We start from the raw sequence: 72089 nt of genomic DNA, 5'->3' as shown, positions 1-72089 counted from the left end.
CCCTAGTTGCCCTTGAGAAGCTGGTGGTGAGCTGCCTTCTTGAACCGCTGCAGTCCACGTGGTGTAGGTACACCCACAGTGCTGTTGGGAATGGGGTTCCAGGATGTTGACCCAGCGACAGTGAAGGAACAACAATATATTTCCAAGTCGGGATGGCTGACAAAGGCTGACCTTGCCAGCAATGCCAACATCCTATCAAAGAATAAAAATAAGTCAAAATTTGTGATGGCACAAATATCGGAAGTATTGTAAATTGTGAGAATTGTGAGGAGGATAGTGATAGACTTCAAGAGGATACAAACAGGCTGGGCAGAATTTGGCAATTAAATTTAACCTAGAGAAGGTACATTTTGGTAGGAACAACAAGGAAAGGTAATATGAAATAACGGGTGCAATTCCAAAGGTGGTGCAGGAACAGTGAGGTATATGTGCACAAATTGTTGAAAGTAGCAGCGCAGGTTGCAAAAGCGGTTAAAAAAGCACAGGGAAACCTAGGCTTTATAAATAGAGGCAGAGTGTACAAAAGCAAGAAAGTTATGATAAATAAAAGCAAAACACTGCGGATGCTGGAAATCTGAAATGAAAACAGAAAATGCTGGAAAAACTCAGCAGATCTGGCAGCATCTGTGGAGAGAGAAACAGAGTTAACACTTTGGCTCCGTATGACTCTTCTTCAAACCTGACAAAGTTATGATAAACTTTTGTAAAACAGGGTTGCAGCGTCAACTAGAGTACTGTATTCAATTCTGGGCACTGCATATTTGGTTGGAAATGTCTACACAAAGTAGAGAGAGGAAATGTTGCCGTTGGCAGAAGGGTCGAGAACCACAGGACACTGATATATGGTGAATAGCAAAAGAGCCAAACGCCCCATGAGGAGAAACCTTTTATGCAGCAAAAGTTTACAATGTGGAACGCATTGCCTAAAAATGTGATGGAAGCAAATTTAATTGTGGCTTGCAAAAGCGAATTGGATGTGAATCTGTAGAGTGAAAAGGAAAGCTAAATTGTTCTTGCAGGGAGCTGGCAAAATTTGACAGGCCAAACAGCCTCCTGAGCTGTAGCCATTTTATGATTGTAGAGTCAAGTGCCATGAAAACAGAAACAGGCCTGCATGGTGGTGCTGTTGATGACTATATATCAATTGTGCATTAAACATACAAACTAGAAGCAGTAGTAGGCTATTCAGCCCTTCACACCTGCTTTGCCTTTCAATAAGATCATTGCTGATCTACCTCAGCTACACTATCCTCATAATCTTTTAATTCACTTTGTTACAGACAAGAGGGGGTTTAATTTAAAACTACCCTGATTTCTCCTCTCTCCATTCATCTGTATACAGGTGCTTTTGATTTTTGATTTTCCCCCTTTACAAGTAGTGGCGTATTTTCCCCCAGCCCTTCAGTTTTTGGAGTGATCCAATCCTCTATTAATAACCCCACAGCAAATTCGAGATAGGGTAAAATCAGAGGGTTAGTTTATTTTGCACACACTCAAAACACAGGGAGCAGGTGTCGCTATGTAACCCCAGTATATTCACACAATAAAAGAGGGATAAGGGAAAGAAAGAGGTACAGGGCAAAAAACCAGAGACAAAATAAGAATTATTGTTTCACTTAAGTCCAGAGTCCAGAACCAAAAGTCCAATGGTGTATTCCTTCAGAGAGGTTAGCCGGCTGAAACTGATGTGGGGTGATTCCATGATGGACGAAGCACGTGGAGATGAAGAAGTCTTGCAGCAGGCACTGGTGCAGAAGTTCAGATGTTCCAGTAGAACACAGTGTAGATGAGGGCCAGGCAATTTAAACCTGGACAGAGCTCTGTTTCTGCTGCTGCTTTGTTGATGGAAGATGGCTGACTGCCTGGATTCAGCTCCACAAGGCAATATTACAGACTCTAGCAGCTTGGGGGTGGGGAGGGGCATGTGACATAACTCCGCCCCCCCCCAACCCCGGTTTGGACAAAGGATGTATATTTCTGGCCTGGATCCTTGAAATGGATAATGCTGCATCCCCACTCATAAGTTTCAGCGGTTTCAGGGCCCCTTTGATATCGCAGATATACCACCTCTGTTGGCCAGAGACCTGCCTTAGTGATGTCAAGGGTCTTTATGCATTTCCTTGGAATTTGATTTCTGCAGTCACAAAGGGCATTGGCACCTCTTTAGAGATAATGAGATCCTTGCTGTTTTCTGAAGGCTAGAAATTCCTTCCGTGAGGGCGGTAGCTAGTCAGACTTTAGTCAGTGTAAAGTCTTTGTCCACTTAAAAAAATTTATAAAGTAGCCAGGGTGATATAGACATATATATATATTCCTTCATGTCTTCTAGGCATGACACCTCAGTGTCTAAAAGTCAATTAAACTCTGTCTTGAATATACTCGATGACTATGCAGCCCCCCAAGCTACTGAATTCCTAAGGTTCACACAATTGAGTGAAGAAATTGCTGAATCCTAATGGCTGACCCCTTAACCTGAGACCATGCCCCTAGTTCGAGACTCCCCAGCCAAGCACAGCATCCTCACAGAAACTATCTTGTCAAGCCCCTGAAGAACAGGCCAATCACCCTAAATCAGTGGCCTCTAGTTCTCAACCCTTCTGCCAATGGGAACACTTTCTCTCTGTCTACACTGTCCAGGCCCCTCACGATTTTAAATATCTCTATCAAATCCCCTTCTCTTCTCCAAACATCGGCCCCAGCTTCTCCAATCTATCCATTTAAAAGTCCCTCATCCCTTGAACAATTTTTGTAAATATTTTCTGCAGCCCCTCTAAAGTCTTCACATCCTTCCTGAAGTATGGTGCCTATAGTTGGACCCTTCACTTCAGCTGAGGCTGAACCAGTGTTTTATATAGGTTCATTATAGAACCATAGAAAAGTTACAGCACAGAAGGAGGCCATTTGGACCATCTTGTCCATGCCAGCCCGAGGACACACAGGTGCCCTTTCTAATCCCACCTTCCTGCACCCGGCCCATAGCCCTGCAGCTTATAGCACTTTAGGTGCAGATCCAGGTACTTTTTAAAAGAGTTTAAAGTTTTTGTACTCTATACCATTATTTATAAAGCCCAGAACCCCATATGTCTTTTCAACCTGCCCTGCTACTTTCCATAATTTGTGCACATACACTCTCTGCTCCTGCTTCCCCTTGAAAATGGAACTCTTTATTTCAAGTTGCCTCTCCTTGTTCTTCTACCCAAGATATATTACTTCACACTTCTCTGCATTAAGTTTCTGCCATGGGTCTGCCCTTTCCACCAGTCAGTATGGATCAGCTACACACTGGACCACTGGGGATATGGAACCAATTTTACATCATTCTGACAAAGGATCTTTCACACAAATTGTCAGAACAGGCACAGAGAATGGTGTTGCCTCCCATATTCTCATGCTTCATCAAACTAAACAAGTGAGTCAAAAGTGAAATACTGCAGATGCTGGAAATCTGAAATAAAATCAGAAAATGCTGGAAACACTCAACAGGTCGGCAGCGTCTGTGGATTAAGAAACAGACGTAATATTCCCAATATTTATTGGGGTGGGATTTCCAACCTTGAAAGGAAAAGTTTTGGTTGGATCAAAAAGGCAGTTGATTGACAGGCTTGGCTCCCTGTTGGACGAGGAACATTCAAGGAGGGGCCCCAGCCCAGGAGCAGGGAGGTTTCCTGTTCCTTGGTAGAAATCACGAGGAGTGGGTGGGTGCAGCATAGCTTGGAGGGATAGGGATGGTCACAGGGGGGAGTTGGTGAATGTGGGGCCAGGGTTTGATCGTGGAGAGAGGGCCTGCGATCACAGAGGTGATAGTCCAATTATGAAGGAAGGGGTCCAATGGCATGAGCGCAAGCAGGTTATGTTCAGAAGCCAGAGGGAAGCAGTCCTGCTCTTACTGGCCCACAAGCAGTGCTGGAAAGGTACTTATCTTTTCCAAAACAATAATAAAAATACCTGGAAAAACTCAGCAGGTCTGGCAGCATCTGCGGAGAGGAACACAGTTAACGTTTCGAGTCCGTTTGACTCTTCAACAGAACCAGTTTCCAGGTATTTTTATTTTTGTTTTGGATTTCCAGCATCTGCAGTTTTTTGCTTTTAACTAATTTTTTTCCATCTAGTCCTCACTTCCCATTAGCTGCCGCTTTTCCAGAGGCCCGGGAATCCCAAGCACAGCAGTAAAGCTGAATGAGATAAAATCGGTGGCGTGTACCACCTCCTGAGAGCATGTTGGGTGACACCCCCCCCGCCCCCCACCCCCCCCCCCCCCCCCCCCCCCAATCTACCTTTCCTTCCTCTTTTTAAAATCAGAAGTTGGCCAATTTGAGGTGGGTTGGTTTCAGATTAGGATTAAAACCCATCCATTTTGGGTTTTAAAATTAACCCAAAAGTTTCAGGTGGATAGAATTTCAGCAGACCTATTGTTTCCTCTAATTCTGCAAGGCTGATGACTCCAGCACTAACATTTTTTTCAGTTCCTCTGTTCTCTTTATCTCTCTCCCTCTCTCTCTCTCTCCTCTCTTCTCTCTCGTGTCTACCTCTGCCAATTTGATTTTCCCAATCTACATGAAGGTTAATGTCACCCATGATTAATGTACTGCCTTTTTTTACATGCCCTCATTATCTCCTGATTTATTCTCTGTCCTACAGTATAGCTGTTGTCAGGGGGCCTATAGACTACTCCCACCAGTGCCTTCTTCCCTTTGTTATTTTTTACCTCCACCCATATGGATTCTACATCTTCCAATCCAAGATCCTTTCGTGCTATCGTACTTATTCCATTCTGTACTAACAAAGTTACCCCACCACCCTTTCCTTCCTGCCTGTCCTCCTGAAAATTCACACACCCCTGAATATTTAGTTCCCAGCTTTGATCTCCTTATAACTACATCTCCATAATGGCTATACAATCATACCCATTAACCTCTATTTGTGCTATTAATTCATTTATTTTGTTCCAAATACTATGTGCATTTAGGTAAAAGGCCATTAATTTTGCCTTTTGACCATTTTTTCCCCCTTGACCTTATTTGCTGCTTTTTTTTTATGTTTATACACTGTCCCTTCCTGTCACACTCTGGGTATCATTACCTAAGTAGCTGGCCTGCAATGCTGCCATATCCTTTTGCTTTATAAGCCTGTGTACCCCCTTTCCAGAAACCCTCCACCCCCCTCTATTTAGTTTAAAACCCTCTCTACAGCCCTAGTTATTCGATTCGCCAGGACACTGGTCTCGGTTCAAGTGAAGCCCGTCCCACCGGAACTGCTCCCTTCTACCCCAGTACTGGTGCCAGTGCCCCATGAACTGAAACCCATTCCTCCCACACCAATCTCAGAGCCACGCATTTAACTCCTTGACTTTATCTACCCTGTGCCAGTTTGCCCGTGGCTCAGGTAGTAATCCCGAGATTATTACCTTGGAGGTTCTGCTTTTTAATTTAGCTTCTAACTGTCCAAATTCTTTCAGCAGAACCTCCTTTCCAGTCCTACCAATGTTGTTGGTACCAACGTAGATGATGACAACTGGATCCCTCCCCTCCCACTCCAAGTTCCTCTCTAGCCCTGAGGAGATGCCCCTAACCCTGGTACCGGGCAGGCAACACAGCCTTCAGGACTCACGCTCACGGCTGCAGAGAACAGTATCTATCCCCCTATTAAACTGTTCCCTATCACTATTACATTCTCATTTTCTCCCCCCACTTGAGTGGCTCCCTGTACCACGGTGCCATGGTCAGTTCGTTCGTCCTCCCTGCAGTCCCCGCTCTTGTCTACACAGCTTGCAAGAACCTTGTAACTGTTGGACAATTGCAGGGGCCAAGGCTCCTCGAACGCTACCCCCTGGGTCCCCAAACCTGTTTCACCTGCAGTCACACCCTCCTGTCCCTGATCCCAGACCAAATTTGAGTTGCCTAATCTGAGGGGTGTGACCGCCTCCTGGAGCAAAGTGTTCCAGGTAACTTTCCCCCTCCCTGATGTGGCGCAATGTCTGCAGCTCAGACTCCAGCTCCTTAACTCAGATCCAAAATACCTCGAGCTGCAAACACTTGGAACAGATGTGTTTGCTCTGGATCATCTTGGTGTCCAGCAGCTCCCACATGCTGCAGCAGCAACGCATCACCTATCCTGCCATCGCTATCACATTTTATTCAATTTATTAATTAATTCCCCTAGTATCCACACTCTTAACACTTTATTATATATTTTTTAAAAACACACCCATATTGATCTTATACTTAACAAGCTATCTTTAAGAAAAAGAGAACAAAAGACTAGAGATCTAAACACAAATTAAAGACCTTACTTTTACTTTAAAGACTAGAAATACTCACCAGTCCTACTCACCAATCAGCTGCTCTCCGTGCTCTTTTCCCTCTCATGCTCTTTAACGGCCTCACAGTCTTCTCTCACTGTCTCACTGTTAAAGGCCCCGCTTCTCTCGCACTCACTGCCTGTAAATGACCATGCTGTTTCTCTTGCACTCACTCCCTGTAAATGACCACGCTGTTTCTCTCACATTCTCTCGCTGTAAATGACCACGCTGTTTCTCTCGCACTCACTCCCTGTAAATGACCAGGCTGTTTCTCACACACCCTCTCACTGTAAATGACCCCACTGTCTCTTGCACTCTCTTGCTGTAAAACCTGCTGATTCCCACTAACATGGATGTTCACAAAAGAAACAGTGCAGGATCTCACCACAGGGCAGTTTTGAACCTGTCAACTTTCTGTGCAAGCCTGCCCCTTTAAGCCAAAGCTTTGCTGCCACTTCTTGCTCTCGACCAGCAGAGGGCATTCACTAGCTGTGTTTCTGAAGTTGATCATTTATTGTGGTGACCTCCAGATTTCAGCCAGTGGAGGGCACTACTTTGTCATATTTGGTTAGTCTTTAGGCAGGCATTCAAACCAACCTTTTTGCGTCCAATTAATCCTGGGTCATCAATCTTCCCTCAGTTGAAATGTGAGTGCAATTGACCTGGAGAGTCACTCTACCCACGATGACTCATGGTAAGCCATTAATGGGTAACCTAACTTGTAAGATAATTAAGGGGCCCCATTATCAGGCTGTCCCCTGATTCAAGGATGATGTCGACTCAGGGTCACGAGCTTCGGACATGGGTCTTCATGTGACTGAACAGCCGATTTTTGCCCCACAGATCTTTGAGCAAGTGAAGTAGCGGGGTCTGGAGTGTGGCGTTTGCTTACTTTCCTTTCCTTTCCTTCCCTGCTGCTGCTCTGCCTCATCACTAAGACGCTGTGATTCGAAGCGTGATGCAGTTTGATGGACAAGTTGTCGCCATTTTGAAGGGCTGATAGCACGCTCCTCCCAGTCATTAATGTCAACGCTGCCGTGCTTCATGGGGAGCTTCAGAGTGTCTTTGAAGCATTTTCTTTGTCCTCGCCTGGAACGTTGGCCATTTGAGAGATGAGAAAACAGGACTTTGTGGGGAGGACGCCTTTTGGGCATCTGGACAGTGTCCAGTCCATCAAAATTGACTTTGCAGGAGTTTTGCCTGAATACTTGTTAAATTGTATTATGGCCAAATGGACAAAATCCCCTTGCCCATAGGATGGTGTTTCTCTTCTTAAGGCTGACAATGCCACCTGCCAAGGCTGGAAAGAACATTTTCAACAACTCCTCAACCGTGAATTCACAGTGGCAGCTGATACTCTCCAGGCTATCCCCCAGTACCCTGAGGTAGAATCCATGGGTAAACCACCATCGATGGAAGAGCTGCAACAAGCAGTCAAATGGATGAAAAACAACAAAGCCTGAGGCCCCAAAGACATTCCAGTTGAGGCCTGCAAAGCTGATGGGCTTATGCTCACATCATGACTCCATGCACTCATCGTACAGATTTTGGAGGCTAAAGAACTCCCCCCTCCACCACAATTCACCCCCTCCACCCCCAACCCCCAGCCCTACCCCACCCCCTGACTTCAGGAATGTGCCTTTTGTAACTACCTTGAAGAAGGAAGATAAGGCGTGCTGTGGAAACTATCGAGGTATTTCCCTATTGTCCACAGCAGGAAAATTCCTGACACGCACTTTGGTGAATTGCCTACTTCAGAAGAAATCCTCCTAGATAAGGTGCTGCATAATAGACTAATGAATAAGGTCAGAGATTGTGGAGTCAGAGCACAAGAGGCGGAAGGGATTGCTAGCTGGCTTCAACATAAAGTAGAGAGTGGGAGCAGAGGTGAAGTTGTATTCCACAAGGATCTGTCCTGGGACAACCTTAGTTTACAATTTACATTAACGGTTTGGAATTTGGAAACACAAGCACAATTTCTAAATTTGCAGGTGACACCAAACTAAGCAGATTGTCAATGCTGAGGAAGACTACAATAAATTACAGGAGGACATTAATATACATAGACAAGTGGGCAAATAATTGGCAAGTGAAGCTCAACACAGATAAATATGAGGTGGTACGTTTTGATAGGAAGAATAGGTGGTCACTTTTTCCTTGGAAGTTGCAAGCCTCAGTGGGGAAGAGGATCAAAAGGATCTTGGAGCACAAATACACCAATCACTAAAGTTGTACCATGGATTAGCAAGTCCATAAAAAAACAAACCAAGCACTAGGCTTTATTTCTAGAGAGACAGAATTGAGAAATAAGGAAGGGAAGTTACGGTAAACCTACATTGAACCTTGGTTCAACCACAGAATGCTGCATTTCTGGTCACCATATTATATAAAGGATATAGAGGCACTGGAGAGGGTGCAGAGAAGATTTACAAAGATGGTACCAGAACTATGTGGATGTCTGTATCAGGAAAGGATTGACAGACTGGATCTCTTTGCTTTCAAAAAAAGAAGGCTGAGAGGGTGGAAAGTTTTTGATAGAGTGGATACAGAAAAAATATTTCTTCTTATGCGGAGGAGCATAACTAGAGGCTATCAATATAAAATAGTCACCAAGAAATCCAATAGGGAAATCATAAAAAAATCTTTATCCATAGAGTGTAAGAATGTGGAATTCATCACCACAGGGAGTGGTTAAAGCGAATAGTATAGATGTATTTAAGGGGAATCTAGACAAGTATTTGAGGGAGAAGGGAATAAGTGGCTACAATGGTAAATTTAGATGAGGAAAGATGGGAGGAGGTGCAAGTGGAGCATAAATACTGGCATGGACTGGTTGGGCCAAATGACCTGTTTCTATGCGTATATCCTATGTAATCAATCTGGACCTTAAGTGGGTCTTGCTATCTGCAGACCCCGACCCCCATCCCCCACCTCCCCCCACCATACCACCCCCCCCAACAACCACCACCCACCACCCCCACCACTCCATCTTCTCAATGAATACAGCATTCGAATTATCAGTTCTATGTGGCAATGTGGAGGCTGAAATTCCTCCCCTCAGTTTTGCTGCTGTCATGAATGGTGATCCATTCCTGAATTGATCTCCATGGTCTTCAAATAAGGCATTAAACCTGATGCCCAACCCATCTTTTGGATGAATATTAAAGGCTCCCATGCTGAAAGAGGAGAAGGGAGCTCTTCCCGTGTCCTGAACACTGTTCTGCCCTTGACCAACAGTGCCACAATTTGGTTAACTGGTTATTTGACCCAATTGCTGTTTTTGGGATCTTCCTGCGTGCAAAATAGGTTCACTGCCCGCCAGAGTAATTCATTGTCCGCTGAAGTAATTTACTTTTGCAAAAGTAATATATTGTTTGGGTCTTATGGTGCAGTGGGTAGTCTCTCTGCCTCTGAGCCAGAAACTCTGGGTTCAAGTCCCATTCCTGGACTTGATGGTCACAGAAGATGCAGTCATAACGTGGCCAAAGCGGGTTGATTATCAACTTGTAAATCCTTCCAATACAGTTATTGCAGGCAGTAAAAGTGGGAGCGTCTGCTAGTCAGGCATACTTGATACAGAGTTGTGCTCCTCAAGCTATAGCCTCTGGTGACAGGCTAGCAACCCATTCCAGGAAAAATTAGCCATGGAAACAAGCACAAGAATGTCCTTTGTCTGCCTCCTGTGTCACTAGACACGGGAAAGCCTCTGAGTCTGACATATTGTTTGTGAAGTGTTCTGTGTTATTTCTGAGAGACGTGCTATACGAATGGAAGGTTTCTTCTCTTCCCCAGATATGAAAAGAACCCTTGGCATTTTTTCAGGATTATACTATTGCAAATGGGGGTCAAGGGCCAGCATGGGTGTTCACATGAAGTAGGACTAGAGGACAGGTGATAACTGAATCAAAGTATGCTGACAACATCCATTTTCATTTTAAAGTCAGCCATTATTTTCTTACTTGTATATGATATTTTGATTTTTACAGCAAAAGCAAGTTTTGGAAAGAATGAAGTAGAAAGTTGGCTGGAACATGGTAATTTTGCTGAGAAGCCAGGAGCTAGAAAATTGAGGCTCTATCACACCACCACTGGCAGGAGGGTGTCATTACATAAGAAATAGGAGCAGGAGTCAGCCACTCGGCCCCTCAAGCCTGCCCCACCATTCAATAAGATCATGGCTCATCTGCCCCAGGCCTCAACTCCTCTTTCGTGCCAGCTCCTCACAACCCTCAACTCTCCGATATTTCAAAAATGTATCTACCTCTTCTTTAAATACTTTCAGTGATCTAACCTCCACAACTCTCTGGGGTCAAGAATTCCAGACATTCCTCTGAGAGAAGAAATTCCTTCGCATCTCAGTTTTAAATGAGTGTCCCCTTATTCTGTAACTATGTCTCCTAGTTCGAGATTCCCCCACGAGTTGAAACATCTTCTCAACATTTACCCTGCCAAGCCCCCTCAGAATCTTGTAGGTTTCAATAAGATCACCCCTCATTCTTCTAAACTCGAATGAAGAAAGGCCTAACCTGTTTAGCCATTCTTGTTAAGTTAACCCCTTCATCCCAGGAATCAGCCTAATGAATCTCTTTTGAACTGCCTCCGTTGCCAGTATATCCTTTCTTAAATACAGGGACCAAGACTGTACACATTACTCCAGGTGCGGCCTCACCAACACCCTGTACAGTTGTAGCAAGACTTCCCTATTTTTAAACTCCAACCCCCTCGCAATAAGGGCCAAAATACCATTTGCTTTCTTAGTTACTTGCTGCACCTGCATGCTAACATTTTGTGTTTCATACACAAGAACACCCAAATCCCTCTGTGCTGCACTTTTTTTGGAGTCTCTCCCATTTAAATAATAGTCTGCTCTTGATTCTTCCTACCAAAGTGCATGACCTGACACTTTAAGAGCATAAGAACATAAGAAATAGGAACAGGGGTACACCATTCGGCCCCTTGAGCCTGCTCCGCAATTCAATAAGATCATGGCTGATCTTCTTGTGTTTCGATTTCCATGTTCCCATCTAACCCCGATATCCTTTGATTCCCTTGCCTAACAAGAATCTATCTACCTCTGCCTTAAAAAATATTCAATGGCCCTGCCTCCACCACCTTCCTACATTAAACTCCACCTGTCAAGTTTTTTGCCCTCTCACTCAGCCTGTCTATATCCCCTTGCAGATTCCTTTTACCCTCATCACAACATGCCTTCCCACCTATTTTTGTATCATCAGCAAATTTGGATACATTACACTCTGTCTCCTCCTCCAAGTCATTAACATATATAGTAAATAATTGAGGCCCTAGGACTGATCCTTGTGACACTCCACTAATTGTGTCATTCCAACGTGAAAAAGGCCCAGTAATCCCGACTCTCTGTCTTCTGTGTGTTAACCAATTCTCAATCCATGCTAATACATTACCCCCCGAGTGCCATGAGCTTCTATCTTGTGCAATGACCTTTTATGTGGTAGCTTATTGAATGCCTTTTGGAAATCCAAATACATGACATCTACCAGTTCCCCTTTATCAACTCTGCTTGTTATATCCTCAAAGAACTCTAGAAAATTTGTCAAACGTGATTTCCCTTTCACAAAACCATGTTGACTCTGTTTGATTGCGTTAAGCTTTTCTAAATGTCCTGCTATTTCTTCCTTAATAATGGACTCTAGCATTTTCCCAACTACAGATGTTAGGCTGACTCATCTATAGCTTCCAGCTTTTTGTCTCCCTCCCTTCTTGAACAGAGGGGTCACATTAGCAGTTTTCCAATCAGCTGGGGGCCCTCCCAGAATCCAGTGAGTTCTGGAATATTTCGACCAATGCCTCCACTATCTCTGCAGCAATTTCCTTTAAAACCCTTAGATGCAGGCCATCAGGTCCTGGTGACTTGTCTGCCTTTAGTCCCATTAGTTTCTCAAATACTTTGTCTCTCATGATAGAAACTGTTACAAAATCTTTCCTCCCATTAGCTCCTTGCTTATCTGATATTTCTGGGATGTTTATAATGTCCTCCACCATGAAGACCGATACAAAATATTGGCTTAAGTTATCTGCCACTTCCCTATTATCAATTCTCCAGGCACATCTTCCAAGGGTCCCACGCTCACTTTAGCCACTCTCTTTCTTTTTATATACACATAAAAGCTCTTGCTGTCAGTTTTTATATTTCTTGCCAATTTACTTTCATAATCAATTTTCTCCCTTTTTATTAGCTTTATCGTCATCTGCTGCTGGTTCCTAAAAACATCCCAATCCTCTGGCCTATCACTATTATTTGTTGCTTTGTATGGCTTAGTTTTTTATTGGACACTCTCCTTGACCACCTTTGTTAACCACGGGTGGTTCATCCTTCTCATCAAGTCCTTCTTTTTGACCAGGATAAGTTTTTGCTGAGCGTTGTGAAATATCTGCTTAAATGTCTGCCACTGTTCGTCTACTGACCTTCCCCTTAGTCTATTTTCCCAGCCCACTTTAGACAACTCTTTCTTAATACCTCTGTAATTGCCCTTATTTAAGTTGAGGACACTGGTTTGAGACCAGAGTTGCTCACCCTCAATCTGAATTTGAAGTTCTACCATGTTGTGATCACTACTCCCTAGAGGATCCTTAACTGCAAGATCTCTTATTAATCCTATTTCATTACACATTACTAGATCCAAAATAGCCTGTTTCCGGGTACGTTCTGCAACATATTGCTCTAAGAAACAATCCCTGATGTACTCCACAAATTCGTCTTCCATGTTACCCCTGCCAATCCGATTTACTGCACATGTTTACATGTTCAATTGTGGGCATAGGAATTATAATTAGAAAAAGTTGATGTACCATGAAACTATGGCAAAAAATGTCACAATAGGAAGTAGGGTTTCTCAATCAGAAATAGCAGCCAATTTTAAGCTTTTTAATGTATAGTATTGATGGATGTTAGTTCAAGTACACATTCCTGGAAAATGAAAATATCACCCATATTGCATGGATTAAAGTAGGAATGTTAAGTAAGTCTAAAAGCTTTGTATTGTGAGTATCTGCTCTCTATATTCAGCAAGAGAAACCTTTCTGGACTGTTTGATATAAAATTAATTCACCAGGAGAGGAATGCAGTTGCTGTTTATTTTTTAATAGTGTGAGGGATAATTGAGCCATAGATCTTTTACAATGTTGATTCGGGCATCCTGGTAGAGTTGTTTGAGGTGATTTAAAGGGGGAATATGATTTAATTGTGTCTCCAAATGCCCAGCAGAATCATAAGAACATAACAGCAGCATAAGAATTAGGAGAAGGAGGAGGTCATTTGACCACTCGAGTCTGTTCTGCCAGTCCATAAGATCATGGCTGGTCTGATTGTGGCCTTAACTCTACTTTCCTGCCTGTTACCCATCACTCTTGACTCCCTTTAAGTTCAAACATATGCCTAACTCAGCCTTGAATATATATTCAATGACCCAGCCGTGATTGCTCTCTGGGGTAGAAAAATTACAAAGACTAATGAGCCCCATAGAAGAAATTCCTCCTCATCTCTGTCTTAAATGGGAGATCTCTTATTTTGAGCTGTGTCCTCTAGATTTACATCAATGACTTAGATGAGGGGAATGAAGACACGGTAGCTAAATTTGCAGATGACACAAAGATAGGTATGAAAGTATGAAGTAAAGAGGACATGAAGAGGTTGCAGATGGATATAGATAGGTTGAGTGAGTGGGCAAAGATCTGGCAAATGGAGCTTAATGTGGGAAAATGTGAAGTTGTTCACTTTGGCAGGCAGAACAAAAAAGCAGTGTGCTACTTAAATGGAGAATGGCTGCATAATTCTGAGATGCAGGGGGATCTAGGTGTTCTAGTACATGAGTCACAAAAGGTTAATATGCAGGTACAGCAAGTAATTAAGAAGGCTAATGGAATGCTATCCTTTATTACGAGAGGGATTGAACATAAAAATAAGGATGTTATGCTTCAGCTATACAGGGCATTGTTGAGACCGCATCTTGAATACAGTGTGCAGGTTTGGTCTCCATATTTAAGGAAGGATGAAAATGCATTGGGGGCGGTTCAAAGGAGGTTTACTAGATTGATACCTGGAATGAGTGGACTGTCTTAAGAGGAAAGGTTGGACAGACTGGGCTTGTTTCCACTGGAGTTTTGAAGAGTGAGGGGTGATTTGATTGAAGTATACAAGATCCTGAACAGCCTTGTCAAGATGGACATCGAAAAGATGTTACCTCTTGTGGGTAAGTCCAGAACTAGGGGGCACTGTTTTAAAATTAGGTGTCGCTCTTTTAGGACACAGTTGAGAAATTTTTTCTCTCCGAGGGCAGTGCAACTTTGGAATTCTCTGCCTCAGGAAGTGGTGGAGGTGGGGTCATTGAATATTTTTAGGCAGAGATAAATAGATTCTTGTTAGGCAAGCGAATCAAAGGTTATCGGGGTTAGGTAGGAATGTAGAACTCAAAACACAAGAAGATCAGCCATGATCTCATTGACTGGCGGAGCAGGCTCAAGGGGCCGAATGGTCTACTCCTGTTCCTGTTTCTTATGTTCTTATGTTCTAGATTCACCTACGAGGGGAAACATCCTCTTAGCATCCACCCTGTCAAACCGCCTCAGAATATTATATGTTTCAGTAAGATTACCTCCCATTCTTCTAAATTCCAATGTTCAACTTTTCTCATAAGACAATCCCTTCACCCAGTGAATCTTCTCTGAATTGCCTCCAATGCAAGTATATACCTCCTTAAATAAGGAGATCAAAACACAGTGTTCTAGGTGCAATTTTACAAATGCCCTGTACAGTTGTAGCAAGATTTCCCTACTTTTATACTCCAACCCGCTTTCAACAAAGGCCAACATTCCATTTGCCTTCCTCATTACTTGCTGTACCTACATGTTGACTTTTTGTGATTCATGCAGGACACCAGATCCCTCTGTACTTCAGCATTCTGCAGTCTCCCTCTATTTAAATAATATTTTCAGTCTTGAGTCATTCTGGCCCATTTTGTCCATGCCGGCTCTTTGTCAAGCACTCCAGTAAGTACTTAAAAACAGACACTACTTTTCAGACTTCGTAAAAGGACCATAGTCGGAAACAGGCTAAACTATCCCACCTCCCCTGACCCCAAGTTGAAAAGGGTCAGTCATGTCCTAACTTCTCCCCTCGACCAAAAATTAGCACCAAAAAAATAACAGCTTTAAAGGTTAATTCCATCTCATTGGCTGATTGTGGAACCTTGTTGTATATTGCACATGAGGAGTGTTCCATTGTTCATTAAATGCTTTGCATGTGCTGTCTTAGTTCTATCTATTTTGCCAGATTATTATTTCTCATAATTACATATTAATTTGAACTAAAAGATAATGAGGGCGAAGTTTGCAATTTGATAAGTTTCACATCCAAATTTTAAAAATATTTTTCTCATCTCCGTTGACGCTAGAAAGATACCCTATCACTCACCGTTTTGATAATATTTTTAAAGCACGAAAGCAAATTATGTGACTTTTATTTTTGACATTCTCAGTATGTGGGGTTCAATTCAGAAACCTGAGAGCATCGCACATACCTTTTGCACCAATTTGGTCCGTTGTACAAATCCAGAGCATCACAATACCCTGTAATCGTATTTACATGTACTTGTGCAGTATATGTATATGAAAGCTACGTGTAAATCAGTCCTTATTTGACAATTACTTTTGTGTGTGCGCTAAAATGTAACCCTTGTCAATACTGTCTGCAATCAAAGGATGTAACTTTTGAACCGTGATTTGCTGTCTTAATAATATTGAAGCAATCTTGTTTTTGTCTCAATTCCACCAGTTCCCCATCTCCTGAAAGGGGCGGGACAATATCATCCCGACAGGAACCTGAGACCACAGCAGATCCCTTCACCCTGATCACACAGTCCGGGAGAGATCACCCCCAACCCCCCCACCCCCCACGTCCCTCAGCAAGAAAACAAACCTGAGTTTGTGGGGATTCGGTCGAGTCTGGAAAACGAACGCGATTTAAACCCTGCCGGATTCCCACCCGGTGTAAGGAGTGAAACCGGTTGAAGTCAATGACCTCGATGTGAATGCACCTGCCAGTACAAGCCAGGGGTTTTCCTGGTGTGTGCGGTGGGAGGAAAAATACCCCACACGCATATACTGATCCTGAAGGAATTCCCCCACGAGTCAAGGAGCAAGAGGCGATATGGTTCCTGGGATTCAGCACAGCCTTTTTCTGTACCTGATACTCTCCTGCTTTCACCCATCACAGGCTGCGCAGGCAAGTTGTAACTTCAGTCTTAACTCGTGTGCAAGGAATTGATGAGGGACAAGAGGGGGGAAATGTTTTGTCTGTTTTTTTTTAAAAATGCGAGTCAATTGTAAAGTAAATAACTTGCAGGGGGCAGGGATGAAGGATGTTCCGAAGCTCCAGAGTTTGCCGCAAGTTTGTTCAAGGAAAAAAAAAGTGACATGTACGTTCAGATGCGTTGGAACAAATCTAAACAATTACACCTCATGGAGAATGCACTGCGGGCATGAGCCACTGTTCGGTTAATGTGTGACTACTGATTTTAAAGAACATACAGGTATTCAGTGTTTCTTCCAGCTGTTAATATATGGTGGCCAGTGAGGAACTGTTCAAAGATAGCGAATTTAAACACTGCTGGTATTGATAGCTGAGCAATAATCAAGTTTACAGAGATGCTGGTGACCTTCAGAAACCAGTTCGCTGATGTAATTAAAATGCAAAAAGGGAAGAGGCAAGTGTGTGTGTCTGAGTATAAACAAAAGCGACAGAAAAGTAAAAAGCTATAATACAGCACACAGCTATGTTACAGTACACAGCTATAGAACAGCACACAGCTATACTATAGCACACAGCTATATTACAGTACACAGCTATAGAACAGCACACAGCTATACTATAGCACACAGCTATAGAACAGCACACAGCTATACTATAGCACACAGCTATATTACAGTACACAGCTATAGAACAGCACACAGCTATACTATAGCACACAGCTATAGAACAGCACACAGCTATACTATAGCACACAGCTATATTACAGCACACAGCTATAGAACAGCACACAGCTATATTACAGCACACAGCTATAATACAGCATACAGCTATAATACAGCACACAGCAATAGTACAGTGCGCAGCTATAATACAACACAGAGCTATAATAGAGCACACAGCGATAATACAGCACACAGCTATATTACAGCACACAGCTATAGTCCAGTGCACAGCTATAGTATAGCACACAGCTGTAATGCAGCACACAGCTATATTACAGCACACACCTATAATATAGCGCACGACTATTATACAGCACATGACTATTATACAGCACACAGCTATAATACAGCACAGAGCGATAATACAGTACACAGCTATAGTACAGCACACAGCTATGGAACAGTACACAGGAAGAGTACACAACTTTGGTACAGTAGATTGGTACAGTACACAGCTATAATACATTACAGAGCTATAGCACAGCACACAGCTGTAATACAGCACACAGCTTTAATACAGTACACAGGTATAGCACAGCATATACCTAGAACATAGCACACAAATATAATACAGCACACAGCTGTAATATAGTACACAGCTATAGCACAGCACACAGCTATAATACAGCACACAGCTATAACATTGGACATACTACTGCATGTAGCTATAAAATTGCATATAGCTATAGCACTGCATACAGCTATACTATAGCACACAGCTATAATACAGCACACAGGTATATATGGCACACATGTATAGTATAATATACAGCTATAGAACAGCACACAGCTATTGTACAGCACACACCTATAGCACAGCACACAGCTATAATTCAGTACACAGCTATAATACAGCACACAGCTATAGTATAGCACACAGCTTTGGTACAGGACACAGCTATAGTACAGCACACAGCTATAATAAAGTACACACCTATAATACAGCATACAGGTAAAATTGGACAAAGTTATAGTACTACACACAGCTATAAAATTGCAAACGGCTACAGCATTGCACACAGCTATAATACAGCACACAGGTTTAATACAGCACACAGTTATATACAGTACACATATATAGTATAATATACAGCTTTAGAACAGCACACAGCTACCATACAGCATACAGCCATAATACAGCACACAGCCATAGCACAGCACAGAGCTATCGCACAGTGCACAGCTATAATACAGCACACAGGTATAATATAGCACATAGCTATAAAATTGCTTACTGCTATAGTACTGCACACAGCTTTACTATAGCACACGGCTATAATACAGCACACAGTTATACACAGTACACATAAATTGTGCGATATACAGCTATAGAACAGCACACAGGTATAATACAGCACACAGCTATAATACAGCACACAGCCACAGTACAGCACGCAGCTATAGTATAGCACACAGCTATAGCATAGCACACAGCTATAATATAGTACCAAGCTATAAAATTGCACATAGCTATAATACAGCACACAGCTGTAATATGGTACACAGCTATAATACAGTACACAGTTATATTTCAGTACACAGCTATAGAAGAGCACACAACAATAATAAAGTACACAGCTATAAAATTGCTCACAGCTATATTACAGCAAACAGCTATAATACAGTTCACAGCTATAACATTGCACACAGCTATAGTACAGCACACAGCTATACTATAGCACACAGCTATAATACAGCACACAGCTATATACAGTACACATGTATAGAACAAAATACAGCTGTAGAACAGCACACAGCTATAGAACAGCACAAAGCTGTAATTCAGTACACAGCTATAAAACTAAACACAGCTATAGTACAGCTATAGAACAGCACACAGCTATCAAACGACACAGCTATAATACGGTACACAGCTATAAAATTGCACACAGCTATAATACAGTATACAGCCACAATAATGCACACAGTTATAATACAGCACACAGTTATGGTACAGTACACAGCTATGGAACAGAACACAGCTATAATATAGCACCCAGCTATAGAACAACACACAGTTATAATACAGTACACAGCTATAAAATTTCATGCAGTTATAATACAGTATACAGCCACAATACAGCACACAGCTATAATACAGCACACAGTCATAGTACAATACACAGCTATAGAACAGCACACAGCTATAATACAGTACACAGCCATAATACAGTATACAGCTATAGCATAGCACACAGCTAAAATACAGTACACAGCTCTAATACAGCACACAGCTATTGTACAGAACACAGCTATTATGTGGGACACTGCTACAATACAGTACATAACTCCAATACAGCACACAGTTATAAAATTGGACACAGCTATTGTACTGCCCACAGCTATAAAATTGCATACAGCTATAGCACTGCACACAGCTATACTATAGCACACAGCTATAAAACAGAACACAGCCATATACAGTACACAAATATAGTATAATATACAGCTATAGAACAGCTCACAGCTATAGTACAGCACACAGCTGTAAAACAGCACACAGCCACAATACAGCACTGTTATGACCAAGCAGTTGGTAAAGCTGAGTTATTTAAGAATCCCAGAGGAAAACTTTAAACCTCTGTCATAACCTATAGTTTTAATTGTTATATTTGAGATGTGACTCTAAATTCAGGAATCAGACCAGCAGTTCTCGAGGTTTAACATTAAACTAAATGAAACATTTTATTAATTCACACAGATTAAAAAAATATATATATATATACACATGGCTACAAATTACTACTATCATAACTTTTAATAAGTTCCCAAACTAATCTCCATTAAGGCAACAGCAACCCATGGACTTAACCACACACTGAGACTCTGTGATTCTGTGACACCAGGCAAAGCATTTTCACCTTACCAATTCAAAATGAGGTTATTTTCACTTTGGTTCCTGTGGAGAAATTTGGAGGCTTTCAGCTGCTTTTTATCTCACATGGCCTCTGCCTGCATACACAAAACTGCTGAAGTTATACCTAGCACTGCTCATTGAATGTAAATTCTCATTGTACAACCAGCCTCTTTGAACTCCAGCTTTTAACAATAAAACTTTTTTTTGCAAAAATATACCTTATTCATAAAATATCTTCAACCACATTCCAAACCATTTCAAAATCACCATTACAAAAGTACAATCAGGTTCAACTTTTACAACATGTATCACGAGGTGCATCAGTACAAACAATGAATATTACAATCATTTGCAGAAATTCATTTTGAATTGTACGGCCCGAGGGGCTCTACACAGTTCCCAGTCCCTCGGTGCACTGTGGCAGCACACAGCAATAATACAGCACACAGATATAATACACTACACAACAATTGTATTGCAAACAGCTATAATACAGTACACAGCTATAGTACTGCACACAGCAATAGTACTGCACGCAGCAATAGTACTGCACGCAACTACAGTAATGCACACAGCTATAGAACAGCATACAGCTTTGCTAAGGCACACAACTATGGAACAGTACACAGGTAGTGTACACATTTTTAGCACAGTAGACAACTTTGGTACAGTACTCGGCTATAATACAGTATCTGCAACAGTACTGTGCACGAGTACAGTAGATCAGACACCTATAGTACAGTACACTGGTACAGTAGAGCACACAACTGCAGTATAGCACATAGCTGTAATATAGTACACAGCTATAATACAGCACACATCTGTAGTACGGTACATGGGTACTGTAAAGCCTAGAGCTATATTACAGTGTACAGGTGCAATACAGTACAAGGGTACAGCACACAGCTATAATAAAGTGCACAGCTACAGCACAATATACAGTTATAATACAGCAAACAGGTAGAGTGCAGCACACAGCTATAGTATAGCACACAGGTACATTACAGCAAACAGCTATAATAGAGTACACAGCTATTGCACAGCACACAGTTATAATGCAGCACAGAGCCATATTACAGCAGACAGCTATGGTACAGCACATAGCTATAATACTATGCACAGCATGGAACTGTGCATAGTACACAGTTTTGGTACAGCACACAGCTATGGAATAGTACACAGGTAGAGCACACAACTTTGGTACAGTATACAGCTATAACACAGTGTCCAGCTATAATACCGTACACATGTGCAGTACAGCAAACAGCTACAATACAGCACACAGCTATAGTACAGCACACAGCTATATACAGCACACAGCTAGAGTACAGAGCACCGCTCTAGTGCAGTACACAGCTTTCACACAGTACACAGCTATAGTACAATGCACAGCTACAATACAGCACACAGCTATAATACAGCACACAGCTATAATACAGTATCCCGCTTTAGTACAGCACACTGCTCTAGTGCAGTACACAGCTATAGTACAACACACAGCTATAATACAGCACACAGCTATAATACTGCTCACAGCTATAGTACTGCACACAGCTATAATACTCCAAATAGATATAATGCAGCACACAGCTATAACACTATGCATAGCTATAGAACTGTGCATAGTACACAGCTTTGGTACAGGACACAGCTATGGAACAGTGCACAAGGTAGAGTACACAACTTTGGTACAGTAGACAACTTTGGTACTGTACACAGCTACAATACAGTACACAGCTATAGTACAACACACAGCTACAATACAGCACATAGCTATAATACAGCACACAAATATAGCACAGCACACAGCTATAATACAGAACACAGCTATAGTACAGCACATAGCTATAGGACAGCACACAGCTATAGGGCAACACACAGTTATAGTACAGCACACAGCTATAATACAGCACACAGCTATAGGACTGCACACAGCTGTAATACAGCATACAGCTATAGGGCAACATACAACTATAATACAGCATACAGTTATAGGACAGCACACAGCTATAATACAGCACACAGCTATAGGACAGCACACAGCTATAATACAGCACACAGCTATAGGACAGCACACAGCTACAGGGCAACACACAGCTATAGTACAGCACACAGCTATAGTACAGCACACAGCTATAGTACAGCACACAGTATAATGCAGTACACAGCTATAATACAGTATACAATTATAGTACACCATGCAGCTATAATGCAGCACACAGCTATAGTACAGCACACCAGCCTAATGCAGTACACAGCTGTAGTACAGCACACAGGTATAAATACAACACACAGTTTTAGTACAGCACACAGTTATAGTACAGAAACTCTGTTCATGTTGCCCATATAAGTTTGGTTTCTTTGCTTGGGTATCAGCCCAAACATTGCACTACCTGGACTAAATTTGTACCAAGCTATATTTATTTGAGCATGTTTAGTTAAAAAACAATTCCTGGCTTTCAGCATCGTCCCTCTTGATAATAGTTCTGATGAATTTGGCCACACACCTGAACAGTTACGATCAGAACTAACACCCAATTTACTCCTATTTTCATTGTGTAGGGTTGCCTGAACAGACAGAAAGTTCTAACTGCCATCCGACAAATGCAACAGTTTCTAAAAGGACAAGAAAACCGTTTTACTGATGGAATTCGACACATGAAAGCCAAGCTCTCAGCCTTACAGACGTCTGTGACCAAACTGACAGCAGACCAACCCTCAGGTACATTACTATCAGACTCAGGTGTCAGCAGAGATCCGTTTCTCCAAACTCTTGACTGTAAAGTTGTACAGTGCCATCTACCTGCCGATAAAGTCTATTAGTGAATGGAACCCAGTGCAAATCTAGGCAGATATCCTTGGGAGCTGCCCAAAGGAAGGAGAGCAAAAACAAGCCTTATTGACTCTGACTGCACCCCACCCCACCAATTCCCTTTCAAAGTTGTGGTTGACTGTGGCTGAGCGCAAGCCTGCCACTCTATAAGGCAATTTATACATTCAAATTACTGGAACCACTGCCACTCTGGACCTGACTCTTTTGACTTCACTTGGTACAAAATTTCTTAACCCCTAACAGCCTTTTATTTTTTATTTGTTCTCTCATGGGATGTGGGCATCACTGGCAAGGCCAGCATTTATTGCCCTTGAGCTGAGTGGCTTGCTTGGTCATTTGAGAGAGCAATTAAAAGTCAACCACATTGCTGTGGGTCTGGAGCTACATGTGGGCCAGACCAGGTAAGGATGGCAGATTTCCTTCCCAAAAGGGGCATTAGTGAACCAGACGGGTTTTTACAACAACCGATGATAGTTTCATGGTCACTGTTAATGAGTCTAGCTTTTAATTAAATTTAAATTCCACCAGCTGCCATGGCGAGATTTGAACCCATGCCCCCACAACATTAACCTGGACCTCTGGCTTACAAGCCCAGTGACATTCCCACTATGCCACCAACCTTGAAAGGTTAAAGGGCAAAGACCAGGCAAAGGGCGCCTCAATAAAAGCAAAATACTGCAGATGCAGAAGATCTGAAATGGGAGGGGGGGGGGTTGCTGGTTGGTCTTGGTGGGTCTGGCAGCATCATTCTTTGGTGAGTTCCAATGAAGAGTCATGTTAGCCTCAAAATGTTAACTCTGTTTCTCTCTCCATAGATGCTGCCAGACCTGCTGAGTTTTTTCAGCACTTTCTGTTTTTATTTCAAAAGGCTCTCAGTTCATTGTCCTAAAGTGCTAGACAAGGTACCATGAGTTTTTGCGATGGGTAGGGTGTGGCCTCGGGTCTGCCTTGGCGGGAGTGGGGTTTGGGCCCCACGCTGTTGGCATTTGTCTGATCTGCATGCTAGCCACCTAAGCAACCGAGTAAACCAGCCCTCCACACCCTCAATACTGCGCTAAAATATCAACATAAGCTACATGCTCAAGTTCTAGAGTGGTGCTGAGCCATAACTTTCTGACTCAGAAATGGACCTTTGTTCCCTTCAATCCAAATTCTATACTCGAGTCTTGCAAAATGTGTGAGGGCTAATAATTACTTCACTTACAATAACCCTACTTACTAGTTTTTACTAGTCTCTCATTCAGCACCCAATTCTCTTCAAAATAGCAGATAATACAAAATCAAAGCCAAGGTCACACACCAAAGCAACTAATAACAGAATTACCTGGAAAAACTCAGCAGGTCTGGCAGCATTGGCGGAGAAGAAAAGAGTTGACGTTTCGAGTCCTCATGACCCTTCAACAGAGGACTCGAAACGTCAACTCTTTTCTTCTCCGCCGATGCTGCCAGACCTGCTGAGTTTTTCCAGGTAATTCTGTTTTTGTTTTGGATTTCCAGCATCCGCAGTTTTTTTGTTTTTATTTACAAATAGCAACCTAAAACAAGGAGGAGCTTGCCCTTATGCTATCTTTCAGAGCTGCAGAGCAAACTACTTCACAATCAATTCTTTATTCTTTGGAGTGTAGTTACTGTTGTATTGTAAGCAAACACAGATCCAATATACTCACAGCAAGGTTCCACAATGAAATGAATAACCAGTTAATTTCAGATTTGGTGCCATTGAATGAAAGTTGGATATTGGCCAGGATAATAGGAGAGTTCCCTGCTTTGGAAAGGTAGCATGAGTTATTTTATATCACTTGAAGAGTGATAGGATGGTTACTGGCAGGATGTTTCCTTTAGTTGGGGAGACTAGAATGAGGGGACACAGTTTAAGAATAAGAGGTCTCCCTTTTAAGACGGAGGTGAGAAGAAATTTTATATCTTAGAGGGTCATTAGTCATGGAATTCTCTTCCCCAGAAAGCAGCGGAGACTGGGTCATTGAATTTATTCAAGGCTGAGCTAGACAGATTTTTAATAGACAAGGAAATCAAGGGTTTATGGCGGGAAATCAAGAAGGTGGAATTGAGACCACAACCAGATCAGCCAAGATCTTATCGAATGGCCGAGCAGGCTTGAAGGGCCAAATGGCCTACTCCTGCTCCTAAGTCCTATGTTCCTAAGGACAAAGGAATTTGCAGTGGAGAAGAGGTAGTGGCAAAGATATGCAGTTCCAGCTGCCCCTCAGCCAGTGTCATTCTTCATTCGGCAGATTCATGTGTGTAGCATTCTGAGCTCCTGCAGGGAGGTTCTCCTAAGCAAATAGTTGAGGGTCCTAAATTTTTGTGTCACCTCTGGTTCATTTCTGCAGTAAAACTAAACCAAGTTTCATGATATCAGACTGTTGTGTCTGCATCAATCCTTCTCAGGATTTGAGAACATCCCAATTGCAGAACAATAACTAGATTTTTAAAATTACTGTTCAAAAGCATCAATAAGCGGAGGGATTTTTGGAAAAACATGCTTGAAAGCAAGTTGCTGTGTTTCGTCTTTGTGTCAAATGTACTGCTCAGGTGCTTGCAGTTATAGCTGTGGTTTAACACGTGCGTTAACACAATCTTTCATTGATTTATAGTTCATTAGTTCACATTCATTTTACATCTTGTTTATTAGCTTGCTAAATTGATTAAGGGCCTGCCAATAGTGCTGTTAGAGTCACTGTGCATTTCACATTCCAATAGTATACAGCTAGTAGCACATGAATGGTCATTGACAATATGGATATAATGGGATTGAAGGTTGAGGTTGGAGTTTCCTCCTCGCTAATGTGCCAAGACAGCAGCATCCAAGTGGCAAAATCAGTGGCAAAGTCATAGTGCTGTGGTACCGCTCGGAGGCAAATTTTTTGACTCCTTTCCTCCGGTACTACCCTTACAAGTTGAATTCCCCACCCACTACTGCAGGTAAATGAGAGCCTGGGTCCTGGGCCATGAGTTCCCACTTTCCTGCTGTCATCCCAATTACTGACACTTCTGGGACTGCATGGTGACAAGTGTTAGTAGGCTTGGTGTAGCTGTGAAAAAGGTCAGTGGTGCATGGTGCAAATTCAGTGCATCTATGAATGTCTTAGTCAAAAGACAACATTTCCATCAATACAAACTTGCTTGATATTACACTGAAGTATCGGCCTAGATGATTGGGTTTCGCCTGAAATCAGTCAGATCTGAACAAAGATTGAGCGATTTTGAGCACAAGTAACGTTTAGTACAAATGGAGCTCTGCAATCTTTCGCACTGGCTTGTGTTCACAAAACTGGACAGACCCCCATCCCCCTCCCCAAGCCCCAGATCAAGTAAATGAACATGACAATTTCTGCCAATTGTCCTTGTTTTCAGGCCTGTGAGGTCACTTTTAAAATTAAGCCATTTTTCAGGTGCAGAGACACTAATAGAGAACTTCTTAAAAAATTATTCATTCACGCAGGATGCAGGCTTCGCTGGCTAGGCCAGCATTTATTGCCCATCCCTAGTTGCCCTTGAGAAGATGGTGGTGAGCTTTCTTCTTGAACCGCTGCAGCCCATGTGGTGTAGGTACACCCACAGTGCTGTTAGGGAGGGAGCTCCAGGATTTTGACCCATCGACAGTGAAAGAATGGTTATATATTTCCAAGTCAGGATGGTGAGTGACTTGGAGGGTAACTTCTAAATGCTTTTAAACTAGCTTTTCAGAGGGGCGGAAGGAAGTAAAGCTGGTAACAGGAAATAGAAAAGTAGCAAGCGAAATTAGAAGACAGGTGAAACAAAGATATGCATCAGCTAGGCTTAGGATGTGAAATAATGTTAAAAAGACAAAGTTAAGGGCACTCAACCTGAATCCACACAGCATTTGCAAGAAGGTAGATGATTTAAAGACACAAACAGAAGTGAATGGGTGTGATCTAATTGCCTTTATGGAAATATGGCTACTGGGTGACCAAGACTGGGAACTGAATATCCAAGAATATTCGACATTTAGGAAGGACAGGCAAAAAAGAAAAGGAGGTTGTGTTGCATTGATAATAAGGTATGGGTTTAGTACATTAGTAAGGCAGGATCTCAGATCGGAAGAACAAAATGTGGAATCTGGGTGGAACTAAGAAACAGCAATGGGCAGCAGACATTGGTAGGAGCTGTTAGAGGCCACCAAACAGTAGTGGTAATGTGGGGCATAGTATTAATCAGGAGAGAAGCCTGTAGCATGGGTAATACAGTCATCATGGGTGACTTCAATCTGCAGTGAGCACTAATGCTGTGGAAGTTGAGTTTCTGGACCATGTTAGGAATGGTTTTCTAGAGCAGTATGTTGAGAAACTGACTAGAGGGCAGGCTATTTTTAGATCTAGTATTATGTAATGAGAAAGGGTTAATAATCTTTTGTAAAAGAACCTTTAGATATGAGTCCCCATCATATGATAGAATTTTACATTATGTTTGAAAGTGAGCTGGTTCAATCTGAAGTCAGGGTGTTACATTTGAACAAAGGAAATTATGAAGGTATGAGGGGCAAATTGACTGAAGTGGATTGGGAAAATACATTAAAAGGTATGACAGTACACAGGCAATGGATGGGAATTATTACATAATTTACAGCAACTATACATCCCTTCAAGACACAAAAATCCAAAAGAAAAGTCAGTCAACCGTGGCTAACAAAGGAAATTAAGGACTGCACAAGATTAAAAGAAAAGGCCTGTAAAGTTGCCGGAAATAGTAGTAATGCTGAGGATTGGGAGGATTTTAGAATACAGCAAAGGAGGACCAAGAAGCTGAAAATGGGAATAGAATATGAATGTAAACTGGCAAAAAATATAAAAACAGACTGTAAAAGTTCCTGTAGATCTGTAAAAAGGAAATGTTTGGCTAAGATAAATGTGGGTCCATTACAGGCAGAGAGAGGAGAATTTATGATGGGGAGTAGAGAAATGGCAGAGAAACTAAATGATTACTTTGTGTCTGTCTTCACTGAGGAAGGTACAAGAAATCTCCCAGATTTAGAGATCTAAGGGACTAAGGAGAATGAGGAATTGAAGGAAATTAGGATTAGTTAAAAAGGTTGCATTGGAGAAATTAATGGGACTGAAGGTTGATGAGTCTCTGGGACCTGATATCCTACATCCCAGAGTGTTGAAAGAGTGTTGCTATGGAGAAAGTGGATGCATTGGTGATCATTTTCCAAAGTTCTATAGACTTCGGAAAGGTTCCTGCAGATTGGAAGGTAGCAAATGTTGCCCCACTATTTAAGAAGGGAGGAACAGAGAAAACAGGGAACTATAGACCTGTTAGCCTTACATCAGTAGTAGGGAAAATCCTCGAATCTGTTATAAAGAATGTGATAAATGGACACTTAGATGATAATGATCTGATTGGGCATAGTCAACATAGATTTATCAGTGGGAAACCATTTTGACAAATCTGTTGGAGTTTTTTGAGGATGTTACTAACAGAATCGATAAAGGGGAGTTGGTGGATGTAGTGTACTCGGATTTTCAGAAGGCTTTTGAGAAAGTCCCCCATAGGAGGTTGGTTAGCAAATTTAAAGCACATGGGATATGAGGTAATATATTGGCATGGATTAAGGATTGGCTAACAGGCAGAAAACAGAGTAGGAATAAACAGGTCATTCTCACATTGGCAGACTGTGACTAGTGGGGTACCACAAAGATCCGTACTTGGGCCCCAGAGGTTCACAATATATATCAATAATTTGGAAGTGAGGGCCAAATGTAAAATTTCCAAGTTCGCAGAATGTGTGTTGTAAGGAAGATGGGCAGACTTAGTGAGTGGGCAAGAAAATGGCAGTTGGGTTATAATGAGGAAAAATGTGAAGTTATCCACTTTAGTAGAAGGAACGTATGTGCAGAATATTTCTTAAATGGTGAGGAATTAGGAAGTGTAAATGTAAGGTGTTTCCCCTGCTCGGGGAATCTAGAACCAAGGACAAAATTTCAAAATATTGGGGAAACCACTTAGGACTGAGATGAGGAGAATTTTTTTTTCTCAGAGGGCTGTGAATCTTTGGAATTCTCTATCCCAGAGGGCTGCGGAAGCTCAGTCATTGAGTATGTTTAAAGCAGAGATTGACAGATTTCTAAATACCAATGATGTAAAGGGATATGGGGATTGTGTGGTAAAATGGCACTGTAGTGGATGATTAGCCACGATCATATTGAATGGTGGAGCAGGCTCGATGGGCTGAATGGCCTACTCCTGCTCCGATGTTCCTATTAATGATGCTATATAATTGCAAGTTGTTGCTGTTTTTGTTAAATAGCCTTCCTGAATTCACGCTTTAGGTTCATCTGTGTATCATGACTTGGAGAGATATCTGGTCCCAATGAAATCACATACCAACTGTGCATGAATGCCTTCAGGAGAGGAAGTAGGAATGGGTAAAGGGGTGTAGGGGACTACAAGGATATAGAAATAAATAGTCACAAGTTCTTCACATATTTGCACACTTACTATATTGTTTATGATTCTGGATCATGACACCTACTAAACTCTCCCTTACTTTGAATGCTTAAAACATTGTGAATCAAACCAAGCCTTAATTTAAGTAGTTATTCCTGATGTGACATACACAGGCTCAGTTGAGAAATTCTTCTCTCTCTCTCTGCTTCATTTTAGTAACATTGTGCCCTTCGCTGGAGGCTCCCAATCATGGCAAGAAATTTGGTTCCAGATACAGGATGGATCATGAAGTGCACTTCGTCTGTCAGCCAGGCTACCAGCTCATTGGCTCCAGCACCAGAGTATGTCAGCCCGATGGGAGCTGGACTGGGGAGAATGCTAATTGTACAGGTACTCCTGTTTAAAGTTTCACTTAGCAGGTATGGGAGATGGTGGTATAGTGGTAATATCACTGGACTAGTAATCCAGAGACCCGGCCTAATATCCTGGGGACACAGGTTCAAATATCACCAGGGCAGTAAGTGGAATTTATACTCCATTAATAAATCTGGAATTATAAACTTACCCCAGTGATGATGACCATGACAGCTATCATTGATAGTTGCAAAAGCCCATTTCATTCACTAATATCCATTAGGAAAGGAAATCTGCCATTCTTACCTAGGCTGGCTTACATGTGACTCCAGACCCACAGCAATTTGGTTGACAATCAGTTCAAGAGCAATCAGGGATGGGCAACAAGTGTGAGTCCTTGCCAGCAATAGCCACACTGCATGAAAACAAAAAGTTGACATCATTCAGGCCAAAGACCCCTAATCATTAAACTTTACTCGGCAACATAGCATATGGAGGAGTCTAGGTTTTCTGAGTAAGACACTATCACCAGATATTGGTTGGAACCAAACCACAACTGTAACTAGTTCCATTAGTATTTTACACTTTTTAAAAAACGTTAGGAGCAAAGGTGATAACACCTGTTTCTCAAGAATATTGAGACATGCTTTCCACCTTTAGAAAATGGGGTGAGCATAGGAACAGTCATTTAGCCCCTCAAGCCTGTTCCACCATTAAATGAGATCATGGCTTATTTTTAGCCGAACTCCATGCAATATTAAGGTGCATACTTTTAATGCATACACAAGATATTTTAAAGAAGTCATTAGCCTCTCCAATTCTGTTTTATATTAATACTTTGAATAGAGATGTTAATCATTTCGATGTCAGCTGGGGCTCAGTGGTAGCACTCTCGCCTCCAGGTCAGGAGATTGTCCACTCCAGTGATTCGAAAATCAAATCTGCTGACACTTCAGAGTTAGTACTGAGGGAGGACTGCACTGTTGGAGGTGGTGTCGTTCGGATGTGATGTTAAGTCAAGGCCCCATCTTCCCTCTCAGGTGGACATGAAAGATCCCTTGACACTATTTCAAAGAAGAGCTGAGTAGTTCTCCCTGCTGACCAATATTTATTTCTCAACCAACATTACTAAAAACAGTTCTGTCGAAGGGTCATGAGGACTCGAAACGTCAACTCTTTTCTTCTCCGCCGATGCTGCCAGACCTGCTGAGTTTTTCCAGGTAATTCTGTTTTTGTTTTTGATTACTAAAATCAAACTATCTGGCCATTATCACATGTTGTTTGCGAGAGTTTGCTGTGTGCCAATTGGCTATGCATTTCCTACATTACAATAGTGACTACACTTCAAAGTACTTCTGATGTCCTAAGGTCCTTGTAACTTTTAGATGTTTTGTTCTTTCTTTATTAGAAACATTAGTTGGAAGACATATTTTTGTGCAAGTAGTTCTTAGTAATTGGAATGAGTTACAATTAGTTTTTGAAGATAATTCAATCATAATGTTTCAAAAGGAGTTAGAAAAACACTTGAGGATAGGAACAGGGACTTTAGTGATCCAGTGTGGTGTTAACAGTAATTAATAATAGTTGATTGAAACAGTTTTGTGCTATATTTAAATTTATACATGATCAAGTTGTATTTTTGAAGGATTTTAATATATCAATTATGAAATATTATAGATAAATAAATCAGTTACTAAATGGGCCACGTAAGTGTGCAGTTGAATGTCAGAATACAAACACTGAGCACATTCATACAAACGTATTCTCTTCATTTTTTACCAAAGGCATTGATTTAAGGTTGCGTTTGCTGCCAATGCCTTGCATGCGTAGTTGTGTGCTGATGGTAGGCTGCCATCCTTATAGGGGGCAATGTGCAGCAGTGTGCATGCATGCCAGCCATCTTTATAGGGGGCAATGTGTGACATGAACCCAGCTTATTCACTTTCGAGAACATTGTACCATATATCAAAGTAAAGTATCTGTCAGTACTTTGCAAAATCATATTTGGTTCTGCAATGTCATTAATTCGCTCTATATTTTCAATATTCCCTCTCTATTTATCTCTCTCCATCTCACTTTGTATCTGTCTCTCAGCCTCTTTCTGTCTCTGTGCATGTCTCTCTCACTCTTTCTCTCCCTTATGTGTGGCTCGTTCATTATAGTTGCATCACACCAGCATCCTCTCTCTCATCAAGCTCTCTCTATTTCTGCATCTGTCTGCCCTTCTCAGGTGCCAATATTGGTGCCCAGAGGCTGGCTGTCTGCCCAGCTGTGGGATAATGCAGATTCAGAATACCGCTTTCCGGCAATAACTCCAGGGTCAACTAGCGATGCTGGGGGGACGTAGCAGAGGGCAAGAGTCATCCATCGGTACCAGGACCAGTGACGCCTGGAATGATAGAACCAATGCCCACAAACTGCCGAGTTTAGCTTATTTAAAATCAATGGAAACGAGTGCTTGGTTTCTGTGCATGTGCGCATGTGCAGATGGGTATTGGCAGCCATCTTGCATGGCCATATTGTATTGGCAGGAAACACAGTGTTGATTTAAATTGAATGGGTTAATGCCTCCATTATAATAGTAACATGACATGCATGTATTAAACATTCGCACATTAACATTGCATGCAGTAATTTAAAGGCTCACACTGTCAGACTGTATTTGGGTCAGGAATTGATAATTAACTGTTAATAACTTTATTCGGTGGTGATCACAAATGTAGATCTTCTGATTTCAGAGGCAATGAATAATGAAGTCTTTTATGGTGCTTCTTGTCACACAAAACCACCTTGATCAAAGTCAGCTGAATGCTCTCATTCTTAAACATAAAAAAGACAACATTGCATTCTCTATGTGAGAACACCTGCATATCTCTCCCCAGTCTAATGATATTTGGTCTCACGTTCCACCCTGAGCTTCCTATCTTTCCCATCAGGCAGACTCTGCCAGTGTGACGCGACCTGTGCTCACTTGCCCCGGTAACCCAGCCATGCTGCAGCTGCCAGGCCTAATGGATTTCGGAGGTCAAGGACGCGTTTAGTTAATAGTCTCAGACATTTCATTAAATAATTTCATGGTCTAACAGTCCAGAGATATTCCAGGCATGCTATTGATAGGCAATGGTACCTAGTTCTGAGTAACTCTCTGTGATGCTGCACTGGCTGGTTGCTGTAAGAGAGCTCTGTGAATCAGGCCACACAGGACACAACTCTTTTGTCTGTTTGAATGGAGGAGAACATGAAGCCGACGCTATTGTGATGAAAATCCCTTAAGAAGCATTAAAGGCTACATTACAAGATCACTCATGGATTAAGATGGAGGAGATCATTCTGCTCGTTCGGTCTAATTCTTCCACAATAAATGGGAACAGGAGGAGGCCATTCAGTCCCTTGAGCTTTTTTTTTGCCCTTAAATTGGATCGTGGCTGATCTGTAATTTGATTCCCTTTACCCACCTTGGTTCCACAATTCCCTTCTGGAACTCCCTCCCTAACAGCACTGTGGGTGTACCTACCCCACATGAACTGCAGTGGTTCAAGAAAGCAGCTCACCACCACCTTTTCAAGGGCTACTAGGGATGGGCAGTAAGTGCTGGCCTAGCCAGCAATACCCACATCCCATGAATGAATATTAACAAAAAAACCTTAAATACTCTTGCCAAACAAAAATCTATAAATTTCAGATTTGAAATTTTCAATGACTCCCAAGCATCTACAGCTTTTTGGGAAACCAGTTCCAGATGTTCACTTTGTGTGCAGAAGTGCTTCCTGATGTCATCCCTGAAGGGTTCTCTCTAATTTTAAGATTACATCCCCATGTTCTGCACTCTTCCATAGGAAGAAATAGTTTCTTTTTATCTACCCTATCAAAACCTTGAATCATCTTAAGCACTTCAATTTCTTAATCTTCTCTGTGAAAAGGAATACAAGCCTGAGTGGCAGTGCTGAGAGCTGAATGCTGTTCTCCATATGCAGTCTAGCCAGAGCTTTATGTAACATAATTAAATACATTTAATACAAGCCCCACCACCTGCAATTCCTGAAGGCACCCACTACCCTGACCTCAACCATTTTTCTTGGCAAACTGTTCCACCTATTCGTCATCCCATCTGTTTGCCTTTGTTCAAGTGTAGGGTTTTTATGAATGTTTTTACAAATTACTAACCAAGTCTTCTGCAAACTTCAAACCTTTCATTCTCACCTACTCTGCATCCTTTGCCCCACGAGCCACATATTATAACAGATAACCAAAACCTGGTCAAAGAGGTAGGTTTTATGGGGCATCTTAAAGGAGAAAGTATATCTATAATACCCCATAGCACTAGACAGCACTATTTTTTCCAGATTAAGACTTTGAGGACTGTTTTTCATTTTTGGTTCAGAGATAACTTTCAAAAGGGAATTGGATAAATACTTGAGGAGGAAGACATTGTAGAGTTACGGAGAAAGGAAAAGGGAACGAGACTAATTGGACTGTTCTTTTAAACAGCTCATCAGGCACAATGGGTCAAATAGCCTCCTTTTGTGCTGTATCATTCTATGATTCTGTGGTTCATAAATGTCACAGGAACCTCCCAGGAAGTGATTTAAAAGAACTACATGGCTAAATCCTTATCTGTGGACAATGGTGTTCGGCTTACTCGTTCTTTCAAGCCTGTTTGATTTCTCCTATAGAAATGAATGAATGCGTCAGCAACCCCTGCCAAAATGGAGGAATCTGTGTGGATGCTGTGAACCAGTACACGTGCTCTTGCCCAAACAGCTGGACAGGACGCCACTGCCGTTATCCAGTGCAGACAGGTTTGTAACATCTGGGAAGGTTAAATAACTGTCTGGATTTGGGAAAGTGAAAACAGTGAAAGTTAGGAAACAAACATTTCAGACTTCCTCAAGGGTATTAACATGGGAATGTGCTGCAAGGAATTTTACAAAGTCAAACTTTTAAAAATAATTTTGATCAGTTAACCTAAAAAAGCACTGAAAAGTGTTTTCCGCTCTGTGTTATGAAGCAATTTTGCACATGCTGTGGTTTTACTTTTTAAAACCATGTGCAGTCCGTTCCAGGAACTTCTCTTTGAAGTAGTTATTATTGTGTGGGATGCACGCACATTCCACTGGGGGAATGTGATCATGTTTGGTAAATAATATTTTAGCTTCTTTTTAAAGATACATAGACAAAATTTTGGGGAGCAGGATGAGAAGGCTGAATAGCCTTCTCAGCAATACACCACTTCAAGATTGTCATTATACATCTTTGCTGTTGCTTTGGGTAGCTTTGTCTAGGTGAGAATTAAAATCCAATTCTGATGGCTTTGCATGCATTCCCAATAAGTCCCCAGATGCGTAGGACCTGGGACTGATAGAATTGCATTGAAAGACTATTCCTTCCTTACACTATGGTCTGTCTGATATTTCATTTATTTAACTTTTTCTTTTGGATACAAGAAGCAATTTGTGACCATTAGAGTTTTTTTTTATCGCGTCCAATCATTAGAGTGAAGGGAAATCATTCCGCCTGGTATTAGATCAAAATGTTGGCATCTTCGTATGAGATTCCTATCACTGCTACTTTTACAAAAGCGTTAACTAATTGTAGTGAGCAACAGGATTTCGGAATATTTCATACCGTGTGATTTTTGACCCACATTTCCAAGTGAGGGCTACTGGAAAGTAGAACATGGCTTATGGTTTCCAACCGTGATTAAATTTAGTCCTGGAGGTTTCATCACATGTACCCCCACACTCCTGCCATTATCAGACAACAAATCTATCTTTGTGCCTTCCTACTCCAATTGGAAAGCAAAAAGGTTCATTACCCAATTGTTGATACTTAACTGTCAGCCAAAAAGCCTTCTTTACCCCCATTATCAATATTTTTCAATCTGGTAAAGAGGTTCAGAGAAAGTAACAAAAAAACCCAATCTTTTTTAATGTCCCGATGCTTTTTTTTCTCCAGGGCAGTACACATCAGTGTCTTGGAGATTGATCATAAATTCCTGGAGACTCCTGGACAATCCTGGAGGGTTGGCAACCCTAACATGGCTATATTTTTGTCAAAATAATATATAGCTTTTAAAAGAGCCAATTGGACAATTCAGTCTTAAGCATCGTTGGTTTTTACTGAGGCACAGTCTGGGATATTCGAGTGATGTCTGACCATGCAAGTTCACATAAATTGACAGCATCTAAATCATCAGGAGCATGACGAATTAACACTAATACAGTTTGAGCAGTGCATGGTAGAATTCATTTGCTTTACAAAGTGTATATCTGGAATCTGCATAACCTTAAGGGTGAAAGAGAAAAACTTGCATTTATAAAGTGCCTTTCACAACATTGGGATGCCCTAAAATACTTTATGGACACTTTTGAAATGTACTCACTGTTGTAAAGTAGAAAATACTGCAGCCAATTTGTGTACAGCAAGGTCCCACAAACAGCAGTATGTTAAGAACCAGATAATCTCTTTCAGTGATAATGGTATAGGGATAAATATTAGCCTTCTTTAAAATAGTGTCATGGGATCTTTTACGTTCAGCTGAGGGGACAGACAGGGCCTCAGTTAATGTCTCATTTAAGATGAAAGCACCTTCAACAGTGCAGCACTCCCTCTACACAGCATCAAAATGCCAGCCTAGGTTTGGTGTTCAACTGTCTGCAGCAGGATTTAAATCCACCAAATCCTAAAGCAAAGATGAGAGTGGTAGACCTGAGCCACAGCTAACACCTTTTGAAAGTATGTTCATCCTGTGTGTGTTCAATCAAGAGGCTGCAGAAGCATGTTAACAAACATTCTAGAATTGGCCGCTTTTCTTTATGAGCACAACCCTCCCCAGAATATAAACAATCCTAAACTTCAAAGACAGTGAGCAAGTCTTTCAAATTCCAACCATCTGATCATGTAAGATCCACCGAGCAGAGTCAAATCTGTCTTTCAAAAGACTGATGATTTCATCAGCCGGTGTCACCTGGCTGCATTCCTCCATCTCTGGCCTATTGTGCACCGCCACTCCCTTCAACCCACCATCGATAGCCAAGCCTTTAGCTATCTTGGCCCTAAGTTCTGGAATTCCCTCCCTGAGCTTCACCACCATTTTCCCTCTCCTCCATTCAGATGCTCCTCAAAACCTTTAAAAAGGGTGGGTGAGACTTGGGTGTGGATGTTCTTCACCCATTTCCGACAGATCCAATTTTTCTGTCAGGGGAATGGGGCGGCGCACGATTCACAAGGGCAGCAAACCCAAACTCAGCAGGGCCATTTGAACTTGGTACTGAGTTCAAACAGACTCCATTTTGGCTGGTTCAAGGGCTTTAACTCGCAATGTGAGAGTCACAAATTGATGGAGCAGACATAAGTAATAAAAGGCAAAAAGTCTGATCAAATGTTATGGTCGGAAATATATAAATCTTCCGTTCTTTTAGGATGGAAAGAAACAGGCTTAAACTGTCAGTGAAAGTGAAAAAGCACCGCCTGCTGGATTGTTTTGTTTGACAGACTATCTGATATAGTTTAGAAAAAAAATTACTATCTGTGCAGTTTCAACAGAAGTCTTTGTTGACTTTTCTAAAGGGCTATTATTATGTCATCATGAATGCTTGGCTGATGTTCCAAAAGCTAAAAATATCTCACCAGGGAGTTTTGAGTTTACAGTTTGATTGATAGTTTAGGCTATTGACAGGTTAGCTGTCTTTGATGTGGGGGGTCTGAATAGAAGTTTCTTTTTAAGCACTTAAGAAGATTTAATAGTTTTGAAAGGATTTCATCAATGAGAGTTTTTTTTTCCACGATCAAGTGTGTATGAGTGAGAACTGTATTAGACTTTTAGAAGTTTATTTGTTTCATCTCCACATGGGTCCTGAGGTCTGTCCATCATGGGTACTGGGTGAATGGCTATGAAGGGGCATGGGGTAGGCGGGGAATAAATTGACATGGAGGTCACATGGGGATATAAGAGAGGGATTGGGGGTGGATGGGAAGCAGAGTTAGCATGGAGGTGGGTTAGAGTTGACGGGGTGTGAGAGGTCAGGGCTAGACAACCTAACAACTTCTAAAATGACTTGGACAAAGCCCCAGAGAATTGAGCCTTCTAACTAGCCCACCTTGGCACTCATCCACCCCACTGCACCTCACCCCCCTCTCCCTGTGGCCACCTAGGGTCTGATTCTAGGGTCGGCGTGTCCAATTTGTCCCACCCCCACTTCCCTGGAGCAAAAACTGGGTCTAAAGGGGCCCTATAAACTGAGGGTGGGTCTGCCGAGTTGGGAAATTTCCTGACACTAGCTACCTGCCTCAGTATCAAAACTCTTCACCTCTCCCAATGTTTCCCCCTTTGGCTTGGTGTTAGTCTTTGTTTGATAATGTTCCTGTGAAGTACCTTGGGATGTTTTCCTACATTAAAGGTGCCATGGAACTGCAAGTTGTTGTTGAAATTTGTAAATGCAGAAAGATTTAATTTTTAACTTTCTTGTAATTATTGCCCACCTCTCTTCCCTTTGGTTTTCCCAGAGGGCAGTCTGAAGGCTCATAATGTGTTATCAACACTGCCAAAAGTTGTGGGAAGAATTCCTGTATTTCCTTTTTCTCGAAGCAAAATTATTAAGTCAGAGACTAACTCAGACAGGGAAATTATAAACCCATGTTCTCCATTGAGTGACACCATCCAAACAAAACAAATCTCAAACCAGAATCCAGGATAAAAAGAAGTGTGAGTTGGAGGAATCATTAATTTCAGTTAAAACCTTTGTACTTACGCCAACTTCTCTTTGCTGAAATTTCTTAACAGTGGGAATTTAACTCCCAAGGTGTTTAATTACAGTTACAAGTTTCTTGTAATCATTATGGTGTTAAAAAACAGAGAGCCATACAAACTATTTTTCTGGTATGTCACTTCCTCCCCCACACCCCCACCAAAGCTCCTGTTGCTGTAGAATGGAGTGCGAGTGTGTTAAGTGACCTGTCTTTTAGTCGGAAGCCCCGTTGTGCAAAGGTTGAAAGGACCCAACACTGCAGCTGTGATGCCGGGTTCCATATGAGCGGGATCAGTGAGGACAGTGTGTGTCAAGGTACGTGCTTGTGATTATCATAAAAACATGTGGTAGAGTGTTGGAACACACAAATTGCCAGGACGTTATCAAAAATCCGAATAAGCTTTACTTCTGTTGTAAGTTTAAAAAGCTGTGCTAGAATAATTTCCAACCCTATCTTTTCCCTTTCATGAAAAAATACTAATTCCTACACTTGTCAGCCCCAAACTCAGCTTCTCCAATGGCCTCCTCACTAATCCCCCTGTTTCCATTGTCCATCAATCACAGCTTATTCAGGAACCCACGACTTGCATCTTCCAAGCTCCCTGTCCTTCTCAAGCTCCACTGGCTCTCCCTACCCCCAGTGAAGTAACTTCAAGATCCTCATCTTGTCTTTCAACCCAACCGTGGTTTTGCTTCCAACCACCTTAGCAATCTCCTCCAGGAACTGGCACCACATGGACTCTCTTTGCACTGACAATTGGTGAATCCTGGTTTCCCACTCCATCTGTTCCACCATTGGCATCTCTTTTTCAGCCACTGGACCTGTCCTCCCACTCCCTCCCTGAATTCCCCCATATTGTTACGTCCCTCTCTTTTCGAAAACCTTTCTCTTTTTTGATAACATCTCTCCGTCCCATTAATTTTTCCAGCATTTCCACTTCTCTTCGGGCTGGTCTGCACTGTTTTATTCCCAGCTCAGCTCCGAGATTGCTCTACGTAGACCAACAGAAGTGTTGGAGAAAGTTGTTGTTAGTTTTTATTTTGAAAGAATGGCATAAGCCCAGAAGGAAAGGAGCTGCTTTTTTCTTAAATTTATCCATGGGATGTGAGGTGTTGATGACAGGGCCAGCATTTGTTGCCCATCCCTAATTGGCCTTAGGTGGGGGCAAATCACCACCACACTCCTTATCCTAGAATTCTACACCAACCATGCTATTCGAAGGAGGCAGCAGAATTGAAAAGCACTTTCCAATGGGTGTTAAGTGAGTTTGATGAGGAAATGCAGGATGATCATGTGTGAGGAGTAGAAAGAGGGGTGAAGACAAGCAGAGGTCCAGACATGCCACAGGTCCGGCTGAGCTGATCTGTGATTAAAACTAATTAAAATTAGTGATTAAAGCAAAGGATCCCTCATAAATACTCCGCTGATGACGAGTTACTTGCCTCACTGCAGAAGGTGATGCAATCTAATTTGAATAGAGTTGCAGGTTCTTTGATGGACAGAGTCATGTAATTGGAGACAACATATTGTCTGTCAGGCTGACCTCTGCTCTTAGACCCTCCCCCTTTTGATAGATCTCAAACATAATCAACTAGAAGCCTCCAATAAAGCCATTAACATTGAACAGAAACTGAACTGGACTAGTCATATAAATACTGTGGCTACGAGAACAGGTCAGAGGCTAGGAATCCTGTGGTGAGTAACTCACCTCCTGACTCCCCAAAGCCTGTCCACAAGGCACAAGTCAGGGATGTGATGGGATACTCTTCACCTACCTGGAAGAGTGCAGCTCCAACAACAATTAAGAAGCTCGAAACATCCAGGACAAAGCAGCTCGCTTGAATTGCTCCCCGTCTACAAACATTCGCTCCCTCCACTGCTGATGCACAGTAGCAGCAGTATGTACCATGTACAAGATGCACTGCAGAAACTCACCATGGCTCCTCAGACAGCGCCTTCCAAACCCAAGATCTCTACTATCTGGAAGGACAAGGGCAGCAAACACATGGGAACACCACCACCTGGAAGTTCCCTTCCAAGCTACTCATCATCCTGACTTGGAAATATATCACTGTTCCTTCATTGTCGCTGGGTTAAAATCCTGGAACTCCCTCCCTAAAAACACTGTGGGTGTACCTATACCACATGGGCTGTAGCGATTCAAGAAGGCAGCTCACCATCATCTTCCCAAGGGCAATCAGCATGGACAATAAATGGCTGGCTTAGCCAGTGATGCCTACATCCCATAAATTAATAAAAAAAATATGTATATGTGCCAATTGAAGATAATTTATGTCCCAGAAGACAAATGGCCAGATCAACTCAGGTTGCATCTGTATGGCTTCTGTACACTGATATAAAGTAGAATTGGCTGCAATCTGGAAAAAAAGATTTTCTGGAAGGATGTTAAGGCTTTTGAGAGGGCGGAGATGAGACTTTTGGTACCAGGGACAGGGAACTTCAGTTAGGTGGAGTGATTAGAGAAGCTGGTTCCCTTTAGAGCAGTGAAGGAGAAAGAGATTAAATAGAGGTGTTCAAAATTATGAAGGATTAACATTATATTCATGAAGAATAAATAAGGAGAAACCGTTCCCAGTAACAGAAGGGCTGGTCACCAAAGGGCATAAATTTAGGATAATTGACAAAGGAATCAGAGTTAGATGAGAATTTCTTTTATGCAGTAAGTTGTTGTAAGCTAAAATGCACTGCCTGGAATGGTGGTGGAAGCAGTCTCAACTGCACCTTTCAAAACAGAATCGAATAAATACTTGCAGGGAAAAATATGAAAGGCCAAGAAGAGCCAGCACAGGCACAATGGGCGGATGCGGTATCATTCTATGATTGTGTGGTTCTATAACCTCTTGGGCGGGGAATCACATGTGCTGTTGGAGGAATATTCTTGAGGGCAGGAAGTTGAGAAGCATCTGCCCAAGTGTCTACAAAGTACAAGTTCTTATCAACTGCCAATCTGATAAGATTTAATTTGTAAATCATGTCCTACAGGACTGCTCTGACTACATTTGTCGTGCAGTGAAAAGTTGTATTAAGGAAATGCCTTATTCTTCCACACAGATGTGAATGAGTGCGAGGTTTTCCAACTGGGAGGGCTTGCCAGACTCTGCATGCACACCTGTGTTAACATCCCTGGGTCCTACCGTTGTACTTGTCCTCCTGCATACAAACTTCGCAATGATGGCAGGAGCTGTGACGGTAAGTCCCCACATACGGGAGCCATGAGTGAAGCATTCATTTAGCAACCCATTCTTGAGAATTAGTTAGCAAGGTAGGTCACTTATTGCTCGTCATTAGTTGTCCTTGAGAAGGTGATAGTGAACCACCTTCAGAAACCTTGTGTGGTGATGGTGCCTCCACATTGTTGTTCGATGGAGAGATTTGATTCAGCGATGATGAAGGAACGGTGATCTCCTGCTAATAGCTAGTAAATATTAACCAGCCTAACAAAAGTTCAAGGCCAGGATTTTTACCATGGTGGGATTTCCCTCCCTGCCATCTGAGGAATCGGCACTGAACACATCTCTGCCGATGCTGCGTACCCCACAGTCATTTAATGCCCCAACAAGTGTGAATTAGTTGGAGGTGGGACTTCTGCCCCTCACTCATCTGATTGACTGGCAGCTCTCTAAGTCCCTGCAGCGCCAGAAGCTGTAGTGGACAGGACAGGGACTGCTTTAAGACCCAGAAGTCCAGGGCCAGGTACGTGTTGGGTTTTCAGGGCAGGGTGGGGAGGTGAAGTGTTGATGAAGAGGCTAGTGGAGAGGGAGCACTTGCAAGGGCTAGACCTTTTGAGGAGTGCCTGATGTTAAAAGGGGGCTGCTGATGGAGGCGCCTCCCCACCCACTTCCTGCCTGATGCCTAAATCAGGATTACTTTTCAGGCTTCCCCCTGCCCCTGAACTCCTCGAGCCAGCCTGAAAATTGAGGCTGAGTGGGAAACGGATCCTCTCTCTCTGTCCCTCCCTCTGTCTCTCTCTCTCCCTCTTTCTCCAAGTCTCTGCCTGTCTGTCTCTCTCTCTTTGTCTGTCTCACTTTCTGTCTCTCTCTCTCTTTGTCTCTATGTCAATAATTGGCCACTTAAAGGCTTCAATTAGGGCAAGGATGGGTGTGACGGCCTAGACGTCTCCCATCCCAGTGTAAAATTGCAGAGAGCTAGGGGTGGGCAGGAGCCCAGTGGGAAAGCCATATGAAAAATTTTACTGTCACCACCGCATCCACCCCCCTCCACCCACTACAAACCCGCCAGTGGGGGAACATAAATATAAAATTCTGCCCCTTGTAAAACTGGGCAACAGAACACAAGATTTAAGTTTGCAACCATGGCTCTTTTTTTGAATTGGTTTGGGGAATCCAAGTAGAAGCAGCACTATTCAACTTCAAGCCAGTGACCCTGACAGTTTTCAGCATTTAAATTGAGCTCACAAGTAATCTGTGACAGAGCCAAGTGAGTTCAAGGCAGAGACAAGCGCCCTTAGGCATTTCCCACTGATTGACTCAGGGAAACGTTGGCGAAAGACTAGGAAGACGATTTCAGCCAAGGAGTCCAAAGCTGGGCAAAAAGCATATGTCACATGGCAAGGAAGGAGGAAGTACCTACAGGACAAGAGCAAGGTCTTTGTGAAATTTTGTTGCTTTGATTCAACAGGTTAATTAAGTAGCATTAGTGCAGCAATGTTAATTTGGTTGCACTGCTTCAAAAAATTTCAAAGGTTGTATGGTGTGTTCAGAACATGCTCTCATGTTTTACATGTGGTCGGGATTTTCCAGATATAGATGAGTGTGCAACATTACAACACAACTGCACAAGAGAGGAGACTTGTATCAACACAGGAGGAGGATTTCAGTGTGTTAATCCACAGTGTCCAGAACCTCATGGAAATGTCAGCTATGTTAAAACGTCACCATTGTAAGTAAAACTGTACCTGTACATGAATTGTTCCCTATCAGTCTTGCCTCGAAATTCAAAGGTTATGGGTTCAGGCTTCACTCTGGCAACTTAGATGTATAACCTGGGCCGACACTTCAGCATTGCCCTGTCGGAGCTTCTGTCAGATGAGATGGTAAAGTAAGGCCCCCTTTTCCCTCATCAGAACTATTCTGAAAAAAGGTTATTGACCTGAAATGTTGACTCCATTTCTCTCCGCTGACCTGCACTTTCTGGGTTTTTTGTTTTGGATTTCCAGGAGCTGGAAATGCTTTTGCTCCATTTTCCTTGTCAGGTGGATGTAGAAAGTCCAGTAGCACTAACCAAAGAAAATTGGTGGGTTCTCTCAATGTCCTAGCCAACCTTCCACCCTCAATTACAATCATTAAACGGGTTAAACAGGTGGCTTATTTCATTGTCATTTTTGGGATCTTGCTGTGCTCAAATTGGTTGCCTCATTTCCCTATATTACAATGGTGACTATACTTCAGAAAATTAATTGGTGGTGAAAGATTTTATGCCACTCAGAGATCATGAAAGTTGCTTTATGAATGCAAGTTCTTTCCATGAATTTATGAATTTGTGTGTCAATTAATTCCAGTTTATGTTCTATGCACCACATATATTCATTCTGTCCTCTAGCTTGACAACTGAATTGCGCATCGCATACTCAGTAAATTTACTCAGTAAGTCAAAATTATAAATTAAATTTCCAGTGCATCTGAGCCTAGTTAGGTAGGTTTAGATTATGGATTTCTGCATCGCAGTGATTGACATGTGTATCAGGAATTGGGGAATACTCCTGAAGTAGGATTTCCTCATGTTATCTGTTTGTCCATAAATTTACTGAACATTGCACCAACATGGTATTTGAGTTTTAAAGTCAATCAAGGCCATAAATCATACTTGATACCATCTGCGTGGATGGTCATTGTTCCAGAGTGAGGTCAGCTGCACCATTTGATAACGTAAGTGAAAATCTCACAGTATTTCATTTTGCCCCGTGCCACTGGGGTCATACAGCTCCTGATCTCATTACAGCCTAGGTTCAAACATGGACAAAAGAGCTGAACTCCAGAGGTGAGGTGAGAGTGGACTGCCCTTGACATCAAGGCAGCATTTGGCTGAGTGTGGCATCAAGGAGCCCTGGCAACATTGGAGTTAATGGGAACTCTGCACCAGTTGGAGTCATACCTAGCACAAAGGAAGATGTTGAGGTCAATCATCTCAGTCCCAGGACATTGCTGCAGAAGTTTGTCAAGGTAGTTTCCTAGGCTTAACCATCTTCAGCTGCTTCATTAAAGTCCTTGTTTCCATAGTAAGGTCAGAATTGGGGATGTTCACTAATGATTGCAGGTTCAGGACTATTCAAGGCTCCTCAGACACTGAAGCTGTCCATGTCCATATACAGAAAGACCTGGACAACATTCAGGCTTGGGCTGATAAATGGTAAGTAACATTGTGCCACATGAGTGCCAGGCAATGACCATCTCCAACAAGACAGAATCTAACCAAAACCAAAAATTGCTGGAAAAACTCAGGAAGTTTGGCAGCATCTGTGGAGAGAAAGACAGAGTTAACATTTCGAGTCCGTATGACTCTTCTTCAGAACTAAAGCGAAGTAAAAATTGTGGTGAAATATATACTGTTTAAGGGGGGTGTGACAGGTGAAGCTGGATGGAAGGCCAGTGATAGATGGAGGCAAAGGAGAGATTGCAAAAGATGTCATAAACAAAAGGTTGAAGGGGTGTTGATGGTGGTGATACTGGCTAAAGGAGGTGCTAATGGTGACATTAAGAGTAGAAAGCAGGATGAGCAAGTGACAGATGGCCCTAGTGGGGGTGGAGAGGGGGGAGGGGACAGTGTGGGAAAAAAAGATCGAAATAGGATAAAAGGCGGGGATAAAACAATGAATGGAAATAAATTAAAAATAATAATAATAGAAATAGATGGGGAAAATTATACATAAAAATTAAAAAATAAATATTTGAAAAAGGGGATCAAAAAGGGGTGAGGATCGAGGAGCGAGTTCATGATCTGAAGTTGTTGAACTCACTGTTAAGTCCGGAAGGCTGTAAAGTGCCTAATCGGAAGATGAGGTGCTGTTCCTCCAGTTTGCATTGAGCTTCACTGGAACATTGCAGCAGGCCAAGGACAGACATGTGGGCATGAGAGCAGGGTGGTGTGTTGAAATGGTAAGCAACAGGAAGTCTGGGTCATGCTTGCAGATAGACTGAAGGTGCTCCACAAAGCAGTCACCCAGTCTGCGTTTGGTCTCTCCAATGTAGAGGAGACCACATTGGGAGCAGTGAATGCAGTAGACCAAATTGAGGGAAGTGCAAGGAGTGAAAGGAATGTTTGGGCCCTTGGACGGTGAGGAGGGGGGAAGGGGCAGGTGTTGCACCCTCTGCGGTTGCATGGGAAGGTGCTGTGGGAGGGGGTTGAGGTGTTGGGGGTGATGGAGGAGTGGACTAGGGTGTACCGGAGGGAATGGTCCCTACGGAATGCCGACAGTGGGGGTAAAGGGAAGATGTGTTTGGTTCCAAGGGTGGCGGCCAGGAAAATGGAGTTGGAGCTCAAGATCAGCCATGATTGTATTGAATGGAGGAGCAGGCTCGATGGGCTGTGTGGTCTATTCCTGCTTCCTATTCCTGATCCTGTTCTTGTGCTCACTTAGAAGGACAAGGGCAGCAGGTGGATGGGAACACCATCATCTGTAAGATCCCCACCAAGCCACTCACCATCCTGACTTGGAAATATATTGCCATTCCTTCACTGTCACTGGATCAAAATCCTGGAACTCCCTCCCTAACAGCGGTTCAAGAAGGCAGCTCACCACCACCTTCTCAAGGGCAATTAGGATGGGCAACAAATGCTGGCCTCGCCAGTGATGCCCACATCCCATGAAATAATAAAAAGAAACTCTCAACCTTGGCCTTGTTGCTCTGATGAATTGCTGAGCAGAGGCCAGGCAAATGATGAGGAGGTATTGCACAAACCCTTGACAGCCAGCTGAAATGTGGTATTGGTTAAGACCTGGGAGTGGGTTGCACCCCCCACTGCACCCCGATCCTCCCACAGTCTTTTAACACCAAATTTAGCTAAGCCAGGAGAGCTATATGTGCAGGAAAAATTCAGGGATATCATAGTCTTATTTTTAAAAAAGCAAAAGCAAAACACAATCCACTGTCAGTATTTACACCATAGATACATTTAAATAGGAGCTAGATAGACACAGACAAAGAAATAGAAGGTTATGCTAATAGGGTGATACACAAGTATGGTGGGAGAAGACTTAATGTGGAGCATAAAAACAGACATAGATCGAATTGAGCCAAATAGTCTGTTTCTGTAATTCCATGTATATATTTTTTAAAAGGTCACAGTATATCTTCTGATTTTCTTGTTTCCAGTCAATGTGAACGTCACCCTTGCCCTATGAACAGCAAATCCTGTCATCATGCTGCAAAGACCATTTCCTTCCATTACCTGTCCTTGCCCTCAAACCTGAAACCTCCAGTCACCCTGTTCCGTATGGCCACAGCTGCTGCTCCCGGAAGGCCTGGACCAGACAGCCTGCGGTTTGGCATTGCAGGAGGAAGCAACCAGGGGCAGTTTGTAATCCAACGATCGGACAGACAGACGGGTGAGCTCATTCTTGTTCAGCCTTTGAAAGGACCTTGCATCGTAGAAGTGGATGTGGACATGTCTGAATACCTCGATCGCACTTTCCAGGCCAAGCATATGTCAAAAGTCACACTTTTTATCTCGGCCAATGGATTTTGAGAAAATATTCAGAGACCACTGATATTTGGCTCATGGGATTCGTTTGAATTGTGACTTTTATTGTGAGAGATAATGAATTAGCAGCCAGAGAGAAAGATACTTTATTAGCGTGCAAATGCTACAATGTAATGATGAGAAAGTGTTACCACGTACAATTTGGACTGAATCCTATCTATTACCTGTTACTCTTTAATTGTAAGTGTTGTGCTATGATCAGCTGACTTCACCAAATTCTGTCATTGTAGATAGCGCAACTCTTTTAGAATTTGTGTGAGCCTCCCTGTTTATCATACATTGCTTGTTGGCCATAGATCTGAATACCATGTGTCTCTGGTTTCCCTGTTCATTACTGATCTCCTGTTTGCCATACATCCCATTTACCATTAAGTGTCCCATGTTCCATGGAATCTCCATCAATCAACTGGAATATATTCTGAAAGGAAATGAGGATACCACTCAGCCAAGTCAACATTGCACACAGCAACCAAATACTGAAGAAAACCAAACCCTGGCCTGATATTTACTCCCATTCCTTACAAACAGCTCCAATAATTTGGCTTTTCTTTAACCATGGGCTATTTGCTACAAACAAGTTAATCTACTATTGTGTACTGTACAACACAATGCAGTGTTTAATCTCCATCAGGCACTTAATAAAAGCAGTGGGGTACAATGAGAAAAATAACCACGACTCCCAAACAAGATGCAAAAAGAAAATTCACTCATTGATCATCACTAAACTGCCTGACTTTATTAGAACAGTAGAACAATGTAATGGTCTGATGCTGTTAGTTTTTTTACTATATTTTCAAGAGCTGGTAGCCAGAAGTTATTTATGGGATTATAGCTTCGCACAGGAAGTTCTAAAAGGGTTTCTTATAGAAGGTCTTAACTCCTGTGCCAGGCATTGTTTATTCCAATTGTTTTTAATAAAAATATTTCACACTACACTTGGTACTGTGTTGTACTGTTGGCTGCACAATAAACACTTGCAGTCACAGACAATTTTCCCATTCATGTCACGGCAATCTTATCTTTATTAAGTACACAAGCTGGAAATCACCTGAAGTCATCTCCTAATCCATCACTGTCAAAAAATCAGCCAAGATTATGGTGATCAATGGAATAATCCCTAGGAAATTCCCATCATAGACAGCAACCCATTTTGGCAAAAGACCACAGAGGTTTTATTACACTGTGCCTGGGGAAGAAACTGTAAAAATCAAGTAGAGTGGCACTAGGATTTTTCTGGAGTCCCCAGGAATGAAAAATAAATCACCAAGACACAGCAAGCAACCCATTAAATATCTTTATTCGTTTTTTTGAATACATTCACTTTTTTTTAATACTTCTATTTATTAGTTGTAAAAAATATTGGAGATGGGAGAAAAGGATCTTTGACTGACAGTCATGAATCTGTTTGCTTTCTTTTTTGGAAAGTAGTACAACTTGAGGGTGACCATAGTGGCAGTGTAGTGGGATGGGGCAGTTGGAATCAAGAAGTCACGTGACAAAACCTTCAGGAATATGTCCAAGCACCATAGAGAAAAGAAATTTGCACTATACATATGAATTAGTAGAAGGAATGGGCCACTTGGCCCTCCAAGCCCACTCCACCATTCAATAAGATCACTGCTGATCTGATTTTAACTTCAAGTCCACATTCCTGCCTAGCCCCGATAACCTTTCACCCCCTTGCTTATCCAGAATCTATCTACCTCTGCCTTAAAAATATTCAAAGGTTCTGTCTCACCGCCTTTTGAGGAAGAGAATTCCAAAGACAATTAGACAACCTACCAACAGTAGGTTGGTCAACATAGAGAACAGTGAAGCAGCAGCCAATGGATTATTTCATTAAAAATTCAATATTATTGAGCGGTGTTCTCATGGTGAGTCACAAGTAAGAGCGAATTTCCTTGGAGTTTTTTCCCACTCTATTGGCACAGATTTGGTAAAGCTTATGGGGTAGCAGAGAGAGAGAAGACCCTGACAAGATTCAACCCCAATATTTTGGGTTTAACAATGAGTGAAAGGTGAATCCCAATGACTTTCACCAGGAAGTTACCTTAAAAGTCAGAATTAAACTGTTGTTTCAGAGGGTCCATTTGCTTCCACTGCATTTTTAACCAGGATGTCAGCTGTTGATCAGTGGATTGCATTCTCACCCCTGAGTCACAAAAGTATGGGTTCAAGTACCACTCCAGAAACTTAAACATAATGATGTTTGAATGTTTCCCTGTCTGTCCCCTTATGTGGGACCTTGCTGTGCACAAATCGGCTGCTTTGTTTCCTACATTACAACAGTGACTACATATCAAAAATATTTAATTGCTTTTAAAACACGTGGGACATCCTGAGATTGCGAAAAGTGCTCCACATGAGCAGGTTTTTCTTTTTTGACCAGTGCAGCAGCTTATGTTGCTGTTTGTCCTTCGATATTGAAAAACACAGGTAGCATATCATCTCAGTAACCGAAATATGAGATGATAGTACTTACATTAGAGTTTGATTAAGTGACTGAAACTTGCCCAGAGTTTTCCTCACTTCTTACCCTGCGGACCCCCCACCTCCCCCACCCGCCCTCCTCCCCACCTTTTCTCCCCTCGACATCTGAATCCAGTGGCAAAGTGAAGTTAGATGTCAGGAGATTGGGAGGTCCGTGATGGATGGCCTGCAGTATTTGATGCAGCCAAACCAAATATTTGTGCTTTCTACAAAGATTACTATGCCTTCATAGCTAGAGATCTCATTGCTCCTCCAATTCTGGGTTCTTGCACATCCCTGATTTTCATCAACCCACCATTGGTGACTGTGCCTTCAGCTGACTACACCATAAATCCTGATATTCTCTCCCTAACCTATCCATCTCTCTTCTTCTCAAACTTTAAGATGCTTTTTAAAACCTAACCAAGTTTTTGGTCATCTGTCCTATATTTCCTTATGTGGCTCAATGTCAAATTTGGTCTGACACCATGCCATTGAAACATCCTGGAATGTTTTACGAGATTAAAAGTGCTATATAAATGCAAGTTGCTATTGTTGTTTGCTGCACATGCAACTACTTGAAACCACAGGGCAGGCAGAGATGACCAAGTCAGAGGCATTACTTCTTCTGCTAAATGCTACACCCCAATAGTTTTGCTGCTAAGTCCAGACACAACTGGATTTAAAAAATCAACGACAGTATTTAGTTGGACAAAAGGAGAGTAGTTTTTTTTATTCATTCATGGGATGTGGATGTCACTGCCTAGGCCAGCACTTATTGCCCATCCCTAATTGCTCTTGTTCAAAGGGCTTTCAAGAGTCAACCACATTGCTGTAGTTCTGGAGTCACATGTAGGCCAGACCAGATCAGGACAGCAAATTTCATGATGTTACTGAACCAGATGGGTTTTTACAACAATCAGCAATGGTTTCATGGTCATCATTAGACTTTTAATTCCAGATTTTTATTAAATTCAAACTTCACCTGTGGATGGGATTTGAACCCAGATCCCCAGAGCATTTCACTAGGTCCCTGGAACACTAGTCTAGTGACAACACCACTATGCCACCACCTCCCTTGTTGTCAACAAAGCCAGCCCAGGTTATGCTGTGGGCAGTCCAATGTACTGATGTGAAGATTTGTGGTTCCACCTATGTCAGGAACATTTACTCAATATGCAATCAATCATAATAACTTGAATCAAATAAGCACTTAGTACACTATCTTCAGTTACTGGCAGTCACGTTGCCAATGCTACCCAATAGCAATTTGTAGTTACATAGCACTTCTAATGTAATAAAACATTCCAAGATATTTCATAGGTGTGTAATCAGACCAATTTGACACTGAGCCATGTAAGGAAATATTAAGAAAGATGGCCAAAAGCTTGGTCAATGTAAAGTTTTAAAGAACGTCTTAAAGAATGAGAGGTAGAGAGTCCGATAGGTTTAGGGTCCAGGATTATGCTTTTTTTTATTCATTCATGGGATGTGAGTGTTGCTGGCTGGGCCAGCATTTATTACAGTCCATGTGGTGTAGGTACACCCACTGTGCTGTTAGGAAGAGAGTTCCAGGATTTTGACCCAGCGACAGCGAAGGAGCAGTGATAAATTTCCAATTGAGGATGGTGTGTGGTTTGGAGGGGAACTTGCAGATGGTGGTGTTTCCATCTATCTGCTGCCCTTGTCTTCTAGGTGGTAAAGATCGCAAGTTTTGGAGGTGCTGTCAAAGCAGCCTTGCTGAGTTGAATAATTATGTACTTTCTATTGCAGAATTGTTGAGGAAAAATATTGGAATTATAGAATCATATAGCATTGATTGAGGCCATCCAGCCCATCAATCCTGTGCCTGTGCTTTGGTTCTAAACGTTGTTCTGATTAGCAAGTATGCAGGGGTCCTTATTTGCAAAATGCTTAATGTATGTACCCTAGAAATTTCCCAGTGATATTAAAGCACCAAGTGAGGTTATGATCAGCTCCTAATCAGCTGCAACATCGCTAAGAATCACCTCACCGCCCACCCCCTACACACCAGCATTCACTTGATAGTTTTACAATCTAAATTCCCATTTCATTTCAAAATGATCTCACTTGGAATAGAGTGCAACTTCAGTAACTGGAGTGTTTCTCAGTTCTGCTTACATTAGGACAGTCACAGGACCAAAAATGTGATGACAGGGCTGTGCTGGACTTCCAAAGTCAAGTCTCAGAATGGATTAAGAACATTTGTAAGGAAAAGAAAATAGGTCACATTATGTATAGGAGTGAAACTGCAGTTTTCTGGTTGAGTAGGAAGTCTGCAGGAAGACTGACTGATAGCTGGGATTCACATGCCAGGCCATCACATTATAGACCTGCAGAGCCAGATTTGGGACAGCCATCCGACTTCACTCAGCAGAGAAGCAGTCACATCACCAGAAGCCGAGGGAAGAGGTGGCGAGGAGCTCCCAGCAGTTGCTGAAACATTCAATCCGTCTGGAGCTGCAGCAGGCGAGGGCAACACCTCTCGCCGCTCGCGTGCACTTTTCTCAGTTCAGGATACTGTGCAGCCGGTGCACGCAGGTTAACGTGAGGCTGCAGCGGGTTTTGTGACAGGCATAGATTTTGTAGAATGGGAGGTCTTTCACCCATTTCCCACAGTGACAGAGAAATGGTTCCATCACGGGGACAGAGCTTGCAAGCATTCAATCCCAGAGATAGAATGGTTTCTCAGCCCACTGGAGGCTGGATAAAGAATGCCTCATTCTATTCTTTCACAAACCTATTATTGCCCATTGCTGACCTGTTTGTCCCATGTTTAGCTCATAAAAAGGCTTGGTACATTGAAGGCAGACTCCTAGTTCGTAATTTGCATGTATCCATGGTTTTGATGTGTGTCTTGCATGTTTTAAGATGTAAATATCTGTGTCCATTTTTTCCAGGTGTCTTTTATTTCGGAATATCCATTGAAACCTGGGTGAGATGGTGGTGTGGTGGTAATATCACTGGCGTAATCCAGATGGCCCAGCTAATGCTTCTAAGTAACGTGGGTTCACATCCCATCATGGTAGCTGGTGGAATTTAAATTCAATTAATAAAGTCTCACTTTGAAAGCTGGGCCCAGTAATAGTGACTATGAAAGTACCATTGATTGTTATAAAAACCCATCTGGTTCACTAATATCCTGTAAGGAAAATAATCTGCTGTCTTTACCTAGTCTGGCCTACATGTGACTCCATATTAATGTGTTTGACTGTTAATTGCTCTTTGAAATGGTCTCACAAGCCACTCAGTTGAAGGGCAGTTAGGGATGGGTAACAAGCCACTCAGTTGAAGGGCAGTTAGGGATGGGTAACAAATACTGACCTTGCCAGTGACATCCACACCTCATGAAAGAATAAATTTTAAAAAGGCAAGTTTTGCTGTGGTGTCATCAGCTGGCTTGGTTCAGAGTTCACAATGTCTGGAAATTGTTAAATGTAAACCAGAAATGTTTGTCTGTAAAACACCTAAGAAGCTACTTCTAACATTTTCTTGTCTAAATAAGTGACGGACCTTCAAAACAAAACCTTTCTATCAGAGATGTCTAGAAAGCAGCCCAAATTCCTTGGAATCCTTCACTCTCCTTTGAGGTGCTGTATATTATGACTTTAAATCATTACTTATGTGATCCCTGTGTTAGTCCACTCCATACCAGCTGCATTAAAAATGAAATAACACTGGCCAGAGTCCAAGAGCAAACTATTCATAAAGTTCTAACCACATGCCTAGACATGGAGAGGTTGCTTACACTAGTAAGCTTTGAGCATGCTTCACTTGCATGGTTACATTCAAAGAATATGCTTACAGACCCTTTTTTAGCTGTTATTAAGTTCTGAAAGACCACTTTAAACCTGCTGTCAGGTGTCAAATCATAGGGGTGAAATCAGCCTTTGACATCTATTGAAGTTATTGGGAAAGACAATTGGGTGTGTCCTAAAATGGACAGCTGATTCACTATATACGTTTTCTGAGAAGCACTAACTTACCCTCATATACTTTCCAATACAGCTCATTATCTCTGCACCAATGACAACTCTTCATAGAGCTGTGTACTGCAGTGCCAATTCCCTGCCCTTCGTATTGCCATATTCTTCCCTTTCAAATACTTACCTAATTCCCTTTAAAATGGTGGATAGTTTTGAACCATGACAACTTTTCTCTTTCCTAAGTTAGTTTTAACCAGTATGAATAAGCCTTTCCTTGTATTTCTTTGGTAGCCTATTATAAGCATCCCAAAGTGCATTACATGCAACCAATTGCTTTGAAATGCAGTCGCTGCTGTTCTGTAGGGCTACTGGCCAAAAGCAATTTCACCCCTATCTCACTATTTCAAATCTCTTATCATTCTTCCTCCATAAATTATAATTCACCCTTCCCTTCACATAGTCCCACTCGCCCATCACCTGCATCATCACAAATATATAGTGGTTCTCTATCCCCTAGTGCATTCAGTTAAACTCCTTGTCCTCATCATATATTCCTCCATGACCTCTGACCACTCATCTATTGACCCCCCGCCCCCCAAGCCAATCCAAAACCCTGCCATTGGTGGTAAAGCTACCTTTTTGATATATTATTTATTCAAACACAGGTTGTAGGCATTGCTGGCAAGGCCAGCAGTTATTGCCCATCCCTAACTGTCCTTGAGAAGGCATGTTGATGAGCCACTCTTTTGAACTTCCACAATCCGTGTGGTATGGTTACAACCACAGTACTTTTATGGAGGGAGCTCCAGGATGTGGCAATGATGAAGGAATGAAAATATATTTCTAAGTCAGGGTGGTGTGTGACTTGGCAGGTGGTGGTATTCCCATGCACCTCTGCCCTTGTTCTTCTAGGTGGTAGTTGCCATTTGGGAGGTGCTGCTGAAGAAGCCTTGGCGAGCTGCTTCAGTGCATCTTGTAGGTGGTACACACTACAAACATTTTGCGCTGGTGGTGGTGGTGGATGGAGTGCTGCTCAAGTAGCTGCTTTGCCCTGGATGGTGTTACACTCCATTACATTCCTGACTATGCCTTGTAGATGGTTGAGTTAGGCAGTTTAGGAAGTGAATCACTTTCTGTAGGATATCCAATCTCTGACCTACTATTGTAGCCACAGTATTTATGTGGCCTGGCCAGTTAAGTTTCTGGTCAGTGATGACCCTCAGGATGTTGGAGATTCAGTGATGGTAATGCCATTGAATATCAACAGATGGTGGTCAGACTCTCTTGTTGGAGATGGCCATTGCCTACCTCTGTGTGGCCCGAATGTCACTTACCAATTATCAGCCCTAGCCTGAATGTTGCCCAGGTCTTGCTGCGTGCTGACATAGACTACTTCATCATTTGAAGGGTCATGAATGGAACTGAACACTGTAAAATCATCAGCGAACATTCCCACTTCTGACTTGATGATTGAGTAAACGATGAGCCGCTGAAGATGATTGGGCCTAGAACACTATGCGGAGGAACTCCTGCAGTGATGCCTGTGGCTGAGATGGTTGACCTCCAACAAACACAGCCATCTTCCTTTGTGACTCAGGGCAGTGGAGAGACTTCCCCCGATCCCAAGTGTCTTCAGTTTTACTCAGGCTTCTTGATGCCACACTTGGTCAAATGCTGCCGTGAAGTCCTGGGCAGTCATTCTCGCCTCACCTTTGGAATTCAGCTCTGCATTGCATGTTTGAACCAGGGTGTTATGAGTCAAGTGTTCCTGGTGGAACCTAAACTGGGCAATGGTGAGTAGGTCATTGGTGAATAAGTGCTTCTTGTTAGCATCAGTGATAACACATCCCATCATTTTGCTGATGATTGACAGTAGATTAATGGAGCAGTAATTGGCTGAATTGGAGTTGGCCTGCTTTTTGTGGACAGAACATTTCAGAGGGCAGTTAAGAGCCAGCTGCATTGCTGTGGATCTGGAGTTACATGTAGGCCACACCAGATAAAGACAGCAGATTTCCTGCCCTAAAGGGCATTAGTGAACCAGATGTGTTTTTATGACAGTCAGCGATAGCCTCATAATTGCCATTTCTGAGATGAGCTTTCAATTTCGGATTTTTTAATTAACTGAACTTAAATTCCACCAGCTACCATGATGAGATTTGAACCCATGACCCCAGTGCATTTGCCCAGGTCTCTAGATTACTGGTCCAGTGACATTACCACTACAACAGTGACAGTGTGATGCCTTAAACTAATGACATGTCATTGTTCTCCCTTAGATTTGCCACCACACACCCAATCGCAGGACCCCGAAGAGCCACCCTGTTGCCAGAGGACTGCCAGGCTTCAGAGTCACCTGCATCACACCTGTTCCCTGAACCAGGCACCAGTGCAGGTACCAACACCTTGACCCTCGGCTAGATTGTCAGCGCACAGCGGTGAGGGCACTTCACACTCACTCGAGGAGCAGGTGGAGGCAGAGAGTGCCCAGGGTGCTGGCAGCTGAAGGACTTCTGAAGTCTAGGACGATGCTGAGTAGAAGGCAGATGATGAGCCTCTGGAGTTGTCCATTAGGCGGTAGATGCTGGAAGTCCAGCATGATGTGTGGGAGGATCTGGCAGATCCATGGGGATATGCGTGCCATGGTATCTGTTGCGGAGGAGCCTGTGCAGAGCATGAGCACTGCTTTGACCCTCATGGCCAAGCGCACTGCCTCCTCCATTGAGAGAGTGGCAAGTCTCATGGAGGATGCAACTCCAGGAACAAAATCAGGGATTCCTGGGGTTGCACTTAGACCTGCAAGCCCTCACACAGGAAATTATCTCAGGTGCTAGTGTGAGAGGTGGATGAGGCACCCAGTATCCCGACTAGGTACCCATCCATCAATGGCGAGCAGGAGATCCAGAGTGACCTCGTTGGCGCACGAGCTGCTTGTCGTCTCTGCGGGCTCCTCTCAGGGCACTCTGGATGACAGCAGCAGCTCCTCCACCCCTCTGCCAGTGACCGTGGGATCTGATGAGGTTGCGTTGACTGGGGAGGCTACTCTGTCCCAGGCAGGGCCAGCACAGGCTCCACGGGCCAGAGGATGACTGTGTCATGAAGAGATTAATGTCTATAATGTTATTGGAACAGAGTTTAGTGGTGTCTGTGTGTGTCTTAATTGGATTAAAGACAGCTAGACTGGGTGCTTTGATGTACTGTAGTTTTGAATTGTTAATTGGGTGAACAGTAAGGAGGACGGTCAGGTAAAGTGTTCATTTGCATTTGTTGAATAAATCTTTCAAGACTGCAGGTAAAATCTTCCACCTAGCTAGAAGAAGCTAAACAATTTGTTTATTTTTTCAGCTTACTAATAAAATTGGTGCTATAAAAGGGGTTTTATTGTTAGCAGAGCTGACGTCCAAAAGACCTAGTGATACAATGGAAAGTTTACATTCAAAGGGAAAGAATGGAGTTTGTGTGTGTAAGGGAGAAGCATTTAAATCATAACCAGCCTGTACATCTCCAACCAACTTGCAAAGGAACCTCATTTAGAATTTGTAAGGTCAAATGTGCTACGCCTGGTGTCTATTTAAAGTCTATGGGTTACTGTTGCCTTAGTGGAGATTTACCTGGGGGTGATTAATTTGGGGATTTGTTTAAAAAGTTATTATAGTAGTAATTTGTAGCCATGTGTATGTGTTTAATTTGTTGCTAAATTAATAAATGTTTAATTTAGTTTTATATAAAAACCACGAGACTTGGTGGTCTTATTCCTACTGAATTCAAAGTCTGCATCTCGAAATTACTAATTGAAAAAAATGGATTATGATAGTTGTTTCAAATCCCAGACAGCAACCTGGGATTTGAACAACTCCGCCTTTACCATCGGCTGTGTCATAATAACCTTCAAGGCCATCAAGGCGAACGAGACAGCAGAGTCAACAGGCTGGCTCCAATGCCAGCGAGAGAGTTGTTGGGGGAGGGGGTGGGTTGGGGTGGTGTGGGGTGGGGGATTACCAAGATGTAGCACTCGCAAATGTAAATTTAAGGCACAATGAGCACAAGGGGGACTGGTCATGGGTGATCTTCTATTGTGTACTGTTTTGTTTATGTTTACTGGTCTGGAAATGAAGACCAGAGAAGGTTATGTAAATGTTTTTGGATTGTCAAGATTAGATAAATTTTATTTTTGTTGTAATGGCCTGAGTATGCTTTACCTTTTTTAATTGGTGCAGGGTACGCCAGTATCTAATGCTGGACATGAGTAGCTCTAAACTTTATTGCACAGGCATTGAGTGGATTTTGGGTTCAAATGAAAGGGTAATTTCAGATATCTGGGATGGAGGTGCCAGCCCTGGCATGGGATGGAAGCAGATTGTTGGCAGCCTAGCTGAAGGAGTGTTGGATCAAGGCAGCCCTAATGTCCCTGCCTCTTTGATGGATACAGAGGTATGCCTCCATACCCTTACTGTGCTCCTCTTCTGACTCACAACTGGATTCATCATCTGTGGCCTGTGGAGTTGCATCAAGATCCTTCTCCTCCAGTGGAATCCCCCCCTTGCCAGAGCCAGAATGTGGAGAGCACAGCATGCAACCATTATCAGTGACATCTGCTCTGGGGGTACTGTAGTGCATGCTGTGAATAGTCCAGGCATCAGAGCACCATCTTCAGAAGACCTATGGTCCTCTCTATCACTACCTGTGTGGAGGCATGGCTCCCATTATAACGCAGCTCTGCCTCTGTTCTTGGGTGGCAGAGAGGCGTCATAAGCCACCTTTTCAGTGGATAGCCCTTGTCACCCAGCAGCCATCCATCCAGTCAGGATGGAGCACTGAATAGCTTCAACACCTGGGAGTGTCTGAGGATCTAAGCACAGACTTGCAGAATCTGAATCCTGTGGTCACTCACTATCTGGACCTTCATTGAGTGAAATCCCTTCCTATTGATGAAGGCACCCGGCTGACCCGCTGGCGCCTTGATGGCCACATGTGCAGCCGATTGCACCCTGGATGTGGGGGAACATAGGAATAGGAGTAGGTCATTCGGCCCCTCAAGCCAGCTCAGCCGTTCAAGTAGATCATGGATGATCTTCTACCTCAATGCCATCTTTCCACATTATATCAATATCTCTCGATGTCACTGATATCTAGAAAAATATTAAGCTCTGCTTTGAATATACTCAAAGACTGAGCACCTACAGCCCTCTGGGGTGGAGAATTCCAAAGGTTCACCGCAATCTGATTGAAGGAACCCCTCCTGATCTCAGTCCTAAATGGCCTACCTAATCTGAGACTGAGTCCACTGATTCTAGACCCCTCAACCAGGGGAGGCATCCTTCCTGCATCTACCCTGTTGAGCTATGTAAGAATTTTGTGCACTTCAGTGAGGTCAACTGTCACTCGTTTAAACTCCAGAGAATACAGGCCCAGTCTCCTCAATCTTCCCTCATCAGACAACCCCACCATCCCAGAGATTAGTCTGGTGCAACTTTGTTGCACTCCCTCTATGGCCAGTATATCTTTCCTTAGGTAACGAGACCAAAACTGTACACAATATTCCAGATGTGAATGCCCCTGCACCCATGGGTCCTGAAAATCCACAACCGCTTCAGTGAAGACCTGCCATAAGTCTAGCCTTATGTTGATGTTTCCAAGTTATTCTTGCAGGGACAGAGTCTTTTTAATCTCCTAGGAGGCCATCAGGGCTTGAGGTGGAGATTCTCTAAGACAGGAATGCACCACCTATTGATCCTCAGTCAGGTCCCAGCATACGATTGGCAGAGATACTCTAGATCTCAACAGGTGTATCTGTCCAAAATGGTTACAAGTGGATGATAAGTACTGTTCCCAGACTGGGAACTACCATTTCCACCCTGTAGGCAAGGTCCTGATTTCTGCTCAAACATTTCACAATGATGTTACCATTGAAAACGAACTTACTGATTGGAGTAGGTGTGAGCACAAACTAATTGTAAATGGTAACTCCTCACTCACTGGTACTAAAGGATAATACATGCAATAAGTGAAGAAGGTATTTAGTAGAGTGCACGTCTCCACCTGCTGTGTTAATCAACATTATTACAATTCCACAGCTCGTCTTTGAGGCTTTTCCCTTCCTGGTTGATATTTTGTAACTACAAAGCTGAAAAGATCTGCCATCTTACTGAGAAGGCTTTGGGCCATCCACATATAACAACATGCTCTCAAAACTCTGTTCACAGTTTTACAGCTGTGACAAATTCCAACACAGCAGCTGAGACAATCCACAACATTCTAAAACAATCAAGAACATTTTAAATAAAACAACACACAACATTCTAAAAAAGTCAATTTACCCTAGCTCCCAATATTAATGGATCCTTTGAAAAATTCCAAGATCCGGAACTAATCAGTTCTCCCTTAGGCCATACCATATTTGTGTACCAAGTTGTGTTGAAATCGGTCCATTAGTCTTTGGGAGATATATTGTTTTCAGACAAACAGACAAGCAGGGGAAAAAACATTATCTCCACCTGCCTTCAGTGGTGGGGGTAACAATCACATATCCATGAAACAATAAAATAGCTGTATTTGATATTACCTTTTAAGAGCCATGCAATATACAGTTGGGCTATTATTTTAGATGTAGTCAAATGAGCTAAGGCTCTACTCCTTCTGAACTGATCATATTTATCCTCTTCTACTTTTCGTTTGTAGAATGGTTTTGTGACAGTTTCTTGGAGAAATATGTTGTGGAACTGACTAGGGAAAAAACTACCTTAGATCTGGTATTGTGTGTTTTTTCATTCTTTCACAGAATGTGGGCCTTGCTGGCTAGGATAGCAGTTTCATTGCCCATCCCTAATTGCCCTTGAGAAGGTGGTGGTGACCTGCCTTCTTGAAACGCTGCAGTCCATGTGATGTAGGTACACCCACAGTGTTGTTAGTGGGGGGAGTTCCAGGATTTTGACTCAGCAGCAGTGAAGGAACGATGATATAGTTCCAAGTCAGGGTGGTGTGTGGTTTGGAGAGGAACTTGCAGGTGTTTGCACGCATCTATTGCCTTTGTCCTTCTTGGTGGTAGAGGTCGTGGGTTCGGAAGGTTCTATCAAAGGAGCCTTGGTGAGTTGCTATAGTGTTTCTTGTAGATGGTACACACTGCTGCCACTGTGTATCAGTGGTGGAGAGGGTGCCAGTCAAGCGGGCTGCTTTGTCCTGGATGGTGTTGAGCTTCTTGAGTGATGTTGGAGTTGTACTCATCCAGGCAACTGGAGCGTATTCCATTACACTCTAGACTTATGCTTTGTCGATGGTGGACAGGCTTTGAGGAGTCAGGTGTAATGAAGCAGGATTAATTAGTAATGCCACAGTAGAAGATCAGTTGGAAAATAATGATCACAATAACATTGAATTCGATGTTAATTTTGAACATGATATATCCCAATCACAAACAAGAATCTGACGGGAGAACTGGCTAAGGTTAATAAGGTAAATAGACTAAAAGTTATGGAAGTAAATGAACAATAAGAAACATTTAAAGAAACAATTCAAAAGTTTCAACAAAAATATATTCCATTGAAAAGCAAAACTCAGCAAGAAAGTCCCATCTGTGGCTCACTCAGGAAGTTAAGGATAATATTAGATTAAAAGAAGAGTCTCACAATGTTGCACAAAAAACAATAGCAAGTCTTTGTATTGGGAGCATTTTAGGAACCAGTAAAAGGCCACCAAAAAGTTGTTAAAAAGGGAAAAAAAATGGAGTTTGAGTATGAGCTAGCCAGAAATATAAAAAGAGATAGTAAGAGCTTCATTTTTAAAAATTCATTCATGGGATGTGGGTGTCATTGACTAGGCCAGCATTTATTGCCCATCCCTAATTGCCCTTGTTCGGAGGGCATTTAAGAGTCAACCACACTGCTGTGGGTCTGGAGTCACATGTAGGCCAGACCAGGTAAGGACAACAGATTTCCTTCCCTAAAGGACATTAGACATTCTATAAGTATATAAAAAGGAAGAGAGTAGCTAAACTAAATATTGGTCCCTTGGAAGCAGAGACAGGAGAAGTTATCATGGGGAATGAGGAAATGACAGAGGCATTGAACAAATATTTTGTGCCTGTCTTCACAATAGAAGACACAAGTTTCATACCTGAAATAGACAGTAACTTTGGGGCTCAAAAGAGTGAGGAAATTAATATCAGCAGAGAAAAAGTATTGGTGAAACTTAAGGGACTAAAAGCTGACAATCCCCTAGGACTTGATGGCCTGCAACCTAGGGTTCTAAAAGAGCTAGCTGCAGAGATGGTGGATGTGCTAGTTATGATTTTCTAAAGTTCCTTAGATTTGGGAATGGTCCCATCAGATTGGAAGTTGGTAAACATTACACCACTTTTCACGAAAGTGGGAAGAGAGAAAACAGTGAACTATAGGCTGGTTAGCCTAATATCAGTTGTTGTGAAAATGCTGGGATCTATTATTAAGGAAATATTAACAATTCACTTAGAGAAGCATAGCATGATTAGAACAATTCAGTATGGTTTTACTAAAGAGAAATCCTGTTTGACAAATTTATTAGTGATTTTGACATTGTAACTAGTAGGGTAAATAAAGGGGAACCAGTAGATGTAGTATACCTGGATTTCCAAAAGGCATTCGATAAGGTCAATAGGCAAGATAAGGGCTCATGGAGTTGGGAGTAATATATTAGCATGGATAGAGGATTGATTAATGGATAGAAAGCAGAGAGTGGCATAAATGGGGCTTTTTCAAGTTGGCAGGCAGTGAATAGTGGAGCGATGCAGGGATCAGTGCTGGGGCCTCAGCTATTTCCAATCTATATTAATGACTGAGATGAAGAGGCAGAGAATAATGTATCTAAGTTTTCTGAATGTACCAGGCTAGGTGGAAAAGTAAACTGGGGAGGACACAGGCTGCAAAGAGGTATTGACAAGTTAAGTGAATGGGCAACAAGATGGCAGATGGAGTATAATGTAGAGAACTGTTAAGTTATTTACTCTGGTCATAAGGATCAAAAAGCAGAATATTTTTTACAAGGTATGAAACCTGTAAATATTGATGTTCAAGGAGACTTGGGTGTGCTTATACAAGGAATGCGGGAAGTTAACATGCAGGTGCAGCAAACAATTAGAAAGGCAAATGGCATATTAGCCTTTATTGCAATGGGATTGGATTACAGGAATAAAGAAGTCTTGCTATAATGGTACAGGGTTTTGATGAGACCCCGGGCGGATTCGTCCCAGATTTTCACTAAGTGCGGTAGTGGACGGGTAAAACGACGAGCCGGAATGGTAATGTAGCTGCCCCTCCTGCGGCCAGAGAGGGGGTAGAGGTCTCACAGCAGACCTCCATGGTGTCTAAAATGAAGTTTTATCTGCCGGTTGCAATGGTGGCTTTTCATGCCGTATCATCTCAAACCCGCCGCATTAATTACGCATTCCTGGGATACACACTTGTGGGCCGGCTCTGATTTGCCTGCCACGCCATCACCTCGCCACTTCATCACACCAGGCACCACATTTAAAGTACAGCCGCGCTCAGTGCTTCCAGCCCAGGGCTGCTGCAAAGAGGACATGGCCCCGAAAGGCAAGGAGACTGCAGCCCTCGAGCGCCTTTTGGATACCGTGCAGGCCCCTCTGTGATGTCCTCTAACCCCGTACTGGCCATAGAAGGGGCAGCAACATTACCACTCCAGCTTGGTAGGTGACAGCAATGGTGACCAGTGCCAATGTTGCACAGAAGAGGTTGGCCATCCAGGGCAGGTAGACAATGAATTATCTCATCCGTGCCGCCAGGGTATGGCAACCATATCATCACTCTAACCTCACATCCTCAAGCCCATCACACATTCACTGGCACCTCACTCACTGCCAGCTCAAAGGGCATTGCCACCCATTCTCACACACACCTTCACATGTCCGTCTGGCCAAATCTCCTCTGGAGACTGCCTCCTCAGGCATCACCATCTTGAGGCCACTTGCACAGATCAACATGTGCCCCCACACACACCCTGGGATATCCTCCTTCCCCACTACAGCTCTCATCCTGCAGCCTCTTCCCTTGCCTGAGGCCACTTCTCCCCCTTCCCCAAGCAAGACCTTGCAGCCGTTGTAAAGCCACCCACATACGGCTGATCTGATAGGTAGAGACCTACCTGTGACTCTCCCTAAAAGTGATGTGGTGCTGTCTGAGAAGCCTGGTGCTGAAGACTGCGAGTGCTGACTTAAGAAGCGTAGACAAACAAACCTTGAAGTCCCGAGTGAATCGCAGCCGGTCAAGTGCACACCTTATATATGCTGTTGTGTAACACGTCGGTGTGTTTTCCCGCCAATGTGGGCAGATGATCCAGTGAGGGGTGGTGAGTCCAGCGGGCTGGCCTTATGTAATGCTGATGTATTACAATGAGGTTCCCATCATCTGATGCGGGGAACGCAGCCTGCCATAGGTGGGCAGAGTGGATGATCACAAACTGGTTTCACCGTGTTGTGAAATCGACTTTTGGCCTATTTGCCATATTGTCTGCTCATGCCACTGAACATGCCAGGCGCTGGTGGGTGCGGTAAATGCCGGCCCACATCTGAAATAGTGTATGCAGCTTTGGTCTCCACGTTTAAAAAGGATTCACTTGCATTGTGGGTAGTATGGCAAAGGTTCATTAAACTGGTCCTCGGGATGAGGGGGATGTCCTAGGATGAGTGTTTAAATAAATTGGGCTTATTTTCTCTGGAGTTTAGAATAATGAGAGGCGATCTTATCAAAACATACAAGATTCTGAGAGGCTTGATAAGGTAGATGCTGGAAGGTTATTTCTGCTGGTCAGGGAAGATAAAACCTGGGGGCACAGTCTCAGGATAAGGGGCCAATCATTTAAGACTGAGATGAGGAGAAATTTCTTCACTCAAAAAGATTGTGAATCTTTGGTATTCTCTACCCCAGGGGGTTGTGGGTGCTCCAAGATTGAATACACTTAAGGCTGGGATAGGCAGATTTTTGGTATCTCAGGGAATCAAGGGATATGAAAAGTGGGCAGGAAAACAGAGTTGAAGCCCAAGGTCAGGCATTATTGTATTGAATGGTGGAGCAGGCTTAATGGACCATATGGTCTACTTCTGCTCCTATTCATTGTGTTCTTGTGTTTCTATCTCCTATTCCAATCTTTTATTTCCTCTCCTGCAGACACCGAGTCCTTGAGGGGTTTGATTCCAAAGGCACTGGTCCTTTGGCAAAATGGTCATTTGTCACAAAGGATAGTGGCAGAAGAGAGAATCATTAAACTATGATGTTTAATCCAGTCATATGCATCATTAGTTATTTGAAATAGCAAACAATTAACAAATCTGGAGTTTAAGCTAACTTTGGAACAATGCATCCTTCTAATGGCTCTTACTTAGAGTGCCAGTTTTGCTGGAATTACAGGGGGTATCTCTCTGAGCAGAGGGAATATGCAGATAGAGACTGTGGAAAGGTTCTACTGGAAGAACCATGAGCTCCTTGCAGGTGTGAGCCACCTGTGAATCAGCTCAATATGTGAGAAATAAATCCCCCGTACAGCACGCATATGCTTTGTAAACAAACAAGGGAGCAGTTTAAAAGCCTTGAGTAATTATCATTTGATCTCTGACAGCTTCAGCATAGATTCTACCTTTGCTTACTTTCCCTGGTCTCCATGACTGAACCATATGTTAAGCATTAAACTATTATAGCCCCGCAGCAGCTCAAACTTATATAAAGCTGTGCAATTTTTGTTAATTGTCTACATATTTCCACCCCTTGTGGGAAAGGCAATGTGGAGAAGAGAAGAAAGTTGTGGGTACAAATGCCACTTCCAGACACTTAAGCACAAAATCTAGGCTGACACTCTAGTGTAGTACTGAGGGAGTGCCGTGCTGTTGGACATGCTGCTATTCAGATGAGATATGAAATGCTCTCTCAGGTGCATGTAAAAGATTCCAGGGCACTATTTTGAAGAGTACAGAGTTATCTCCAGTGTCCTGGCCAGTACTCGTCCCTCAACGAGCATTAGAAAATCAGATATCTAGTCATTATCACATGGCCATTTGTGGGAGCATGCTGAACACAAATTAGCTGTTGTGTTTTTTACATTGCAACAATGATACACTCCAAAAGTATTTTATCTGATGCAATTGGGATATATTGAGGCTGTGAAAAGCACTATAAAAATGCAAGCCTTCTGACTTTTCTTCAATAGCTTCTGGTGGGTTCCCTGTAAATGGAGTTCATGGGGGTAAAATTCAATTTGATTGGAGGGGAGGGTGAGGGGAGGAGAGTTCTAAACAGGCAATAATGCACCTGGCTGCCCAGTATAATGTTGACCTCAATGGTGGGGAAAATGAGGCAGGGTGTATATTGGGTACCTGATCCATTAATGCCCATCTTCTGCCTCCACCAAAGCTGGATTTCATCCCCAACGATATATAACCGAAGTAAATCTATAAAGTCTAATGGGGAGTTTTCCTATTCTTGGGATACCGGATTATCTGGATATGCTGAGTGCAAGACAATCAGGTGGGGAGCGAGGGCTTAGGGTGAGGGATCTTGCCCAATTTTATTTCAATGGATGTTGAAATAACCATGTCTAGTCCAGTCCTGCGGGCTACCTGGTAGGTGTGCACTCCTTCCTGTCTCTTTTTCTCATATTTCCTGCACTCAGGCGATCCTATAGCTCCAGGCTCTAGGCACAGGGAGCAGCAAAATTTTCCTTTAAATTTTGTTATGAAAAAAATTGACATGTACCCAATTCTTTACTGTCAACCAGTAACCACTGATGGAAAGTGCACATGTGTGTGATGGACAAGGAGAGGATTAGGTTCATTGGTGGTGCTCAAGTGGTCACAGAGCCTGCCACTAACTACCATTTATGCTTACTCGTGAAGAATCATCAGTTAGGTATGGTAGCAAGCAGAGGGCCTGTGGAACTGTACCCCAGCCAAGACACATAAGCAGGGGGTGAAAATAGGAGGTCGTTGACCTAAATGAAAGGTCATCAGCCTGAAACGTAACCCCTGTTTCTCTCTCCACAGATGCTGCCTGACCTACTGAGCATTTCCAAAACTTTCTGTCTTTATTTCAGATTTCCAGATTTTGTGCAGTAATGATCCAAGAACATGAGTTCACATAACACAACCTGCAATACTGGCATCTACCCGACAATGTGGAAAATTGCCCAGGTAATTACAGGTATGTCCTATACATAAAAAACAGGTCAAATCTAACCTGGCCAATTACCACCACATCAGTCTACTCTCCATCATCCAGCAAAGTGGTGAAAGGGGGTCATCATCAGTGCCATCAAGCTGCACTTGCTTAGCAATAGCCTGCTCACTGATGCCCAGTTTGTGTTCCACCAGGGTTACTCGGCTCCTGACCTCATTACAGCCTTGGTTCAGGAATTGGACAAAGAGCTGAACTCCAGAGGCGAGGTGCAAATGACTGCCTTTGACATCAAGGCAGCATTTGACTGAGTGTGGCATCAAGGAGTCCGAGCAAAACTGAAGTCAATGGGAATCAGGGGGAAAACTCTCCACTGGTTGCAATCATACCTGGCACAAAGGAAGATGATTGTGGTTGTTGGAGGTCAATCATCTCAGTTCTAGGACATCACTGCAGGATTCATCAGGGTAGTGCCCTAAGCCCAACCATCTTCAGCTGCTTCATCAATGACCTTTCTTCCATCATAAGGTCAGAAGTGAAGACGTTCGCTGATGACTGTACAATGTTCAGCACCATTCGTGACTCCTCAGTTATTGAAACAGTCCATGTCCAAATGCAGCAAGACCTGGACAATATCCAGGCTTTGGACTGACAACTGGCAAGTAACATTCACACCACATAAGTGCCAGGCAATGACCATCTCCAAAAAGAGAGAATCTAACCATCGCCTCTTGACATTCAAGGCATTACCATTGCTGAATCTCCCACTATCAACATCCTGGAGGTTACCATGGACTGGAAACTGAACTGGACCATCTATATAAATACTGTAGCTACAACAGCAGGTCCGAGGCTAGGAATCCTGTGGTGAGTAATTCACCTGCTGACTCCCCAAAGCCTGTCCACCATCTACAAGACACAAATCAGGGGAGTGTGATGGAGTACTCTTCACTTGTTTGGATGAGTGCAGCTCTAACAACATTCAGGAAGCTCGACACCATCCAAGACAAAGCAGCCTATTGGCACCCCATCCACAAACATTCACTGCCTCCAATACCAATGCACAGTGGCAGTGGTGCATACCACCTACAAGATTCACTGCAGGAACTCACCAAGGCTCCTTAGACAGCACCTTCCAAACCCAGAACCTGGTACCATCTAGAAGGACAATGGTAGCAGATAGATGGGAACACCAACACCTGGCAGTTCTCCTCTAAGCCAGTCACCATCCTGACTTGGAAATATATCGCCGTTCCTTCACTGCCGCTGGGTCAGAATCCTGAAACTCCCTACCCAACAGCACTGTGGGTGTACTTACACCACAGGGACTGCAGCAGTTCAAGAGGCAGGTCACCACCACCTTCTCAAGGGCAATTGGGGATGGGCAATAAATACTGGCCTAGCCAGCGATGGCCACATCCCATGAATGAATTTTTAAAAAAAACCATGGCAGTTGAAGAATTTAAATTGAGCTAATGAAATAAATCTGGAATGAAAAGTTAGTGTCAGCAGTGGTGACTATTAAACTACTGAACAGCTATAGAAACTGACCTGGTTCATTAATGTCCTTTAAGAAAGGAAATCTGCCATCGTTACCTGAACTGGCCTACATGTAACTCGAGACCCACAACAAGTAGTTGATTCTTAACATCCCTCTGAAAAGGACTAGTAAGCCACTAAGTTGTATCAAACCGCTATTATAACATCATAATCACAGAATCATACCTTTCAGCCAACATCCTGGATTCCTCTATTGCCGTCGCTGGATATGTTCTGTTCTACTAGCAGAACAGACCGACTAGAACCAGCAGCACAGTATATAGTCAGGAGGGATTGGCCCTGGGAGTTCGCAACATTGACTCTGAACCCCACAAGGTCTCATGGCATCAGGTCAAAGACAGAGAAAGAAACCTTTTGCTGATTACCACTCACACTCTGTCTCAACTAGTGAATCTGTACACCTCCATGTTGAACACTACTTGGAAGAAGCACTGATGGTGGTGAGGATACAGAATGCATTCTGGGTGGGGTGTAAGATATCACAGAGAGAGAGGAACCCAGGTATGATAATCTATGTGATACAAAGAATATCCCAACCCATCTCAATCAGGGTTCATGGCCAATTCTGCCTTACAAGGTACGGACTCATGTTCTTTAATTAAGTCAGGGAGTTTATTAAGTATCACAAGGAAATACAAAGTTAATACTTAACAGCAACAATAGATATACAGCGAGACTCTGCTCCGATGGTTCCAACTTTTGAACTCCCTGAGGCACAGTCTTCGCTTCTTCTCTTGCTGTGTCCTGTCAACTGTAGTCTGACTTCATCCTCTAGATATGTGCCAGCAATGTTTTGTAGCTGCTTTTTTTAATCTCCATCGAGAACTCTGACCAAGCAACATTAGGCCTTAGTTTGTCCTGGCCAATATCATTGGATCAAGTAGAGGTCATTGATATTCCATGGGCCCCATATGCTCAAGATGTAGGCCATTATAGATATTTCCAGTTTTTCCAAAGGTTCTAAGATTCGCATTTCTGTTAATAGCTCAACCTCAGCAATTCTGCAGTTTCGCATTCATCGTATCCTTTCTTTTACTGCAAACAAATCTTAAGTCTATTTCTCTTAGTCCAGATCTTACACAAAGACTTTAACAGACTATGGCCTTGTAAAACAATTTCATAAGCATTAACTCAAACAGACTTCAGTATATTAGTGCACATAATATATAATTAGTTCTATTAGTTTAACTGTTCTATTGTTTACAAGCCAGAAGTATGTCATTATAGCCCCTGCTTGAACTGTATGAGTCATTGCATGGGCCCCTTCCACAACTTTCCCTTTTTCAGAGTGAGTTACGTGTGGTTTTACACACCTATACATTCTAACATTGACAAATTGACAGTTTTCAGTGAAGCTAAAAATTAAGCTTTGCAGTTCAACCTTGACATTACAGTTTCTTAAGAAGAATATTACAGAACGATTATTATATTCAAGCCATAAAAATCTACTAAAACCAACAGTGGGACTTCAACATCCATCATCAAGAATGCCTCAGTAGCTCCACTACTGACTTAGCTGGTGGAGTCCTGAAGCATATATCTGTCAGACTGGGCCTACAGAAGGTGATGAAAAAACCAAGAAGAAGGGAAGAAACCTATTTGACCTCATCTTCATCAATCTACCTGTCGCAGATGCATCTATCCATAGAAGTATTGGCAGGAGTGTCTGTGTGTGCCTGTGTCTGCGCTCACTCAGAAACTGAGCTCCAGGTCATTGTCAACTTCTTCTTCAAAGTATATGAGAATATGGGCCTGTTGCTAAACACCATGAAAACTAAGATCCTTTTCCAACCAGCTCTCGCATACAATACTTGCCCCCTTCGATTAAGATCAATGACAAGATCCTGGAAAATGCGAACTATTGTCCAAGGACATTGCCGAGGGAGTCCCTTAGGGTAATGTCCTAGACCCAATCATCTTCAGTTGCTATGGCAATGACTTTCTTTTCATCATAAGGTTAGAAGTGGGGATGTTCACTGATGATTGCACAATGTTCAGCACCATTCGTGACTCTCAGATACTGAAGCAGTCTGTGTCAATATTCAGCAAGACCTGGACAATATTCAGGCTTGGGCTGATAAGTGGCAAGTAACATTCATGCCACACAAGTGCCAGGCAAGAGAGAATCTAACCATCACCCCTTAACATTCAATGGCATTACAGGGCATTACTATTAACATCCTGGGGGTTACCATTGACCAGAAACTGAACTGTACCATATAATTACTGTGGATGCAAGAGCAGGTCAGAGACTAGGAATTCTGCAATGAGTAACTCACCTCCTGGCTCGCCAAAGCTTGTCGACCATCTACAAATAGGCAAAGGTCAGGAGTGCAATGAAATACTCTCTGCTTTCCTGGATGACTGTAGATCAAACAACATTTTTTAGCAGCTTGATACCATCCAAGACACAGCAATCCGCTTGATGGGCACCCCATCCACCATCTTAAACATTGGCTCAGCGACGGGAAACAAAGGGTAGTGGTTGATGTTTTTGTGAATGGAAAATGGTTTCCAGTAGCATTCCACAGGGCTCAGTGTTGGATCCTTTGTTGTTTGTTGCATATATTGATGATATGGACTTAAATTTGAGTGGCATGATTGGGAAATTTGCAGATGACACAAAAATTGGCCGTGTAGTTGATAGTGAGAAGGCTAGCTGTTGTCCCCAGAATATCAATGGTTTGGTTGAGCGGGCGTAAAAGTGACAAGTATAATTCAATTCAGAGAAGTTTGAGGTGGTGCGTTTGGGAAGGGCAAACAAAACTGGGGAATACACAATAAATGGGAGGATATTGAGAGGGGTAAAGGAAGTGAGAGACCTTGGAGTGCATGTCCAAAGGTCCCTGAAGGCAGCAGGACCGGTAAATAAGGTGATAAAGAAAGCAAATGGAATGCTTTCTTTTATTAGATGAGGTATTGAATACAAAAGTAGGGATGTAATGCTGGAACTATATAAAATGCTGGTTAGGTCACAACTGGAATTTTGTATACAGTTCTGGGGACCACATTACAGGAAGGACATAATTGCTCTGAGAGAGTACAGAGGAGATTTACAAGAATGTTGCCAGGGCTTGAAAATTGCAGCTATGAGGAAAGGCTGGATAAGCTAGGGTTGTTTTCCTTAGAGCAGGGGAGGCTGAAGGGTGACCTGATTGAGATGTACAAGATTATGAGGGTTCTAGATAGAATAGGCAGGGATGCCCTATTTCCCATTTTGGAGTAGTCAATTACTAGGGCGCACTGATTTAAGGTAGATGGATTAGAGGGAACATGAGGAAAAACTTCTTCACCCAGAGTGTGGTGGATGTTTGGAATTCACTTCCTGATTTGCTGGTGGAGGCAGAAACCCTCAACTCATTTAAAAGGTACCTGGATCTGCACCTAAAGTGTGGTAACCTGCAAGGCTACGGACCGGGTGCTGGAAGGTAGGATTCGAATGGGCAGCTAGTTTTTCAATTTTTTCTTTTTTGGTTGGTGCAGGCACAATGGACTGAACGACCATTTTCTGTGCTGTAACTTTTCGATGGTCCTATGGTTCTATTTACTCGCTTCACCACCAACACAGTGGTAGCAGTGTGTATCATCTACAAGATGCATTGCAGCAACTTACCAAGGGTCCTTCAACAGCATCTCCCAAACCCACAGCTTCTACCATCTAAAAGGATAAGGGCAGCAGATGCACGTGAACACCACCACT

General features: G+C 42.7%; 1 protein-coding gene across 1 annotated transcript; it reads left to right on the top strand.

Moving 5' to 3' along the window:
• Nucleotides 1–16144: 16144 nt before the first annotated feature.
• LOC121278468 (fibulin-7) lies at nucleotides 16145–48198 on the top strand. Its single transcript, XM_041188926.1, has 8 exons — nucleotides 16145–16556; nucleotides 22725–22884; nucleotides 29641–29814; nucleotides 34452–34577; nucleotides 38691–38840; nucleotides 41599–41736; nucleotides 43308–43446; nucleotides 46878–48198. Exons 1-8 carry the CDS (start codon nucleotides 16482–16484, stop codon nucleotides 47248–47250), a joined length of 1335 nt encoding a protein of 444 aa, XP_041044860.1. The 5' UTR covers nucleotides 16145–16481; the 3' UTR covers nucleotides 47251–48198.
• The last annotated feature ends 23891 nt before the right edge of the window (nucleotides 48199–72089 follow it).

This window comes from Carcharodon carcharias, chromosome 5 (genome assembly GCF_017639515.1).
Source record: "Carcharodon carcharias isolate sCarCar2 chromosome 5, sCarCar2.pri, whole genome shotgun sequence".
Classification (NCBI taxonomy): Eukaryota; Metazoa; Chordata; class Chondrichthyes; order Lamniformes; family Lamnidae; genus Carcharodon; species Carcharodon carcharias.
Note: the sequence above shows the minus strand (reverse complement) of the source record. Positions and strands in the feature narration are given on the sequence as shown.

Coding starts and splice junctions, on each gene's coding strand:
- LOC121278468 (XM_041188926.1), top strand. CDS start 16,482: ATGGTTCCTGGGATTCAGCACAGCCTTTTTCTGTACCTGATACTCTCC. Junction 38,841..41,598: donor TGAGGACAGTGTGTGTCAAG/GTACGTGCTTGT, acceptor TCTTCCACACAG/ATGTGAATGAGTGCGAGGTT. Junction 43,447..46,877: donor TATGTTAAAACGTCACCATT/GTAAGTAAAACT, acceptor TCTTGTTTCCAG/TCAATGTGAACGTCACCCTT.